The sequence below is a fragment of the Zea mays genome, chromosome 8 (assembly GCF_902167145.1).
Source record: "Zea mays cultivar B73 chromosome 8, Zm-B73-REFERENCE-NAM-5.0, whole genome shotgun sequence".
Lineage (NCBI taxonomy): Eukaryota > Viridiplantae > Streptophyta > Magnoliopsida > Poales > Poaceae > Zea > Zea mays.
In genome coordinates, this window is record NC_050103.1 from 13,843,037 (window position 1) to 13,915,125 (window position 72,089).

Here is a 72,089-nt window from a genome sequence, read left to right on the forward strand (position 1 = left end):
ATGGCAGACAATCCTGTTGAACACAGCCGCACAAAGCACATAGACATCCGACATCACTTTTTGAGAGACCACCAGCAAAAGGGAGATATCGAAGTGTTTTATGTTAGCACCGAGAACCAGCTAGCCGATATCTTTACCAAGCCTCTAGATGAGAAGACCTTTTGCAGGCTGCTTAGTGAGCTAAATGTCTTAGATTCGCGTAACTTGGATTGATATAGAGCATACATGTGTTTTATGCCTTTGATCATGTTCCATTATGCATTTTATTACTTACTTATGGGGCTCAAGTTGTGCAAGGGATCCCCGGACCTCACAAGTCCATGTGTGAATAATGCACATACTTAGGGGGAGAAATGCTACAACTTGACCCTTTGAGACTAACCGTGTGCTTGAGTGTTCTTAATTAGTCTCAAAGGAGGATTGAAAGGGAAAAGGTGAACTTGGACCATGAAGACTTCCACTACACTCCGATGAGAGGGTAATTTACTCCAAGTTCATCTCCGTGCTCTTATTGCCTTTTTACTCTTAATTGAAGATTTTGGTGAGGCAATGGGGCTTAAAGGGCCAAAAATGATCCCGTTTTGGTGCTTAATGCCAAAGGGGGAGTGAGAGCACCTAGAGGGGGGGGGGTGAATAGGTGATCCTGTTAAAGTTCAAAACTTAAGCCACAAAAACTTGTTAAGGGTTAGCACAAGTATGGCCAAGTGGCTAGAGAGAACTCAAAACACGATAACCACAAGAAAGCAATCACAGAGTTGACACGGTGGTTATCCCGTGGTTCGGCCAAGTACAAAACTTGCCTACTCCACGTTGTGGCGTCCCAACGGACGAGAGTTGCACTCAACTCCTCTCAAGTGATCCAATGATCAACTTGAATACCATGGTGCTTTTCTTTCCTTTGATCTTTTCCCGTTTGCGAGGAATCTCCACAACTTGGAGTCTCTCGCCCTTACAAATGAGTTCACAAAGAAATACGGAGTAAGGTGGGAATGAGCAACGCACACAAGACTCGAAAATCAGAGCAACAACACGCACACAAGTCGCAACAAGAGCTCGCAACGCAACACAAAGAGTTCACAACTCCACAAGAGCTCTATATGCTATAACAATGAAACGAATGCGTGAGATTGATGTCTTGGTGCTTAGAAGAGTTGTAGGAATGCTTGGTGTACTCCTCCATGCGCCTAGGGGTCCCTTTTATAGCCCCAAGGCAGCTAGGAGCCGTTGAGAGCACATCTGGAAGGCTATCCTTGCCTTCTGTCGTCGGGCGCACCGGACAGTCCGGTGCACACCAGACAATGTCCGGTGCCCGATTCCTTTCCTTAAATGGCGAAGCCGACCGTTGCCGACCGTTGCAGATCTGGCGCACCGGACAGTCCGGTGCACACCGGACAGTCCGGTGCTTCCTTCCGACCGTTGGCTCGGCCACGTGTCGCGCGCCGATCACGCGGTCGACCGTTGGCCCGGCCGACCGTTGGCTCACCGGACAGTCCGGTGCACACCGGACAGTCCGGTGAATTTTAGCCGAAGTCGCCGGAGAAAAACCCGAGAGCGGCCTCTTCGGCTGGAGCAGCCTGGCGCACCGGACACTGTCCGGTGCACCACCGGACACTGTCCGGTGCACCACCGGACAGTCCGGTGCCCCAGACCGAAACAGCCTCTTGGCTGTACACAGCCAAGTCTCCTCTTCTCTTCTTCTTTCTGTTTCTCACACTTAGACAAGAATATTAGTACACAAAACCAATGTACTAAGACTTAGAAACATACCTTTGTTGAAGATTTGCACTTTGTTCATCCATGGGCATTGATTTACATTTAAGCACTTGTGTTGACACTCAATCACCAAAATACTTAGAAATGGCCCAAAGGCTCATTTCCCTTTCAATCTCCCCCTTTTTGGTGATTTATGCCAACACAACATAAAGCAAGTGGAACAAGTGCAAAACTACTTCAAATAAAAACTAACTTTGAGTTTTATTCAATTTTGGCATATATGGATCATCCTTTGCCACCACTTGGTTTGTTTTTGCAAATCAAACTCAAATCTCTATCTCTAAGTCAAACACACATGTTGAAGCATAAAGAGAGTCATTCCAAAAAAGATTGATTCAAAGATTTCAAAAACTCCCCCTATTTCCCATAATCAATACTTCTCCCCACAAGAAGCCAACTTTTGACAAGAGAGACAATAAAAGAGTTTTAACAACACAAAAACTCTAGTCTACTATTTTTCAAAATCTCTCAAGTGGTAGCTGATCCATTTAATTGCTTTGGCCTTTATTTTCTCCCCCTTTGGCATCAAGCACCAAAACGGGATCAATCTTGGCCTTTTTAACCCCATTGCCTCACCAAAGTCTTCAATTAAGATCAAATGGCAATAAGATTTCATGAGATGAACTTGGAATTAGTTACCCTCTCATCGGAGTGCAGTGGAAGTCTTGCATGGTCCAAGTTCACCTTTCCCTTTCAATTTACCTTCGAGACTAAGTCAAGCAAACTCAAGCAAATGGTTAGTCTCAAAGGGTCAAGTTGTAACACATCTCCCCCTAAACATGTGCATCACTTTGCAACGGACTTGTGAGGTCCAGGGAGTGTTTGTACAACTTGAGCACCATAATAAGCAACAAAATGCAAAAAGGAACATGATCAAAAGCATAAGTACATGTATGCTATAATTCAATCCAGGTTCCGCGAATCTAAGACATTTAGCTCACTACGCAGCCTGCAAAAGGTCTTCTCATCTAGAGGCTTAGTGAAGATATCGGCTAGCTGGTTCTCGGTGCTAACATGAAACACTTCGATATCTCCCTTTTGCTGGTGGTCTCTCAAAAAGTGATGCCTGATGTCTATGTGCTTTGTGCGGCTGTGTTCAACAGGATTTTCCGCCATGCGGATAGCACTCTCATTATCACATAGGAGTGGGACTTTGCTCAGATTGTAGCCAAAGTCCCTGAGGGTTTGCCTCATCCAAAGTAGTTGCGCGCAACACTGTCCTGCGGCAACATACTCGGCCTCAGCGGTGGATAGGGCAACGGAGGTTTGTTTCTTAGAGTTCCATGACACCAGGGACCTTCCTAAGAATTGGCACGTCCCCGATGTACTCTTCCTATCGACCTTACATCCAGCATAGTCGGAGTCTGAGTATCCAACTAAGTCAAAGGTAGACCCCTTTGGATACCAGAGCCCGAAGCAAGGCGTAGCAACCAAATATCTAAGAATTCGCTTCACCGCCACTAAGTGACACTCCTTAAGATCGGATTGAAATCTAGCACACATGCATACGCTAAGCATAATATCCGGTCTACTAGCACATAAGTAAAGCAAGGAACCTATCATTGACCGGTATGCTTTTTGATCAACGGACTTACCTCCTTTGTTGAGGTCGGTGTGTCCGTCGGTCCCCATCGGAGTCTTTGCGGGCTTGGCGTCCTTCATCCCAAACCGCTTTAGCAGATCTTGCGTGTACTTCGTTTGGGAGATGAAGGTGCCGTCCTTGAGTTGCTTCACTTGGAACCCAAGGAAGTAGTTCAACTCGCCCATCATCGACATCTCGAATTTCTGCGTCATCACCCTGCTAAACTCTTCACAAGACTTTTGGTTAGTAGAACCAAATATTATGTCATCGACATAAATTTGGCACACAAACAAATCACCATCACATGTCTTTGTAAAAAGAGTTGGATCGGCTTTCCCAACCTTGAAAGCATTAGCAATTAAAAAGTCTCTAAGGCATTCATACCATGCTCTTGGGGCTTGCTTAAGTCCATAGAGCGCCTTAGAGAGCTTACACACATGGTCGGGGTACCGTTCATCCTCGAAGCCAGGGGGTTGCTCCACGTACACCTCCTCCTTGATTGGCCCGTTGAGGAAAGCGCTCTTCACATCCATTTGGTACAACCTGAAAGAATGGTGAGCGGCATATGCTAGCAAAATGCGAATGGACTCTAGCCTAGCCACAGGAGCAAAAGTCTCCTCAAAGTCCAAACCTGCGACTTGGGCATAACCTTTTGCCACAAGTCGAGCCTTGTTCCTCGTCACCACCCCGTGCTCGTCCTGTTTGTTGCGGAACACCCACTTGGTTCCCACAACATTTTGCTTCGGACGAGGCACCAGTGTCCAAACTTCATTGCGCTTGAAGTTGTTTAGCTCCTCTTGCATGGCCAACACCCAGTCCGGATCTAGCAAGGCCTCTTCTACCCTGAAAGGCTCAATAGAAGAGACAAAAGAGTAATGTTCACAAAAATTAACTAATCGAGACCGAGTAGTTACTCCCTTGCTAATGTCACCCAGAATTTGGTCGACGGGATGATCCCTTTGGATCGTCGCTCGAACTTGGGTTGGAGGTGCCGGTTGCGCTTCTTCCTCCATCACGTTATCATCTTGTGCTCCCCCTTGATCACACGCCTCCTTTTGATGAACCTGTTCATCGTCTTGAGTCGGGGGATGCACCATAATTGAGGAAGAAGGTTGATCTCGTTCATCTTGTTCCTGTGGCCGTACTTCTCCAATCGCCATGGTCCGTATAGCGGCCGTTGGAACATCTTCTTCATCTACATCATCACAATCAACCACTTGCTCTCTTGGAGAGCCATTAGTCTCATCAAATACAACGTCGGTAGAGACTTCAACCAAACCCGATGATTTGTTGAAGACTCTATACGCCTTTGTATTTGAGTCATAACCTAATAAAAACCCTTCTACAGCTTTGGGAGCAAACTTAGAATTTCTACCCTTCTTCACTAGAATGTAGCATTTACTCCCAAATACACGAAAGTACGATACATTGGGTTTGTTACCGGTTAGTAGCTCATACGACGTCTTCTTGAGGAGGCGATGAAGGTAGACCCTGTTGATGGCGTGGCAAGCAGTGTTAACAGCTTCCGTCCAAAAGCACTCGGGGGTCTTGAACTCTCCTAGCATCGTCCTCGCCATGTCGATGAGCGTCCTGTTCTTCCTCTCTACCACACCATTTTGCTGTGGTGTGTAGGGAGCGGAGAACTCGTGCTTGATCCCTTCCTCTTCAAGGAACTCCTCCACTTGAAGGTTCTTGAACTCGGATCCGTTGTCGCTCCTTATCTTCTTCACTTTGAGCTCAAACTCATTTTGAGCTCTCCTGAGGAAGCGTTTGAGAGTCCCTTGGGTTTCGGACTTTTCCTGCAAAAAGAACACCCAAGTGAAGCGGGAAAAGTCATCAACAATAACTAGACCATACTTACTCCCTCCTATGCTTAGATAGGCGACGGGTCCGAAGAGGTCCATATGCAGCAGCTCCAGAGGTCTTGAAGTGGTCATCACATTCTTGCTGTGATGTGCTCCTCCCACTTGTTTACCTGCTTGACAAGCTGCACAAGGTCTATCTTTTTCGAAATGCACGTTAGTCAAACCTATCACGTGTTCTCCCTTTAGAAGCTTGTGAAGGTTCTTCACCCCCACATGTGCTAAGCGGCGATGCCACAGCCAGCCCATGCTAGTCTTAGCTATTAAGCATGCATCTAGACCGGCCTCTTCTTTTGCAAAATCAACTAAATAAAGTTTGCCGTCTAATACACCCTTAAAGGCTAATGAACCATCGCTTCTTCTAAAGACAGACACATCTACATTTGTAAATAGACAGTTATACCCCATATGACATAATTGACTAACAGATAGCAGATTATATCCAAGACTCTCTACTAAAAATACATTAGAGATAGAATGCTCATTAGAAATTGCAATTTTACCTAAACCTTTTACCTTGCCTTGATTCCCATCACCGAATACAATTGAATCTTGGGAATCCTTATTTTTGACGTAGGAGGTGAACATCTTCTTCTCCCCCGTCATATGGTTTGTGCATCCGCTGTCGATAATCCAGCTTGAACCCCCGGATGCATAAACCTGCAAGGCAAATTTAGGCTTGGGACTTAGGTACCCAACTCTTGTTGGGTCCTACAAGGTTAGTCACAATTTCCTTAGGGACCCAAATGCAAGTTTTATCACCTTTGCATTTTGCCCCTAACTTCCTAGCAATTACTTTTCTATCCTTTCTACAAATTGCAAATGAAGTATTCAAAGCACAATAAATTGTAGAAGGTTCATTCACTACTTTCCTAGGAGCATGAATAACATTCTTTCTAGGCACATGATGGATAGCATTTCTCCTAGACATATTTCTACCATGCATAACATGAGAACTAGAAGCAGTCATGGCATAAGAGTCATAAGCATGTGAATCAAACACATCATGACCTCTAAAAGCATTTCTAGAATATCTCCTATCATAGTACATAAAAGCATGGTTCTTTTGCACATTACTAGCCATAGGGGCCTTCCCTTTCTCCTTGGCGGGAATGGGAGCCTTATGGCTTGTTAAGTTCTTAGCTTCTCTCTTGAAGCCAAGTCCATCCTTAATTGAGGGGTGTCTACCAATTGTGTAGGCATCCCTTGCAAATTTTAGCTTATCGAAATCATTCTTGCTAGTCTTAAGTTGAGCATTAAGACTAGCCAGTTCATCATTAAGCTTGGAAATTGAAACTAGGTGTTCACTACAAGCATCAACGTCAAAATCTTTGCACCTAGTACAAATTTCAACATGTTCTACACAAGAATTGGATTTATTTGCTACTTCTAATTTAGCATTTAAATCATTGTTGACACCTTTCAAAGTAGAAATGGTTTCATGACAAGTAGATAGTTCAAAAGAAAGCATTTCATTTCTTTTAACTTCTAAAGCATAGGATTTTTGTGCCTCAACAAATTTATCATGCTCTTCATACAACAAATCCTCTTGCTTTTCTAAAAGTATATTCTTTTCATTCAAGGCATCAATTAATTCATTAATTTTGTCTATCTTAGATCTATCTAAGCCCTTGAACAAACATGAATAATCTACTTCATCCTCATCACTAGATTCGTCCTCACTTGAAGAAGCATAGGTAGAGTTGCGAGTACATACCTTCTTCTCCCTTGCCATAAGGCATGTGTGACGCTCGTTGGGGAAGAGGGTTGATTTGTTGAAGGCGGTGGCGGCGAGTCCTTCATTGTCGGAGTCGGACGAGGAGCAATCCGAGTCCCACTCCTTGCCTAGATGCGCCTCACCCTTTGCCTTCTTATAATGCTTCTTCTTTTCCCTCTTGTTTCCCTTTTCCTGGTCACTTTCATTATCAGGACAGTTAGCAATAAAATGACCAAGCTTACCGCATTTGAAGCATGATCGCTTCCCCTTGGTCTTAGTCTTGCTCGGCTGTCCATTGCGACCTTTTAGCACCGTCTTGAAGCGCTTAATAATGAGAGCCATTTCTTCATCATTAAGCCCGACCGCCTCAATTTGCGCCACCTTGCTTGGTAGTGCCTCCTTGCTCCTCGATGCCTTGAGAGCAATGGGTTGAGGCTCGTGGATTGGACCGTTCAACGCGTCATCGACGTACCTTGCCTCCTTGATCATCATCCGCCCGCTTACAAATTTTCCAAGAATTTCTTCGGGCGACATTTTGGTGTACCTGGGATTCTCACGAATATTATTCACCAAATGAGGATCAAGAACAGTAAAGGACCTTAGCATTAGGCGGACGACGTCGTGGTCCGTCCATCGCGTGCTTCCATAGCTCCTTATTTTGTTGACAAGGGTCTTGAGCCGGTTGTATGTTTGAGTTGGCTCCTCGCCCCTTATCATCGCGAACCGTCCAAGCTCGCCCTCCACCAACTCCATTTTGGTGAGCAAGGTAGCGTCATTTCCCTCATGAGAGATCTTGAGGGTATCCCAGATTTGCTTGGCGTTATCCAAGCCACTCACTTTATTATATTCATCCCTGCACAATGAGGCTAGAAGAACAGTAGTAGCTTGTGCATTCTTATGGATTTGCTCATTAATGAATATAGGACTATCCGAACTATTAAAGTGCATTCCACTATCTACAATCTCCCATATGCTAGGATGGAGAGAGAATAGGTGACTACGCATTTTGTGGCTCCAAAATCCGTAGTCCTCCCCATCAAAGTGTGGGGGCTTGCCGAGTGGAATAGAAAGCAAATGTGAATTTGAACTTTGCGGAATACGAGAGTAGTCAAAAGAAAAGTTAGAATTAACCGGTTTCCTTTGTTTGTCGTGGTCGTCGTCCTTTTGGGAAGAAGAGGACTCATCGCTGTCGTAGTAGACGATCTCCTTGATGCGTCTTGTCTTCTTCTTCTTCCCATCTCTTCGCTTGTGGCCCGAGCCCGAGTCATTGGACTTGTCATCCCTTGGCTCGTTGACGAAGGACTCCTTCTCCTTGTCGTTGATCACAATTCCCTTCCCCTTAGGATCCATCTCTTCGGGCGGTTAGTCCCTTTCTTGAAGAGAACGGCTCTGATACCAATTGAGAGCACCTAGAGGGGGGGTGAATAGGTGATCCTGTTAAAGTTCAAAACTTAAGCCACAAAAACTTGTTAAGGGTTAGCACAAGTATGGCCAAGTGGCTAGAGAGAACTCAAAACACGATAACCACAAGAAAGCAATCACAGAGTTGACACGGTGGTTATCCCGTGGTTCGGCCAAGTACAAAACTTGCCTACTCCACGTTGTGGCGTCCCAACGGACGAGAGTTGCACTCAACTCCTCTCAAGTGATCCAATGATCAACTTGAATACCACGGTGCTTTTCTTTCCTTTGATCTTTTCCCGTTTGCGAGGAATCTCCACAACTTGGAGTCTCTCGCCCTTACAAATGAGTTCACAAAGAAATACGGAGTAAGGTGGGAATGAGCAACGCACACAAGACTCGAAAATCAGAGCAACAACACGCACACAAGTCGCAACAAGAGCTCGCAACGCAACACAAAGAGTTCACAACTCCACAAGAGCTCTATATGCTATAACAATGAAACGAATGCGTGAGATTGATGTCTTGGTGCTTAGAAGAGTTGTAGGAATGCTTGGTGTGCTCCTCCATGCGCCTAGGGGTCCCTTTTATAGCCCCAAGGCAGCTAGGAGCCGTTGAGAGCACATCTGGAAGGCTATCCTTGCCTTCTGTCGTCGGGCGCACCGGACAGTCCGGTGCACACCGGACAGTGTCCGGTGCCCGATTCCTTTCCTTAAATGGCGAAGCCGACCGTTGCCGACCGTTGCAGATCTGGCGCACCGGACAGTCCGGTGCACACCGGACAGTCCGGTGCTTCCTTCCGACCGTTGGCTCGGCCACGTGTCGCGCGCCGATCACGCGGTCGACCGTTGGCCCGGCCGACCGTTGGCTCACCGGACAGTCCGGTGCACACCGGACAGTCCGGTGAATTTTAGCCGAAGTCGCCGGAGAAAAACCCGAGAGCGGCCTCTTCGGCTGGAGCAGCCTGGCGCACCGGACACTGTCCGGTGCACCACCGGACACTGTCCGGTGCACCACCGGACAGTCCGGTGCCCCAGACCGAAACAGCCTCTTGGCTGTACACAGCCAAGTCTCCTCTTCTCTTCTTCTTTCTGTTTCTCACACTTAGACAAGAATATTAGTACACAAAACCAATGTACTAAGACTTAGAAACATACCTTTGTTGAAGATTTGCACTTTGTTCATCCATGGGCATTGATTTACATTTAAGCACTTGTGTTGACACTCAATCACCAAAATACTTAGAAATGGCCCAAAGGCTCATTTCCCTTTCAGGGAGAAATTAAGGCCAAATCAAGAAATGGATCAGCTACCACTTGAGAATTTTGAAAATAGTAGAGTTAGAGCTTTTGTTTTGTCAAAATACTCTTATACTCTTATTGTCTCTTATTGTCAAAAGTTGGTCTCTTGTGGGGAGAATGTTTGATTATGGGAAAAAGGGGGAGTTTTTGAATCTTTGATCAATTTCTCTTGGAATACCTCTCTCTATGCCTCAACAAGTGACTTTGACTTAGAGATAGGAAATTGAGTTTGATTTGCAAAAACAAACCAAGTGGTGGCAAAGAATGATCCATATATGCCAAATTTGAATCAAAAACATTTTTGTTCTCATTTGCATTGATGTTGCACTTCTTTAGTTGCTTTTTGTTGTGTTGGCATTAATCACCAAAAAGGGGGAGATTGAAAGGGAAATGTGCCCTTGGGCCATTTCTATAAGATTTTGGTGATTAAGTGCTAAACACAAATGCGTTGAGTAATATGTGTGCCAAAGACTCAAGAAGTGCAAATCAAGATTAAAGGTATGTTTCTAGACTTAGTACATTGTTTTGAAGACTAATGTATTGTGTCTAAGTGCTAGAAATAGGAGAAATCACTTTGGAGATTAGTTGGCTGTGTTCAGCCAAAGGCTGCTCGGTCTGGGTGCACCGGACTGTCCGGTGGTGCACCGGACAGTGTCCGGTGCGCCAGGACCAGTCCCGGTGAACTGCCTGCTCTCGGGTCTCGACGGCGGTGTACGGCTATAAATCATCGGACTGTCCGGTGCGGCACCGGACTGTCGGGTGAGTCGTCTGCGGCGAAGTCGCCACTCTCGGGAAGAAGTCAACAAGCGTACGACTAAAATTCACCGGATTGTCCGGTGAGCCAACGGTCGGGCGCGCCAACGGTCGGCCGCGCAATCCGCGCGTGACGCGTGGCCGAGCCAACGGTCGGATGGGGGCACCGGACTGTCCGGTGTGCACCGGACTATCCGGTGTGCACCGGACAGTGTCCGGTGCGCCAACGGCTCCAAATCTTCAACGGTCGGCTATGCCAAATTAGGAAAGCAATCTGCACCGGACTGTGAACAGGGGATGTCCGGTGGTGCAACGGACTGTCCGGTGCGCCACCCGACAGAAGGCAAGATTTGCCTTCCTGGATTGCTTCCAACGGCTCCTAGCTGCCTTGGGGCTATAAAATGGACCCCTAGGCACATGGAGGAGTACACCAAGCATTCTTTGATCAACTCTAAGCACCAAGACTCAAATTCCACGCATTTGATTCTTTGTGATAGCAACTAGAGCTCCATTTGAGTAGAGAACTCTTCGAGTTGTGTTGCGAGCTCAAGTTGTGACTAGTGTGCGTGTTTGTGCTCTGATTTTGTGTCTTGTGTGCGTTGCTTTTCCCACCCTTACTTCCGTGCTTCTTTGTGATAATCAAATTGCAAGGGCGAGAGGCTCCAAGTTGTGGAGATTCCTCGCAAATGGGATATAGTGAAAGGAAGAGAAACACCGTGGTATTCAAGTGGGTCTTTGGACCGCTTGAAAGGGGTTGAGTGCAACCCTCGTCCGTTGGGATGCCACAACGTGGAGTAGGCAAGTGTTGGACTTGGCCGAACCACGGGATAAACCACTGTGCCTCTCTATGTTGATTTATTTGTGGTTATCGTGTTTAGCAAGAACTCCTCTCTAGCCACTTGACTTTATTGCTCTAACACCTAATCAAGTTTGTGGCTTTAAGTTTCAAGTTTTTACAGGATCACCTATTCACCCCCCTCTAGGTGCTCTCAGGAAGGAAGAAAGCGATCCAAGCAACAAGAGCGCAAATGAACACGAACACAAACTCTCTCAAGTCACTAGGTGGTTGGAATGAATTCTAGACTTGGAGAGGATTTGATCTTTGGAAATGTGTCTTGGAGTGAATGCACTAGCTCTTGTATTGAATGAGAACTTCAGAAAACTTGGATGCTTGGAGTTGTGGTGGTTGGGGGGTATTTATAGCCCTTAACCACCAAAGAAGCCATTGGGGAGGTGAGAGCACCTAGAGGGGGTTGAATAGGTGATCCTACGAAATTTAACACTTAATAGCAAATACTTGGTTATGAAATGTTAGTGTGGATAAAACCAAGTTGCTAGAGTGTGAACTTCAGAAGAAAGCCAATCACAAAATAAGATGGACACAAGACACAGTGATTTATCCCGTGGTTCGACCAATGCCTACTTCCACGTTGTGGTGACCTCCTTCAGTCAAGGATTGCACTCAATCCCTCTCAAGCGATCTAATGATCGACTTTGAGTACCACAGCTATCTTCCTTATAGTCTTTCTCCCATTTGCGAGGAATCTCCACATATTGGAGCCTCTCGCCCTTACAAGTTTATCACAAGAGAAGCACAGTAGCAAGTGAGAGAGAGTAACACACGCAAGACTCAAATCCACAGCACACACACACAAGCCAAGATTTGACCTCGAAACACAGCACAGAGAGTTCACAACTCAAACGGAGCTCAAATCACTAACACAATCGATCAAATGCGTGGAGGCGGAGTCTAGAAGTCTTACGATGCTTAGTGAATGCTTGGTGTACTGCTCTATGCGCCTAGGGGTCCCTTTTATAGCCCCAAGGCAGCTAGGAGCTGTTGGAGATCAGCTTGGAAGGCAATTCCTGCCTTCTGTCGAGTGGCGCACCGGACATGTCCTGTTGCAGTCCGGTGCACGATCTCTTTCCTTATCTGGCAAAGCCGACCGTTGGATCTTCGGATCTGTTGGTGCACTGGACACTGTCTGATGTGACCATCCGAACGTTGGCTTTGCCACGTGTCGCTCGTTGATCATGCAGACGATCGTTGGCCGCGGCGGCTCTGACTCACCGTACAGTTCGGTGATTTTTAGCCGCGGTGCTTTCTGGTTTTCCCGAGAGCGACGAGTTTGTCGCCGATGCACTTGGCGCGCAGGTGCTGAGGACTCACTGGACAGTCCAGTGCACCACCGGACAGTCCGGTGATTTTTAGCCAAATCGCCTGCCAATTCCCGAGAGCAGCCAGTTCACGTCGGGCCAGGCTGGGGCACCAGACACTGTCCGGTGCACCACCAGACAGTCCAGTGTGCCAGACTGGTGCTGGTTTTGGCTGTACTTAGCCAACTCTTCTCTAATTCAAATCTTCTTTTCTTGGCACTGTTTCTAGCACTTAGATAAACATGTTAGTATTCAAAAACAATTTACTAAGTCTAGAAACATACCTTGTTCTTTGACTTGCACTTCTCACTTATTTAGCATATAAGAACTCTATCAATATGTGTTGGGCATCTAATCAACAAAACATTTATAGAAATGGCCCAGAGGCACATTTCCCTTTCAATCTCCCCCTTTTTGGTGATTTATGCCAACACATTTAAAAGCAACAAGAGAAGTACAACATCAATGCAAATTGAAGACCAAATTCTCTTTACTTAGTATTTGGCATATTTGGATCACTCTTTGCCACCACTTGGTTTGTTTTTTGCAAATCAAATTCTTTTTCCTATTTCTAAGCCAAACACACTTGTTTGGGGAAATAGAGAGATATTCCAAGAGTAAAATTTATCAAGTGCCAAAAACTCCCTCTTTTCCCATAATCAAAATTCTCCCCCATAAGAGACCAAATTTTGCAATAAGAGTATTTTGACAAAATACAAATTCTAACTCTTCTATTTTCAAAATTCACAAGTGGTTGGCTGATCCATTTGCTTTGACCTTAATTTCTCCCCCTTTGGCATTAAGCACCAAAATAGGATCATTTTTGGCCCTTTAACACCATTGCCTCAACAAAATGTCAAATAAGAGCAAAACGACAATGAAAGCATAAGTATGAACTTGGAATTAAATACACTAATATCGGAGTCTTTTCATCCCCTTTCAATGGTCCTTCAAGACTACTTCACGTGTACTCAACCAAACAAGTTAGTCTTAAAAAGGTCAAGTTGTAGTTCATCTCCCCCTAAACATGTGCATCATTTGCATATGGACATGTGAGGTCCGGGGATGACTTGTACAACTTGAGCACCACCAATAAATAATAAAGAATGTAAATGCTCAAAGTAACATGATAAAAGGCATAGACTACATGTATGCACTAGATCAATCCAAGTTACGTGAATCTAAGACATTTAGCGCACTACGCAACCTGCAAAACCTTTTCTCGTCTAAAGGCTTGGTGAAGATATCAGCTAGCTGATTCTCAATGCTAATGTGGTAAACATTGATATCTCCCTTTTGCTGGTGGTCTCTTAGGAAGTGATGCCGAATGTCTATGTGCTTAGTGTGGCTGTGTTCAACGGAATTATCCGCAAAGCGGATTGCACTCTCATTGTCACATAGGAGTGGGACTTTGCTCAGATTGTAGCCAAAGTCCCGGAGGGTTTGCCTCATCCAAAACAGTTGCGCGCAACACTGTCCTGTGGCAACGTACTCGGCTTGAGCGGTGGATAGGGCAACTGATGTTTGTTTCTTGGAACTCCAGGACACCAGGGACCTTCTTAGAAATTGACACGTCCCTGATGCCTCTTCCTATCAACCTTGCACCCGGCATAGTCGGAGTCTGAGTATCCAATTAAGTCAAAGGTAGACTGAAAGTCGCCTAGAGGGGGGTGAATAGGCGGAATCTGAAAATTATAAACTTAAGCACAACTACAAGCCGGGGTTAGCATTAGAAATATAAACGAGTCCGAAAGAGAGGGCGAAAAACAAATCACAAGCAAATGAAGCGTGAGACGTGGTGATTTGTTTTACCGAGGTTCGGTTCTTGCAAACCTACTCCCCGTTGAGGTGGTCACAAAGACCGGGTCTCTTTCAACCCTTTCCCTCTTTCAAACGGTCACTTAGACCGAGTGAGCTTCTCTTCTTAATCAAATGGGACACTAAGTCCACTACAAAGACCACCACACAATTGGTGTCTCTTGTTTTGATTACAAGTGTTATGGAAGCAAGAATGAGGAAGAAGAAAAGCAATCCAAGCGCAAGAGCTCGAAAGAACACAAAAGTCTCTCTCTCTCTAGTCACTAATTTGTTTGGAGTGATTCCAGACTTGGGAGAGGATTTGATCTCTTTGTTTGTGTCTTGTATTGAATGCTATAGCTCTTGTATGAGGTTTGAAGGCTGAAAACTTGGATGCTATGAATATGGGGTGGTTGGGGGTATTTATAGCCCCAACCACCAAAATGGCCGTTGGGGATGGCTTCTGTCGACGGGCGCATCGGACAGTCCGGTGTGCCACCGGACACTATTCGGTGTGCCAGCCATGTCACTCAACCGTTAGGGTTCGACCGTTGGAGCTCTGACTTGTGGGGCCACCGGACGGTCCAGTGGTGCACCGGACAGGTCCTATAGACTGTCCGGTGCGCCTTCTGGCGCCTGCTCTGACTTCTGCGCGCGCAGGCGCGCACTGTAGCACATTAAATGTCTTCTGCAGATGACCGTTGGTGCGAAGTAGCCGTTGCTCCGCTGGCACACCGGACAGTCTGGTGAATTATAGCGGAGCGGCCTCCTAAATTCCTGAAGCTAGCAAGTTCAGCATCGATTTCCCTGGTGCACCGGACACTGTCCGGTGGCACACCGGACAGTCCGGTGCGCCAGACCAGGGCTGCCTTCGGTATAATTTGCTCCTTAGTTTTGAACCCTTTCTTTTGACTTGTATTGGTTTGATGTGAACCTTTGGCACCTGTAGAACATATTTTCTAGAGCAAACTAGTTAGTCCAATCATTTGTGTTGGGCAATTCAACCACCAAAATTCATATTGGAAAAGGTTTGACCCTATTTCCCTTTCAATCTCCCCCTTTTTGGTGATTGATGCCAACACAAACCAAAGCAAATATTAAAGTGCTGAATTGAACTAGTTTGCATAATGTAAGTGCAAAGGTTGCTTGGAATTGAAACCAATATTATTATTTCAATAGATATGCATGGATGGTTTTTCTTCTTATTTAAAATTTTGGACCACATTTGCACCACTGGTTTTGTTTTGCAAATTCTTTGTAAAATTCTATTCAAAAAACCTTTTGCAAATAATCAAAGGTACATGAATAAGATTGAAAGAAGCATTTTCAAGATTTGAAATTTTCTCCCCCTGTTTCAAATGCATTTCCTTTGACTTAGACCAAAACTCTCCCTAAATAAAATTCTCCTCTTAGTGTTCAAGAGGGTTTTGCAAGTTTTGAAGATACTACTTTCTCCCCCTTTTGAACACAATAAGATATCAATTTGAAAAACTTCAATTTTAAAATTCGGTGGTGGTGCGGTCCTTTTGCTTTGGGCTCATACTTTCTCCCCCTTTGGCATGAATCGCCAAAAACGGATACTTGTGAGTGAAATATAAGCCCTTTTGTCAAACTTTCTCCCCCTTTGGCAAACACAAAAATATGAGTGAAGATTATACCAAGGTGGAGAACGATGTGGAGTACCGATAAATATAATTGGAGTTGAGTAGAAGCGCCTTCTTTGCCGAATACTCCATTTCCCTTTCAATATCTATGACTAAGCATAATATTACACTTGAAAACATATTAGTCATAGACATAAAAGAGATATGATCAAAGGTATATAAATGAGCTATGTGTGCAAGAATCAATCAAAATTCCTAGAATCAAGAATATTTAGCTCATTCCTAAGTTTGGTAAAGGATTGCTCATCTAAAGGCTTGGTAAAGATATCGACCAATTGATCTTTGGTGTTTATATAGGCTATCTCGATATCCCCCTTTTGTTGGTGATCTCTTAGAAAGTGATACCGAATGACTATGTGCTTAGTGCGGCTGTGTTCAACGGGATTATCCACCATGCGGATGGCACTCTCATTGTCACATAGGAGAGGGAATTTGCTAAACTTGTAGCCATAGTCCCTAAGGGTTTGCCTCATCCAAAGCAATTGCGCGCAACAATGGCCTGCGACAATGTACTCGGCTTCGGCGGTAGAAAGAGCTACTGAGTTTTGTTTCTTTGAAGCCCAAGACACCAGAGATCTCCCCAGAAACTGACAAGTCCTTGATGTGCTCTTTGAAAGGGAAATGTGCCCTTGGGCCATTTCTAAGTATTTTGGTGATTGAGTGCCAACACAAGTGCTTAAATGTGAATCTATACCCATGGATGGACAAAGTGCAAATCAAGAGTAAAGGTATGTTTCTAAGCCTTAGTACATTGTTTTGAAGACTAATGTATTGTGTCTAAGTGCTTGAAACAGGAGAAATCGAGTCAGAGAAAAGTTGGCTGTGTACAGCCAAAAGGCTGTTCGGTCTGGAGCACCGGACTGTCCGGTGGTGCACCGGACAGTGTCCGGTGCGCCAGACTGACTCGGGCGAACTGGCCGCTCTCGAGAATTTACCGGCGACGTACGGCTATAATTCACCGGACTGTCCGGTGTGCACCGGACTGTCCGGTGAGCCAACGGTCGGCCGGGCCAACGGTCGGCCGCGCGATCTGCGCGGGACACGTGGCCGAGCCAACGGCTAGAAGGGGGCACCGGACTGTCCGGTGTGCACCGGACATGTCCGGTGCGCCAACGGCTCTCTGGTGGCCAACGGTCGGCTGTGCCGTTTAAGGAAAGAAATCGGGCACCGGACAGTGTCCGGTGTGCACCGGACTGTCCGGTGCACCAGTCGACAGAAGGCAAGATCAGCCTTCCAAATTTGCTCTCAACGGCTCCTAGCTGCCTTGGGGCTATAAAAGGGACCCCTAGGCGCATGGAGGAGTATATCAAGCATTCTTACAACATTCCTAAGCACCAAGACATCGATTCCGCGCATTTGGTTCATTGTGATAGCATCTAGAGCTCTTGTTGAGTTGTGAACTCATTGAGTTGTGTTGCGAGCTCTTGTTGCGACTTGTGTGCGTGGTGTTGCTCTGATTTTGAGTCTTGTGTGCGTTGCTAGTTCCCCCCTTACTCCGTATTTCTTTGTGAATCTCAAGTGTAAGGGCGAGAGGCTCCAAGTTGTGGAGATTCCTCGCAAACAGGATATTGAAAGGCAAAGCAAAACACTGTGGTATTCAAGTTGGTCTTTGGACCGCTTGAGAGAGGTTGATTGCAACCCTCGTCCGTTGGGACGCCACAACGTGGAGTAGGCAAGCGTTGGTCTTGGCCGAACCACGGGATAAACCACTATGTCATCTCTGTGTTTTGTTGAGACTCCTCTCTAGCCACTTGGCGATTATTGTGCTAACACTTAACAAGTTTTTGTGGCTATAAGTTTAAGTTTCCCAGGATCACCTATTCACCCCCCCTCTAGGTGCTCTCAATTGGTATCAGAGCCGTTCTCTTCACAAAGGGACTAACCGCCCGAAGAGATGGATCCTAAAGGGAAGGGAATCGTGATCAACGACAAGGAGAAGGAGTCCTTCGTCAACGAGCCAAGGGATGACAAGTCCAATGACTCGGGCTCGGGCCACAGACGCAAAGATGGGAAGAAGAAGAAGACAAGACGCATCAAGGAGATCGTCTACTACGACAGCGATGAATCTACTTCCTCCCAAAAGGACGACGACCACAACGAATACGAGAGAAAGAAACCGGTCAATTCGAACTTTTCTTTTGATTACTCTCGTATTCCTCAAAGTACTAATGCTCATTTGTTATCTATTCCACTTGGTAAACCTCCTCATTTTGATGGAGAGGACTACGGATTTTGGAGTCACAAAATGCGTAGTCACTTGTTCTCTCTCCATCCTAGCATATGGGAGATTGTAGAAAGTGGAATGCACTTTGATAGTACGGATAGTCCCATGTTTATTAATGAACAGATTCATAAAAATGCACAAGCTACTACTGTGTTGCTAGCCTCTTTGTGCAGGGACGAGTACCATAAGGTGAGCGGCTTGGACAATGCCAAGCAGATCTGGGACACCCTCAAGATCTCTCATGAGGGGAATGATGTCACCTTGCTCACCAAGATGGAGTTGGTGGAGGGCGAGCTTGGACGGTTCGCAATGATAAGGGGCGAGGAGCCAACTCAAACATACAACCGGCTCAAGACCCTTATCAACAAAATAAGGAGCTACGGAAGCACGTGATGGACGGATCACGACGTCGTCCGCCTAATGCTAAGGTCCTTTACCGTTCTTGATCCTCATTTGGTGAACAATATTCGTGAAAATCCTAGGTACACCAAGATGTCGCCCGAAGAAGTTCTGGGGAAGTTCGTAAGCGGGCGAATGATGATCAAGGAGGCAAGATATGTGGACGACGCGTTGAACGGTCCTATTCATGAATCTCAACCCAGTGCTCTCAAGGCTACGAGGAGCAAGGAGGCGCTACCGAGCAAGGTGGCGCAAGTTGAGGCGACCGGGCTAAATAATGAGGAGATGGCCCTCATCATTAAGCGCTTCAAGACGACACTTAAAGGTCGCAAGGGACAGCCAAGCAAGACCAAGACAAAGGAGAAGCGCTCGTGCTTCAAATGTGGTAAGATTGGTCATTTCATTGCTAACTGTCCCGATAATGAAAGTGACCAGGAAAAGGGGAACAAAAGGGAGAAGAAGAAGCATTACAAGAAGGCCAAGGGCGAGGCACATATCGGAAAGGAGTGGGATTCGGATTGCTCCTCCTCCGACTCCGACAATGAAGGACTCGCCGCCACCGTCTTCAACAAATCATCCCTCTTCCCCAACGAGCGTCACACTTGCCTCATGGCAAGGGAGAAGAAAGTAAGCACTCATGATACTAGTACTTATGCTTCTTCAAGTGAGGATGAGTCTAGTGATGATGATGAGATAGATTACTCATGCTTATTCAAGGGATTAGATAGATCTAAAATTAATAAGATTAATGAGTTGATTGATGCTTTGAATGACAAGAATAGATTACTAGAAAAACAAGAGGATCTTTTATATGAGGAGCATGATAAATTTGTTAGTGCACAAAATTCTCTTGCTCTAGAAATTAAAAGGAATGAAATGCTCTCTAGTGAATTATCTACTTGTCATGAATCCATCTCTAAATTAAAAAGTGTTAATGATGATTTGAATGCTAAGTTAGAAATAGCTAGTAAATCAACATCTTGTGTAGAAATTGTTGAAACTTGCAATAGGTGTAAAGATTTTGACATTGATGCTTGTAGTGAACACCTAGTTTCAATTTCCAAACTTAATGATGAATTGGCTAGTCTTAATGCCCAACTTAAGACTAGCAAGAGTAATTTTGATAAGCTAAAATTTGCAAGGGATGCCTACACAATTGGTAGACACCCCTCAATTAAGGATGGACTTGGCTACAAGAAGGAAGCCAAGAACTTGACAAGCCACAAGGCTCCCATCTCCGCCAAGGAGAAAGGGAAGGCCCCTATGGCTAGTAGTGTGCAAAAGAACCATGCCTTCATGTATCATGATAGGAGACAATCTAGAAATGCTTATAGGAGATGTAACACATATGATGCTTTTAATTCTCATGACATGTTTGCTTCTAGTTCTTCTTATGTGCATGATAGAAATGTTGGTAGGAGAAATGTTGTTCATAATATGCCTAGGAGAAATGTTGTTAATGTTCCTAGGAAAGTAATGAATGAACCCTCTACAATTTATCATGTTTTAAATGCTTCCTTTGCTATTTGTAGAAAGGATAGGAAAATAGTTGCTAGGAAGTTAGGGGCAAAATGCAAGGAAGACAAAACTTGCATTTGGGTCCCTAAGGATATTTGCACTAACCTTGTAGGACCCAACATGAGTTGGGTACCTAAGACCCAAGCCTAAATTTGCCTTGCAGGTTTATGCATCCGGGGGTTCAAGCTGGATTATTGACAGCGGATGCACAAACCATATGACGGGGGACAAGATGTTCACCTCCTACGTCAAGAATAAGGATTCCCAAGATTCAATTATATTCGGTGATGGGAATCAAGGCAAGGTAAAAGGGTTAGGTAAAATTGCAATTTCTAATGAGCACTCTATCTCCAATGTGTTTTTAGTTGAGTCTCTTGGTTACAATTTGCTATCTGTTAGTCAATTGTGCAATATGGGATATAACTGTTTATTCACAAACATAGATGTGTCTATCTTTAGAAGATGTGATGGTTCACTAGCTTTTAAGGGTGTACTAGACGGCAAACTTTACTTAGTTGATTTTGCAAAAGAAGAGGCTGGTCTAGATGCATGCTTAATCGCTAAGACTAGCATGGGCTGGCTGTGGCATCGCCGCTTAGCACATGTGGGGATGAAGAACCTTCACAAGCTTCTAAAGGGAGAACACGTGATAGGTTTGACTAACGTGCAATTCGAAAAAGATAGACCTTGTGCAGCTTGTCAAGCAGGGAAACAGGTGGGAGGCTCTCATCACACCAAAAATGTGATGACAACATCAAGACCCCTGGAGCTGCTACATATGGACCTCTTTGGACCCGTCGCCTATCTGAGCATAGGAGGAAGTAAGTATGGTCTAGTTATTGTTGATGACTTTTCCCGCTTCACGTGGGTGTTCTTTTTGCAGGATAAGTCTGAAACCCAAGGGACCCTCAAGCGCTTCCTAAGGAGAGCTCAAAATGAGTTTGAGCTCAAGGTGAAGAAGATAAGGAGCGATAATGGGTCCGAATTCAAAAACCTTCAAGTGGAGGAGTTCCTTGAGGAGGAGGTGATCAAGCACGAGTTCTCCGCTCCCTACACACCTCAGCAAAATGGTGTGGTAGAGAGGAAGAACAGGACGCTCATAGATATGGCGAGGACTATGCTTGGAGAGTTCAAGACCCCCGAGTGCTTTTGGTCGGAAGCCGTGAACACGGCTTGCCACGCCATCAACAGGGTCTACCTTCATCGCCTCCTCAAGAAGACGTCGTATGAGCTACTAACCGGTAACAAACCCAATGTATCTTACTTTCGTGTATTTGGGAGCAGGTGCTACATTCTAGTGAAGAAGGGTAGAAATTCTAAATTTGCTCCCAAAGCTGTAGAAGGGTTTTTGTTAGGTTATGACTCAAATACAAAGGCGTATAGAGTCTTCAACAAATCATCGGGTTTGGTTGAAGTCTCTAGCGACGTTGTATTTGATGAGACTAATGGCTCTCCAAGAGAGCAAGTTGTTGATTATGATGATGTAGATGAAGAAGATGTTCCGACGGCCGCTATACGAACCATGGCGATTGGAGAAGTGCGGCCACAGGAACAAGATGAACGAGATCAACCTTCTTCCTCAACAACGGTGCATCCCCCAACTCAAGACGATGAACAGGTTCATCAAAAGGAGGCGTGTGATCAAGGGGAGCACAAGATGATCACGTGATGGAGGAAGAAGCGCAACCGGCACCTCCAACCCAAGTTCGAGCGGTGATTCAAAGGGATCATCCCGTCGACCAAATTTTGGGTGACATTAGCAAGGGAGTAACTACTCGATCTCGATTAGTTAATTTTTGTGAGCATTACTCTTTTGTCTCTTCTATTGAGCCTTTCAGGGTAGAGGAGGCCTTGCTAGATCCGGACTGGGTGTTGGCCATGCAGGAGGAACTAAACAACTTCAAGCGCAATGAAGTTTGGACACTGGTGCCTCGTCCCAAGCAAAATGTTGTGGGAACCAAGTGGGTGTTCCGCAACAAACAGGACGAGCACGGGGTGGTGACGAGGAACAAGGCTCGACTTGTGGCAAAAGGTTATGCCCAAGTCGCAGGTTTGGACTTTGAGGAGACTTTTGCTCCTGTGGCTAGGCTAGAGTCAATTCGCATCTTGCTAGCATATGCCGCTCACCATTCCTTCAGGTTGTACCAAATGGATGTGAAGAGCGCTTTCCTCAACGGGCCGATCAAGGAGGAGGTGTACGTGGAGCAACCCCCTGGCTTCGAGGATGAACGGTACCCCGACCACGTGTGTAAGCTCTCTAAGGCGCTCTATGGACTTAAGCAAGCCCCAAGAGCATGGTATAAATGCCTTAGAGACTTTTTAATTACTAATGCTTTCAAGGTTGGGAAAGCCGATCCAACTCTTTTTACCAAGACTTGCGATGGTGATCTTTTTGTGTGCCAAATTTATGTCGACGACATAATATTTGGTTCTACTAACCAAAAGTCTTGTGAAGAGTTTAGCAGGGTGATGACGCAGAAATTCGAGATGTCGATGATGGGCGAGTTGAACTACTTCCTTGGGTTCCAAGTGAAGCAACTCAAAGACGGCACCTTCATCTCCCAAACGAAGTACACACAAGATTTGCTAAAGAGGTTTGGGATGAAGGACGCCAAGCCCGCAAAGACGCCGATGGGAACCGACGGACACACCGACCTCAACAAAGGAGGTAAGTCCGTTGATCAAAAAGCATACCGGTCCATGATAGGTTCTTTGCTTTATTTATGTGCTAGTAGACCGGATATTATGCTTAGCGTATGCATGTGTGCTAGATTTCAATCCGATCCTAAGGAGTGTCACTTAGTGGCTGTGAAGCGAATTCTTCGATATTTAGTCGCTACGCCTTGCTTCAGGATCTGGTATCCAAAGGGGTCTAACTTTGACTTGATTGGGTACTCAGATTCCGACTATGCTGGATGTAAGGTCGATAGAAAGAGTACATCGGGGACGTGCCAATTCTTAGGAAGGTCCCTGGTGTCATGGAACTCTAAGAAACAAACCTCCGTTGCCCTATCCACAGCTGAGGCCGAGTACGTTGCCGCAGGACAGTGTTGCGCGCAACTACTTTGGATGAGGCAAACCCTCAGGGACTTTGGCTACATTCTGAGCAAAGTCCCACTCCTATGTGATAATGAGAGTGCTATCCGAATAGCGGAAAATCCTGTTGAGCACAGCCGCACAAAGCACATTGACATCCGGCATCACTTTTTGAGAGACCACCAGCAAAAGGGGGATATCGAAGTGTTTCATGTTAGCACCGAGAACCAGCTAGCCGATATCTTTACCAAGCCTCTAGATGAGAAGACCTTTTGCAGGCTGCGTAGTGAGCTAAATATCTTAGATTCGCGGAACTTGGATTGAAATGAAGCATACATGTGTTTATGCCTTTGATCATGTTCATTCTGCATTTTGTTGCTTATTGTGGTGCTCAAGTTGTACAAACACTCCCTGGACCACACAAGTCCTTTTTGCAAGTGATGGACATATTTAGGGGGAGCTGTGTTACAACTTGACCCCTTGAGACTAACCATGTACTTGAGTTGAGTTGTTTTAGTCTCCAAGGAGAATTGAAAGGGAAAAGGTGGACTTGGACCATGCAAGACTTCCACTGCACTCCGATGATAAGAGTAACTTTTCCAAGTTCATCTTTATACTCTTATTGCCTTTGTGTTCTTATTTGAAGATTTTGGTGAGGCAATGGGGTTAAAGGGCCAAGATTGATCCCGTTTTGGTGCTTGATGCCAAAGGGGGAGAAAATAAAGGCCAAAGCGATAAATGGATCAGCTACCACTTGAGAGATTTTGAAAACAGTAGAATAGAGCTTTTGGTTTGTCAAAAACTCCCCCTTTTTGTCTCTCTTGTCAAAAGTTGGCTTCTTGTGGGGAGAAATGTTGATTATGGGAAAAAGGGGGAGTTTTTGGAATCCTAAATCAAATACTCCTGAAATGACTCTCTTTATGACTTAACATGTGTGTTTGACTTAGAGATAGAAATTGGAGTTTTGATTTGCAAAAAAACAAACCAAGTGGTGGCAAAGGATGATCCATATATGCCAAAATTGAATCAAAATAAATTTGAGTTTTATTTGAAGTGATATTGCACTTGTTCTAGTTGCTTTATGTTGTGTTGGCATAAATCACCAAAAAGGGGGAGATTGAAAGGGAAATGTGCCCTTGGGCCATTTCTAAGTATTTTGGTGATTGAGTGCCAACACAAGTGCTTAAATGTGAATCTATACCCATGGATGGACAAAGTGCAAATCAAGAGTAAAGGTATGTTTCTAAGCCTTAGTACATTGTTTTGAAGACTAATGTATTGTGTCTAAGTGCTTGAAACAGGAGAAATCGAGTCAGAGAAAAGTTGGCTGTGTACAGCCAAAAGGCTGTTCGGTCTGGAGCACCGGACTGTCCGGTGGTGCACCGGACAGTGTCCGGTGCGCCAGACTGACTCGGGCGAACTGGCCGCTCTCGGGAATTTACCGGCGACGTACGGCTATAATTCACCGGACTGTCCGGTGTGCACCGGACTGTCCGGTGAGCCAACGGTCGGCCGGGCCAACGGTCGGCCGCGCGATCTGCGCGGGACACGTGGCCGAGCCAACGGCTAGAAGGGGGCACCGGACTGTCCGGTGTGCACCGGACATGTCCGGTGCGCCAACGGCTCTCTGGTGGCCAACGGTCGGCTGCGCCGTTTAAGGAAAGAAATCGGGCACCGGACAGTGTCCGGTGTGCACCGGACTGTCCGTTGCACCAGTCGACAGAAGGCAAGATCAGCCTTCCAAATTTGCTCTCAACGGCTCCTAGCTGCCTTGGGGCTATAAAAGGGACCCCTAGGCGCATGGAGGAGTATATCAAGCATTCTTACAACATTCCTAAGCACCAAGACATCGATTCCGCGCATTTGGTTCATTGTGATAGCATCTAGAGCTCTTGTTGAGTTGTGAACTCATTGAGTTGTGTTGCGAGCTCTTGTTGCGACTTGTGTGCGTGGTGTTGCTCTGATTTTGAGTCTTGTGTGCGTTGCTAGTTCCCCCCTTACTCCGTATTTCTTTGTGAATCTCAAGTGTAAGGGCGAGAGGCTCCAAGTTGTGGAGATTCCTCGCAAACGGGATATTGAAAGGCAAAGCAAAACACTGTGGTATTCAAGTTGGTCTTTGGACCGCTTGAGAGGGGTTGATTGCAACCCTCGTCCGTTGGGACGCCACAACGTGGAGTAGGCAAGCGTTGGTCTTGGCCGAACCACGGGATAAACCACTGTGTCATCTCTGTGTTTTGTTGAGACTCCTCTCTAGCCACTTGGCGATTATTGTGCTAACACTTAACAAGTTTTTGTGGCTATAAGTTTAAGTTTCCCAGGATCACCTATTCACCCCCCCTCTAGGTGCTCTCACTCTTTCTATCAATCGGCATCGGAATATCCTAGTAAATCAAATGAGGATCCCTTGGGGTACCAAAGACCAAACTTAGGTGTTTGAACTAAATATCTCAAGATTCTCTTCACGGCCCTAAGGTGAACTTCCTTAGGGTCGGCTTGGAACCTTGCACACATGCATACAGAAAGCATAATGTCCGGTCGAGATACACAAAAATAGAGTAGAGATCCTATCATCGACCGGTATACCTTTTGATCTACGGATTTACCTCCCGTGTCGAGGTTGAGATGCCCATTGGTTCCCATAGGTGTCTTGATGGGTTTGGCATCCTTCATTCCAAACTTGGTGAGAATATCTTGAATATACTTCGTTTGGCTGATGAAGGTGCCTTCTTGGAGTTGCTTCACTTGAAAGCCTAGAAAATACTTCAACTCCCCCATCATAGACATCTCGAATTTTTGAATCATGATCCTATTAAACTCTTCACAAATAGATTTGTTAGTAGATCCAAATATGATATCATCAACATAAATTTGGCATATAAACAAATCATTTTTAATGGTTTTAGTGAATAAAGTAGGATCAGCCTGTAAAAAGAACACCCAAGTGAAGCGAGAATAATCATCCACAATAACTAGACAGTACTTACTCCCGCCGATGCTTATGTAAGCTATCGAGACGAATAAGTCCATGTGGAGGAGCTCGAGAGGCCTGTCAGTTGTCATGATGTTCTTGTGTGGATGATGAACACCAACTTGCTTCCCTGCTTGGCATGCGCTACAAATCCTGTCTTTCTCAAAATGCACATTTGTTAGTCCCAAAATGTGCTCTCCCTTTAGAAGCTTGTGAAGATTCTTTATCCCAACATGGGCTAGTCGGCGATGCCAGAGCCAACCCATGTTAGTCTTAGCAATTAAGCAAGTGTCGAGTTCAGCTCTATCGAAATCAACCAAGTATAGCTGACCCTCTAACACTCCCTTAAAAACTACTGAATCATCACTTCTTCTAAAGACAGTAATAGATGTATCGGTAAAAAGACAGTTGTAACCCATTTTGCATAATTGAGAAATAGAAAGCAAGTTGTAATTTAAGGAATCTACAAGAAAAACATTAGAAATGGAATGGTCAGGTGATATAGCAATTTTACCCAATCTTTTGACCAAACCTTGATTTCCATCCCCGAATGTGATAGCTCGTTGGGGATCTTGGTTTTTCTCGTAGGAGGAGAACATCTTTTTCTCCCCAGTCATATGGTTTGTGCACCCGCTATCAATGATCCAACTTGAGCCCCCGGATGCATAAACCTACAAAACAAATATAGTTCTTGATTTTAGGTACCCAAACAGTTTTGGGTCCTTTGATATTAGATACAAGAACTTTGGGTACGCAAACACAAGTTTTTGATCCCTTGTGTTTGCCCCCAACATACTTGGCAACTACCTTGCCTAATTTGTTAGTTAGCACATAAGAAGCATCAAAAGTTTTGAATGAAACATTATGATCATTTGAAGCTTTAGGAGTTTTCTTCTTAGGCAATTTAGCATGGGTTGATTGCCTAGAACTAGATGCCTCACTCTTATACATAAAATTATGATTAGGGCCAGAGTGAGACTTCCTAGAGTGAATTCTCCTAATTTTGTGTTCGGGATAATCGGCAGGGTATAAAATGTAACCCTCGTTATCCTGAACCATAGGAGCCTTGCCCTTAACAAAATTAGACAATCTTTTAGGTGGGGCATTAAGCTAGACATTGTCTCCCTGTTGGAAGCCAATGCCATCCTTAATACCAGGGCGTCTACCACTATAGAGCATGCTTCTAGCAAATTTAAATTTCTCATTTTCTAAGTCATGCTCATTAATTTTGGCACTAAGTTAAGCTATGTGATCATTTTTTTTGTTTAATTAAAGCTAGGTGATCATGAATAGCATCAACATTAATATCTCTACATCTAGTGCAAATAGTAACATGCTCAACGGAAGATGTAGAGGGTTTGCAAGTATTTAGTTCAACAATCTTAGCATGCAAAATGTCATTCTCATCTCTAAGATTGGAAATAGAAGCATTGCAAACATCTAAATCCTTAGCCTTAGCAATTAATTTTTCATTTTCAATTTTAAGGCTAGAAAGAGAAGCATTCAATTTGTCAATCTTAGCAATTAAATTGGCATTATCATTTCTAAGACTAACAATTGAACCATCACAAACATCAACCTTTTCATCCTTAGCAATTAATTTTGCATTTTCATTTCTAAGGTTGGAAACAATGTCATGGCAAGTGCTTAGCTCACTAGTTAATTTTTTATTTTTCTCCACCTCCTGAGCATAAACATTTTTAACTTTAACATGCTTTTTGTTTTCTTTAATTAAGAAATCCTCTTGGCTATCCAAGAGCTCATCCTTCTCATGAATAGCGCTAATCAATTCATTTAATTTTTCCTTTTGTTGCATGTTTAAGTTGGCAAAGAGAGTAAACAAATCATCCTCATCATCACTAGAATTAGCCTCATCACTAGATGTTGCATACTTAGTGGAGGATTTGGATTTTACCTTCTTCTTCTTGTTGTCCTTTGCCATGAGGCATTTGTGGCCGACGTTGGGGAAGAGGAGCCCTTTGTTGACGGCGATGCTGGCGGCGTCCTTGTCGGAGGAGGAGTCGGTGGAGCTCTCGTCGGAGTCCCACTCCCGGTAAACATGGGCATCGCCGCCCTTCTTCTTGTAGTACCTCTTCTTTTCTCTCCTCTTTCCCTTCTTGTCATCGCCCCTGTCACTATCACTAGATAATGGACATTTAGCAATGAAATGACTGGGCTTATCACACTTGTAGCAAACCTTCTTGGAACGGGGCTTGTAATCTTTCCCCTTCCTTTGCTTGAGGATTTGGCGAAAGCTCTTGATGATGAGCGCCATCTCCTCATTGTCGAGCTTGGAGGCATCAATGGGGATTCTACTTGGAGTAGAATCTTCTTTCTTCTCCTCCGTTGCTTTGAATGCAACGGGTTGTGCTTTGGGTACGGAGGAGGAGGCGCCTTGCTCGATGATCTTCTTGGAGCCTTTGATCATCAATTCAAAGCTCACAAATTTACCTATCACTTCCTCGGGAGACATTAGTTTATATTTTGGATCACCACGAATCAATTGAACTTGAGTAGGGTTAAGAAATACGAGTGATCTAAGAATAACCTAGACCATCTCATGGCCATCCCATTTGGTGCTCCCGAGGTTGCGCACTCGATTTACCAAAGTTTTTAGCCAGTTGTACATGGCTTGGGGGTCTTCTCCTTGGTCGAGCATGAAGTGACCGAGCTCCCCCTCGATCGTTTCCCTCTTGGCGATCTTTGTTACCTCGTCTCCTTCGTGCGCCGTTTTGAGTACGTCCCAAATCTCCTTGGTGCTCTTCAATCCTTGCACCTTGTTATACTCCTCTCGACTTAGAGAGGCGAGGAGTATTGTGGTGGCTTGTGAGTTGAAGTGCCGGATTTGGGCAACTTCGTCCGAATCATAGTCCTCATCCCCTATGGATGGTACCTGTACACCAAACTCAACAACGTTCCAAATACTAGTGTGGAGTGAGGTTAGGTGATGTCTCATTTTATCACTCCACATGTTATAATCTTCACTATCAAAAACCGGTGGTTTGCCTAATGTAAAGGAAAGTAATGGAGTACATTTAGAAATACGAGGGTAGTGTAGGGGAATCTTACTAAACTTCTTGCGCTCATGGCGCTTAGAAGTTACGGACGGCGCGTCGGAGCCGGAGGTGGATGGCGACGAAGAGTCAGTCTCGTAGTAGACCACCTTCCTCATCTTCTTTTTCTTTTCGCCACTCCGATGCGACTTGTGTGAAGGGGATTCCTTCCCCTTGTTGCGAGACTCTCCTGATGGATCCTTCCCGTGGCTTGTAACGGGCTTCTCGCCGGTCACCATCTCCTTCTTGGCGTGATCTCCCAACATCACTTCGAGCGGTTAGGCTCTAATGAAGCACCGGGCTCTGATACCAATTGAAAGTCGCCTAGAGGGGGGTGAATAGGCGAAATCTGAAAATTATAAACTTAAGCACAACTACAAGCCGGGGTTAGCGTTAGAAATATAAATGAGTCCGAAAGAGAGGGCAAAAAACAAATCACAAGCAAATGAAGCATGAGACGTGGTGATTTGTTTTACCGAGGTTCGGTTCTTGCAAACCTACTCCCCGTTGAGGTGGTCACAAAGACCGGGTCTCTTTCAACCCTTTCCCTCTCTCAAACGGTCACTTAGACCGAGTGAGCTTCTCTTCTTAATCAAATGGGACACTAAGTCCACTACAAGGACCACCACACAATTGGTGTCTCTTGTTTTGATTACAAGTGTTATGGAAGCAAGAATGAGGAAGAAGAAAAGCAATCCAAGCTCAAGAGCTCAAAAGAACACAAAAGTCTCTCTCTCTCTAGTCACTAATTTTTTTGGAGTGATTCCGGACTTGGGAGAGGATTTGATCTCTTTGTTTGTGTCTTGTATTGAATGCTATAACTCTTGTATGAGGTTGAAGGCTGAAAACTTGGATGCTATGAATGTGGGGTGGTTGGGGGTATTTATAGCCCCAACCACCAAAATGGCCGTTGGGGATGGCTTCTGTCGACGGGTGCACCGGACAGTCCGGTGCGCCAGCTACGTCACCCAACCGTTAGGGTTCGACCGTTGGAGCTCTAACTTGTGGGGCCACCGGACAGTCCGGTGGTGCACCGGACAGGTCCTATAGTCTGTCCGGTGCGCCTTCTGGCGCCTACTCTGACTACTGTAGCGCATTAAATGTCTTCTACAGACGACCGTTGGCGCGAAGTAGCCATTACTCCGCTGGCACACCGGACAGTCCGGTGTTACACCGGACAGTCCGATGAATTATAGCGGAGCGGCCTCCCAAATTCCCGAAGCTGGCAAGTTCAGCATCGATTTCCCTGGTGCACCGGACGCTGTCCGGTGGCACACCGGACAGTCCGGTGCGCCAGACCAGGGCTGCCTTCGGTATAATTTGCTCCTTAGTTTTGAACCCTTTCTTTTGACTTGTATTGGTTTGATGTGAACCTTTGGCACCTGTAGAACATATTTTCTAGAGCAAACTAGTTAGTCCAATCATTTGTGTTGGGCAATTCAACCACCAAAATTCATATTGGAAAAGGTTTGACCCTATTTCCCTTTCATAGACCCCTTTGGATACCAGATCCCGAAGCAAGGCGTAGAAACTAAATACCTCAAAATTTGCTTAACGGCCACAAGGTGACATTCCTTGGGGTAGGATTGAAATCTACCACACATGCATACACTAAGCATAATGTCCGGTCTACTAGCACAAAGATAAAGTAATGAACTTATCATTGACCGGTATGCCTTTTGATCAATGGACTTACCTCCTTTGTTGAGGTCGAGATGTTCGTTAGTTCCCATCGGTGTCTTCGCGGGCTTAGCGTCCTTCATCCCGAACCTCTTGAGAAGATCTTGAGTGTACTTTGTTTGGGAGATGAAGGTGTCATCCTTGAGTTGCTTCACTTGGAATCCAAGGAAGTAGGTCAACTCGCCCATCATTGACATCTCAAACTTTTGCATCATTACTCTGCTAAACTCCTCACAATACTTTTGATTAGTAGAACCAAATATTATGTCATCAACATAAATTTGGCAAACAAAAAGATCACCATTGCAAGTCTTTGTGAAAAGAGTGGGATCGGCTTTCCCAACCTTGAAAGCATTAGAAATAAGAAAATCTCTAAGGTATCCATACCATGCTCTTAGGGCTTGCTTAAGTCCATAGAGTGCCTTAGAGAGCTTATATACATGGTTGGGATACCTGTCATCCTCAAAGCTAGGGGGTTGTTCCACGTATACCTCCTCCTTAATTGGCCCATTGAGGAAAGCACTCTTCACGTCCATTTGGAACAACCTAAAAGAATGGTGAGCGGCATAGGCTAATAATATCCAAATTGACTCTAGCCTAGCAACAGGAGCAAAAGTCTCCTCAAAATCCAAACCTGCGACTTGGGCATAACCTTTTGCCACAAGTCGAGCCTTGTTTCTTGTCACCACTCCGTGCTCGTCTTGTTTGTTGTGGAACACCCACTTGGTTCCCACAACGTTTTGCTTTAGACGAGGCACCAGGCTCCAGACTTCATTCCGTTTGAAGTTGTTAAGCTCTTCCTGCTTGGCCAACACCTAGTCTGGATCCTGCAAGGCCTCTTCTACCCTGAAAGGCTTAATAGAAGAGACAAACGACAAATGCTCACAAAAATTAACTAATCATGAGCGAGTAGTTACTCCCTTGCTGATGTCACCAAGAATCTGATCGACGGGGTGATGTCTTTGGATCGTCGCTCGGACTTGGGTTGGAGGGGCCCATGGTGCTTCTTCCTCCATAACCTGTTCTTCCTATGCTCCCCCTTGATCCTGCCCCTCTTCTTGAGTTACCTGTACATCGTCTTGAGTTGGGGGATGCACCATTGTTGAGGAAGATGGCTGATCTTGTTCCTACAGTTCTTGTGGTCGCACATCACCTATCGCCATCGTGCGCATTGCGGTCGTCGGAACTTCATCTTCATCTATATCATCAAGATTAACTTGCTCTCTTGGAGAGCCATTAATCTCATCAAATACAACGTCGCTAAAGACTTCAACTAATCCTGATGATTTGTTGAAGACCCTATACGCCTTTGTATTTGAGTCATATCCTAGTAAAAACCCTTCTAATGCTTTGGGAGCAAATTTTGAATGTCTACCTTTCTTCACCAGAATGTAGCATTTGCTCCCAAATACATGGAAATAAGAAACATTGGGTTTGTTACCAGTAAGGAGTTCGTAGGAAGTCTTCTTGAGGAGGCGGTGCAGATAGAGCCGGTTTATGGCGTGGCAGGCTGTGTTCACAGCTTCCGACCAAAACCGCTCAGGCGTCTTGTACTCTCCAAGCATCGTTCTCGCCATGTCGATTAGCGTCCTGTTCTTCCTCTCTACCACACCATTTTGCTGTGGTGTGTAGGGAGCGGAGAACTCGTGCTTGATGCCTTCCTCCTCAAGATACTCTTCAACTTGTAGATTCTTGAACTCGGACCCATTGTCACTTCTTATCTTCTTCACCTTAAGCTCAAACTCATTTTGAGCTCTCCTTAGGAAGCGCTTTAGGGTCCCTTGGGTTTCGGATTTGTCCTGCAAAAAGAAAACCCAAGTGAAGCAGGAAAAATCATCAACTATTACAAGACCATACTTACTTCCCTCGATGCTGAGGTAGGCAACGGGTCCGAAGAGATCCATGTGAAGAAGCTCCAGTGGTCTTGATGTTGTCATCACATTCTTGCTGTGATGAGTGCTTCCCACCTGTTTCCCTACCTGATATGCTGCACAAGGTCTGTCTTTCTCAAAACAGACATCGGTTAGTCCTAACACATGATCTCCCTTTAGAAGCTTATGAAGGTTCTTCATCCCAACATGTGCTAGACGGCAATACCAAAGCCAACCCATATTAGTCTTAGCTATTAAGCATGCATCTAGATCGTCATTCTCTTTCGAAAAATCAACTAAGTAGAGTTTGCCATTATACACCCTTAAAAGCTAATAAACCATCACTCCTTCTAAAGACAGATACATCAATATTCGTGAATAAACAATTGTAGCCCATGTGACACAATTGACTTACAGACATAAGATTGTACCTGAGCGACTCTACTAAAAATACACTTGATATTGAGTGCTCCTTAGTGATAGCTATCTTGCCCAAGCCTTTGATCTTGCCTTGGTTCCCATCTCCATGATGATCATATCCTGGGAATCCTTGTTCTTAACGTAGGAGGTGAACATCTTCTTCTCCCCCATCATGTGGTTGGTGCGTCCGCTGTCGATAATCTAGCTTGAGCCCCCGGATGGATAAACCTGCAAGGAATTTAAGCTTGGGTTTTAGGTACCCAACTCTTGTTGGGTCCTGCAAGGTTAGTCACAACAGTTTTTGGAACCCATATGCAAGTTTTGTCTCCCTTGAATTTGGATCCCAACTTCCTAGCAACCACTTTTGCATTCTTACATAAAAGTACAAAGGAAGCATTGTCGGCATGATAAACAGTAGTAGGTCCATTGTAAACTTTCCTAGGAGCATGAAAAGTAGCATAATTTCTCCTAGGTTTACTTCTACCAAGAACAAAAGCGGAACTAGATGCAAACATAGCATGATAATTAAATGGAGCATCATGAGAACCAATACGATCATAGCATCTATCATTATAAGCATGACTAGTGAATTTCCTATCATAAATATAGGCATGGTTCTCCTTGTTGAGAACGGGAGTCCTTTGGCTTGTTAAGTTCTTGGTTTCCTTTCGAAAACCAAGTCCATCCTTAATTGAGGGGTGTCTACCAACAGTGTAGGCATCCCTAGCAAATTTTAATTTATCATAATCATCTTTGCAAGTCTTAAGTTGATCATTAAGACTTGTAACCTCATTGTTTAATTTATCAGTAGAAGTAATATGTTCATCACATGCATCAATATCAAAGTCTTTACATCTATTGCAAATAATGACGTGCTCTACACATGAACTAGTTTCATTAACTTTTTCTAGCTTAGCATTTAATTCTACATTTAAATTCTTTAGGCTAGAAATGGATTCATGACAGGAAGACAGCTCAGATGACAGTATTTCATTTTTCTTTATTTCTAAAGCAAGAGATTTTTGAACGCTAACAAACTTGTCATGTTCCTCATAAAATATCCTCTTGCTTTTCTAGCAGTCTATCCTTTTCATTAAGAGCATCGATTAATTCATTAATTTTCTCTACTTTAGTTCTATCTAGTCCTTTAAACAAATCAGTGTAATCTACTTCATCATCGAAAGATTCCTCAACGCTAGAAGAAGAGTACTTGGGGGTATCTCGAATACGTATCTTCTTCTCCTTAGCCATGAGGCATGTATGGCGTTCGTTGGGGAAGAGCGAAGATTTGTCGAAGGCTGAGGCAGCTAGTCCTTCATTCTCAGAGTCGGAGGAGGAGCAGTCGGAGTCCCATTCCTTCCTGATGTGCGCCTCGCCCTTGGCCTTCTTGTAGTTCTTCTTCTTCTCCCTCTTCCCGTGTTTTTCTTGTCTCTGGTCATTATCATTATCGGGGCATTGAGCTATGAAATGACTGGTCTTACCGCATTTCAAGCAGGAGCGTTTTCCCCTTGACTTATTTTTGTTGGGGTGCTCCTTGCGTCCTTTTAGCGTGGTCTTGAAGCACTTGATGATGAGTGTCATCTCATCTTCATTGAGCCCGGCCGCCTCCACTTGTGCCACCTTGCTTGGTAGCGCCTCTCTGCTGCTAGTTGCTTTGAGAGCAACGGGCTACGGCTTGTAGATGGCCAGTGGACCGTTCAAGGCATCGTCCACGTATCGAGCTTCTTTCACCATCATATGCCCACTCACGAATTTTCTGAGTATCTCCTCGGGCGTCATCTTGGTGTACTTGGGGTTTTCACGAATAAGATTCACAAGATGAGAGTTAATTACTGTAAATGACCTGAGCATGAGTCGGATGACGTCATGATCCATCCATCTTGTGCTTTCATAGCTTCGGATTTTGTTGACCAAGGTTTTGAGCCTGTTGTAGGTCTGTGTTGGCTCCTCTCCCCTGATCATCGTGAACGTCCCCAGCTCGCCTTCCACCAGTTCCATCTTGGTGATCATAGTGGTGTCGTTACCCTGATGTGATATCTTGAGACTATCCCAGATTTGCTTAGCGTTGTCCAAGCCACTCACTTTATTGTACTCATCCCTGCAAAGAGATGCTAGCAAAACATTAGTAGCTTGGGCATTTTTATGAATTTGTTCATTTATAAACACAGGATTATCCGTACTATCAAAATGAATCTCATTTTCCACAATTTCACAAATGCTAGGATGAAGAGAAAATAGGTGACTATGCATTTTATGACTCCAAAATGGGTAATCCTCTCCATCAAAGTGTGGGGGTTTTTCCAAGAGGAATAGAAAGTAAATGGGCATTTGAATTATACGGAATATGAGAATAATCAAAGGAGTAGTTTTGATTAATCGTCTTTTTCTTGGACGAGGAGTCGTCATCGTCGTCATCCCTTGGTGAAGAAGAGGAGGTGTCGCTGTCGTAGTAAATGATCTTCTTGATGCACCTCTTCTTCTTCTTCCCATCCCTCTTCTTGTGACTCAGCCTGAGTCAGTGGGCTTGTCGTCTCTTGACTCGTTGAAGAGGGACTCCTTCTCCTTGTCATTGACCACCATCCCCTTACCCTTAGGATCCATCTCTTCAGGCGGTTAGACCTTTAAATGAAGAGTACGGCTCTGATACCAATTAAGAGCACCTAGAGGGGGGTGAATAGGTGATCCTGCGAAATTTAACACTTAATAGCAAATACTTGGTTATGAAATGTTAGTGTGGATAAAACCAAGTTGCTAGAGTGTGAACTTCAAAAGAAAGCCAATCACAAAATAAGATGGACACAAGACACAATGATTTATCCCGTGGTTCGGCCAATGCCTACTTCCACGTTGTGGTGACCTCCTTCAGTCAAGGATTGCACTCAATCCCTCTCAAGCTATCCAATGATCGACTTTGAGTACCACGACTATCTTCCTTATAGTCTTTCTCCCGTTTGCGAGGAATCTCTATAGATTGGAGCCTCTCACCCGTACAAGTTTATCCCAAGAGAAGCACAATAGTAAGTGAGAGAGAGTAACACATGCAAGACTCAAATCCACAGCACACACACGCACACAAGCCAAGATTTGAGCTCGAAACACAGCACAGAGAGTTCACAACTCAAATGGAGCTCAAATCACTAATGCAATCTATCAAATGCGTGGAGGCAGAGTCTGGGATTCTTAGGATGCTTAGTGAATGCTTGGTGTACTGCTCCATGCGCCTAGGGGTCCCTTTTATAGCCGCAAGGCAGCTAGGAGCTGTTGGAGATCAACTTGGAAGGCAATTCCTGCCTTCTGTCGAGTGGCGCACCGGACAGTCCGATGCACCACCGGACAGGTCCTGTAGCAGCCTGGTGTGTGATCTCTTTCCTTATTTGGCGAAGCCGACCGTTGGATCTTCGGATCTGTTGGCGCACCGGACACTGTCCGGTGCACACCGGATAGTCTGGTGCGACCATCCGACCATTGGCTTCGCCACGTGTCACCCGTTGATCACGTAGGCAACCATTGGCCGCGGGCGGCTCTGACTCACCGGAAAGTCTGGTGCACCACCGGACAGTCCGATGATTTTTAGCCGTGGCGCTTTCTGGTTTTCCCGAGAGCGACGAGTTCGTCGCCGGTGTACTTGGGGCAGGTGCTGAGGACTCACCGGACAGTCCGGTGCACCACCGGACAGTCTGGTGATTTTTAGCCAAATCGTCGGCCGATTCCTGAGAGCAGCCAGTTCACGTCGGGCCAGTCAGGGGCACCGGACACTGTCCGGTGCACCACCGAACAGTCTGGTGTCCCAGGCTGGTGCTGGTTTTGGCTGTACTTAGCCAACTCTTCTCTAATTCAAATCTTCTTTTATTGGCACTGTTTCTAGCACTTAGATAAACATGTTAATAATTAAAAATAATTTACTAAGTCTAGAAACATACCTTGTTCTTTGATTTGCACTTCTCACTCATTTAGCACATAAGAACTCCATCAATATGTGTTGGGCATCTAATCACCAAAACATTTATAGAAATGGCCCATAGGCACATTTCCCTTTCAGGAGGCTGCTGTTGATGGGCGCACCGGACAGTCTGGTGCACTGCCACGTCACCCAACCGTTAGGGTTCGGAGCGAAGTCGACCGTTGGAGCTTTGTCGTCTTGCGACACCGGACCACACCGGACAGTCCAGTGCCCCTCTGACTTTCTGCTCTGACTTCTACCATGCACTGTTCACGCACTGTAGCACTTTGCAGAGTCGACCGTTGCGCGAGTTAGCCATTGCTCCGCTGGCACACTGGACAGTCCGGTGGCACACCGGATAGTCCGGTGAATTATAGCGGAGTGCGCCTTTGATTTCCCGAGAGTGGTTGGTCTAAGTTGTACGGTCCTGGTGCATCGGACACTGTCCGGTGGCACACCGGATAGTCCGGTGCGCCAGTCCATAGCACACTCAAGTTCTTTTTGCTCCTTTTGAATTGGGTCCCTAACTTGAATATTTATTGGTTTGTGTTGAACCTTATGCACCTGTAATAAATGAATTTTAGGGCAAACTAGTTAGTCCATATGTTTGTGTTGGACATTCAACCACCAAAATTAATTGTAGGAAAAGGTTAACCCTATTTCCCTTTCAATCTCCCCATTTTTGGTGATTGATGCCAACACAAACCAAAGCGAATATATAAACCATAGAAATGAACTAGTTTGAATATGGTAAGTGCACATGTTACTTGGAATTAAACTAATTGATAATTTTACTAGATATGAATGGATTGCTTTCTTTTATTTGACATTTTGGACCACTTTTGCACCACATGTTTTTGTTTTTGCAAATCTTTTCAAAGTCTTTTCAAAATTCTTTTGCAAATAGTCAAAGGTATATGAATAGGATTGTAAGAAGCATTTTTTAAGATTTTGAAATTTCTCCCCCAGTTTCAAATGCTTTTCCTTTGACTAAACAAAAGCTCCCCCTGAATGAAATTCTCCCCTTAGCTTTCAAGAGAGTTTTGAAAATGGATACTAATTTGAAATTGCCTTGAATATCAAATGAAAAACAAACATTTGTGAAAATCAATTAAATCTTCATTTCGAAAATTTTAGAAACGGTGGTGGTGCGGTCCTTTTGCTTTGGGCTTAATATTTTCTCCCCCTTTAGCATGAATCGCCAAAAACGGAGAACTTTAGTGCCCTATTTCATTTTCTCCCCCTTTGGGGCCTAACATTACCTCCCAAATGGTAAAATAAATATGAGTGAAAGGTCATACCATTGAGAGTTTGCGGAATACCGGCAAAGGGTAGATAACTAATACCGTTAGAGTTGAGTGGAAGCGTTGTCTTCGCCGAATACTCCATTTCCTTTTCAATCTACGACTTATTATAAAAATACACTTGAAAACACATTAGTCGTAGTTTTGGCACTAGAAGAATAAGAAATATGCAATCATACCAAAAGAAAGAGATATGATCAAAGGTATATAAATGAGCTATGTGTGCAATGTTTCAATCAAAATTATGAGAATCAAGAATATTTAGCTCATTCCTAAGTTTGCTAAAGGTTTTCTCATCTAGTGGCTTGGTAAATATATTGGCTAATTGATTTTGGGTATTAGCATAAGCAATTTTGATATCTCTCTTTTGCTGGTGATCCCTCAGAAAGTGATACCGAATGTCTATGTGCTTAGTGCGGCTGTGTTCAACGGGATTATCCGCCGTGCGAATTGCACTCTCATTATCAGATAGGAGAGGGATTTTGCTCAATTTGTAGCCATAGTCCCTGAGGGTTTGCCTCATCTAAAGTAATTACGCACAACAATGACCTGCAGCAATGTACTCAGCTTCGGCGGTGGAAAGAGCTACGGAGTTTTGTTTCTTTGACGCCCAAGACACTAGGGATCTACCCAGAAACTGACAAGTCCCTAATGTGCTCTTCCTATCAATTTTACACCTTGCCCAATCGGCATCAGAATATCCTATTGAATCAAAAGTGGATCCCCTAGGATACCAAAGCCCAAACTTAGGAGTGTAGACTAAATATCTCATGATTCTCTTTACAACCCTAAGGTGAACTTCCTTAGGATCAGCCTGAAATCTTGCGCACATGCATACTGAAAGCATAATATCCGGTCGAGATGTACGTAAATAGAATAAAGATCCTATCATCGACCGGTATACCTTTTGATCTACGGATTAACCTCTCGTGTCGAGGTCGAGATGCCCATTTGTTCCCATGGGTGTCTTGATGGGTTTGCCATCCTTCATTCCAAACTTCTTAAGAATGTCTTGAATGTACTTTGTTTGGCTAATGAAGGTGCCTTCTTGGAGTTGCTTGATTTGAAATCCTAGGAAATATCTCAACTCCCCCATCATAGACATCTCGAATTTCGGTACCATGATCCTACTAAACTCTTCACAGGTAGACTTGTTAGTAGACCCAAATATGATATCATCAACATAAATTTAGCATATAAACAAGTCTTTTTCAACAGTTTTAGTGAAGAGGGTAGGATCGGCCTTTCCGACTTTGAAGCCATTAGTGATAAGAAAATCCCGCAGGCATTCATACCATGCTCTTGGGGCTTGCTTGAGCCCATAAAGCGCCTTTAAGAGTTTATAAATATGGTTAGGGTACTCACTATCTTCAAAGCCGGGAGGTTGCTCAACATAGACCTCTTCTTTGATGGGTCCACTGAGGAAGGCACTTTTCACGTCCATTTGATAAAGCTTAAAGCCATGGTAAGTAGCATAGGCCAGTAATATACGAATTGACTCGAGCCTAGCTATGGGTGCATAAGTTTCACCGAAATCCAAACCTTCGACTTGTGAATAACCTTTGGTCACAAGTCGGGCTTTGTTCCTTATCACCACACCATGCTCATCTTGCTTGTTGCGGAATACCCATTTGGTACCTACAACATTTTGATTAGGACATGGAACCAAATGCCATACCTCATTCCTCGTGAAGTTGTTGAGCTCCTCTTGCATTGCCACCACCCAATCCGAATCTCTTAATGCATCCTCTACCCTGTATGGCTCAATAGAGGAAACAAAAGAGTAATATTCACATAAATGAGCAACACGAGATCTAGTGGTTACCCCCTTATGAATATGTCACACCCGGTTTTAGAAGGTAAACCGAATGCGAACCATGTATGTGCCAGGATCAGAAATTCACGTACACATTGATTACATAAATGACTCATCATAGCACAATGCTTCGAATTACAATAAAGAGTAAGTAATAATATTACAAACTAGAGCCATTTACATAATATAAATCAAAGTACATAGAATCGAAACGTAGCCAACGTAACAACCCACCACAGGCAGCTGACTTGGGGCGGTCGCTAGCCTAATCATCGAACTCGTCAAAGTCCTGGAACTCCTAGAGATCCGCCTCGACACCTTCTTCTTTACCTGAGCATAGATTGCACCAAAGGCAACCTGGTGTTTTGTGAAAGCAAGGGTGAGTACACATCAACGTACTCAGTAAATGTCCCATTTGGCTGAAGTGGACTAGCTTTATGTGGGGTTAGGGTCAAGCAGTTGCTTTTAGTTGATCAGGTAATTATTACTAGTAGAGAGTCGGGTTTTAGCATCAACCCAAGTTGTTAACCCAAAAGTACCCTTTCCAAACGGAAAGAATACCAGAAACCATAACCATAATCATAATAGAAACCAACATTATCCTCATCATCATATGTAAACAAATCATCTCTGATCAATGTGTCTAATCAATGGAGCTCCCTTGGCCGCTCATAACCGCGAGCACGACTGATATATCAGTTTCATAACACTCTGTAGAGGTTGCACACTTTACCCACAAGTCGTGATTCCCTCTCTAGCCCGGGCTTGCAAGACCCTTATTCACTCTCGAGGTGAATGGCTAGGGATTCACTACGAAGCCTTTACAAAGATTCCCTGAGGCTGTAGCCGCCCATTAGGTTTCCCAAATGTACCACACTCCTCCCCAAGGAGTAATCCACCCTCGGCAGAGCGAGCCGCATGCACCGAGCCCCATTGACGGCACGACGGCGAAGCGAACTACACCTCAGTTCCTCTAATTAATTAGCTAAGGGCGTCCCATACCACCCTCATGGTTGCACTGTTTTCCCGGGTGGTCATCCAACGAACAGGGCCTTACAGAGAGGCACTTACAGAGAGGCACTCGAGAAACCGCTCGAGCCCCCTAAAGTATCACCAGTCCAACATCATAATCATAATGACAACATCGTATCATAAGTATTCACATCATGTTCATTAATTAAAGTAAAGCAATAGCATGAATCTAACCATAGTAACCCAAAAGGTAATCAAGGACAAGGTAAATAGAAAGCTAGTCAATCCTTAGGTTGTTCATAGTATGCGGGACATTGAATTATAAAGTAAATGAAACATAATGGGTCAGAGGACACTTGCCTTCACCAAACAGATGCTCAGGGTCATTATTCTCGTAGAACTCGAAGAATCAGATCACTTGGTCGCCAACGCTTGATCGTCGATTCCTCGAAGCTCGAAAACGAATCGCAATCTAATCGCAACGCGAAGCGAAGACGAACAGGCACAAGCAAACAAACATTTACTTGCATAAGAACATTACACCATACAAGATAAAATATTATAAAAACGAGCAATATAAAGTAGAGAGCGCTTCTACGGTTACGCGAGAATATGAAACACGTCGGTCAGAGCTACGGTCGATAAGTTATCGCGTTTATGCTAAACGAATATGAACTAGGACATTTAATTCGGCATTATCAAATATAAATTATAACTACTATTTAATTAAAACGAGATTCTAAGCGAGACAAATTTACGACGAGCGAAATAACACGACAGCGTGCGACTGACACGCGGACACACGACACATATCACGCTGACGACACACAAAATAGTGCGTGCGACCAGCGCGAATCAGCACGCGACCATGAGAACATCACGCACGAACAACGCGTAGACAGTGCGACGACGTGATAATCGCTAACAAATAACGCAATTACACTAAACAGTATTAATTAGAATATTAGTTCGGCATAATTATAATTACATGAATTGATATTATCATATAAAATATCAAATATAAATTAAAATTACTACTTAGCTTTGACTATCTTACTATTTAATAGTGGATGATGAAACAAATAGTTAATTAATTGATATGAGTGATTATAATCGAATGGTTAAATATCGCGCGCGGACAGCGCGCGACACGTGAAACAGCACGTTGACGCGCAAACGATGTCGCACGCGAACAACAAATAAATAATTAATAAAAAAGTATTTCAGTTGGTATTAATCATGTTAATTAACATTTATATTTATAAAAGTACGAGTTAAAACTATAAACTCGTTCTAATTAAATTGTTATTTTATTAACCCTTGAACAACCCAATAATTAATTTATTCAACTAAAACATGCGACACGACGACGAGCGTCACACGTGGGAACAGCGTGCGCGTCACGTGCGAAAGGGCACACGAGAAGCGCGGACGACCACATGTGACCATGAGCAAATGACGCGAGACGATGCGTGCGAACAACACGCGACAACGCGTGTGCCAGACGCGTGGCGCGAACGAACCATGGCGACGCGCAAACAGCGCGCGACCCGCGAAAACGGCGCGACATGCGAAAACTACTAAACTACGTTGTTTTTCTTATATTACCCAAGTGTTAAATATAACCTTCAAGTCAGCATCAACACGTTACCATCTATCTACAAATGCATAATTAAAATTATAAACTAGATTCGATTGAACTGTTGTTTTAATAACTGATAACTAAACAATTAATCAAGTGATTAACATGAACGATATGACGAAGTGATGTTATTAAAGCGCGCAAATAACGTTTTACCGAGCGACGACGAAGCGGGCGAGCAGCATGCGCTACATGCATGAACGACTCGCGCGAAACATGATAAAAACTAAATAGTTGTCGCATTTATATTAAACAAATATTATAGCAAAACATTTGAGTTACTATTAATTACGTTAACCGATATTTATAAAAGCGCAAATTTAAAATATACATTAATTTTAATTAGAATGCTATTTTAATAAACATCAGATCCGTGATTAACTAAATAATTAACAAAAACATGAGTTGCGACAAAATAATGTTTATAACATGTAGACCATATTATTACAAAATTAACGCAATTTGAACGGCATAAAACACAAAAGATATGGAGTAAATAATTTTCTGCCGAAGAAAATTAGCAGTGAATGACCTATAGTCAAATGCCACGTGGCCACGGAAGATCGCCGCGGGTGATATGAGGACAAACGTGTTGCATTTGCTTATAGAACTGCAAATCATGTGCATGGGAGGTATGTAGGTGGGGTCAATGGAAGTTTTCCTGGCTTTAAGCTTTTAACTGCATGCAGATCACGTGAGAACATGCAATGGGGCCCACTGCCATTTTCCTCTTCTCCTCTACTCGTCCATGACGGCACGACCACGATGCGCACGTCTGTTTCTTTCTCTACGGATGGTAACTGCAGGAGCGAGGATGATGCCAGCTAGCTAGGCGGGCCGAGCACAGCCACAGCAGCTCGCCGGTGATGCGTGATGGTGAGGCAGGCGCGGCGCAGCAGGGCGCATGGGGTAGGCGGCGCTGCAGCAGCCAGCAGGAAAGTGCCGGTGGCACAAAGGGGAGGAGCTGCAGCACCATGCAATAGAGAATAGAGAGATGCACCTTACCTTGGCAGCACGATGGCAGACAGCGGCGCGCTCCCACTCGCAGGTACGACGACGAGTCAGGCGAGCACACGTCGTATCTGCCTCAGCGCTCCTCCATGGTACGAAGCGCGACTGCTGGGATGTGGCACGCCGGACGACAGCGAATGCAGGCGAGGCGACGGCTGTGAGCGACGGACGAGGCACTGCGTAGGCACACATGACGAGCGTCTGCCGGCAGGTGACGACGCGCTCGAGCGCGCGTGCGCGTGGCGGTTGCGCGAGGGCGAGGCCGCGATGGGAGGGTAGGGCTAGGTGAGGGGCTAGATGATTTTGACGAGGGAGAGGCGTTGTGGGCGCGTGAGTCGTGGGGGTAGTTAAGGAAGATGAACATAGAGAGGAAAACAGTGTCTGTTTCTGCGAACAGAGAGCGGACGAGAGAAATGCCATGGAAAGGGAAATAGCTGTCAGTGGGGGCCCACCTGTAAGACATTGTGAGGGAGAGAGCTGGGAAGTGTGAACGTGTACTGGCGGATCTGGGTGCTGGGTGGCCTGCCTGCCTGGGTCGTTCGGCCAATGGCCACGGTCACCGCTAGTTTTTTTTCTCTTTTTTATTGTTTTCTATATTTAATATACATATATAAATATATATATTAAAATATTCCAAAAATTGGAACAAATCATAAATACTAGAATATCCAAATTTAAAAGGATAATTAGGGTAAATCCTATTTATTTAAATAAACTGGATTTCTCAAAAATAGATCGAATACAAACAAATCTTTACAATCAATTAACAATCAAAAGTCATGCTTCCAAAATGAATGTATCAAACACTAATTAAATCTTTACATTACTCAAGGGTTAATTATATTTCACAACATTATTTTCTTTAAAAAAACTCTCCTCTCTAATGGATTTAATAACCAAAATTGAATTACTTTTAGCTGGTGGAAAAAGATAAAAGAGTTTAACACCTGAATTTTGAGAGTATAGAAAAGAAAATTTTTATACCCCAAAATTTAGGGTGTTACAGAATATCACCAAGGATGGAGTTGACGGGGTGATCTCGTTGAATTGCTTGGTGGACTCTTGGGTGTGGCGGTCTTTGACCCTAAATTTCTTGTTTATCTTCCTTGTCTTGATTATCTTCATCTCACCCTTGATCATTGACCTCTTCTTGAGGTGGCTCGTCCTCTTGATCCTCATCTTCATTATCTTGAGCCTAATCCTTATCTTGGGTTGGTGGAGATGTTTGGTTGGAAGATGATGGTTGATCTTGTGCGTGTGGAGGCTCTTCGGATTCCTTAGGACACACATCCCCTATGAACATGTTCCTTAGCGCGACGCATGGAGCCTCTTCATCATCTAGCTCATCAAGATCAACTTGCTCCACTTGGGAGCCATTAGTCTCATCAAACACAATGTCACAAGAAACTTCAACTAGTCCAGTGGACTTGTTAAAGGCTCTATATGCCCTTGTGTTTGAGTCATAACCAAGTAAAAAGCCTTCTACAACCTTAGGAGTAAATTTAGATTTTCTATCTTTTCTAATAAGAATAAAGCATTTGCTCCCAAAGACTCTAAAATATGAAACATTGGGCTTTTTACCGGTGAGGAGTTCATAAGATGTCTTCTTGAGGATTCGGTGAAGATATAACCGGTTGATAGAGTAGCAGGCGGTGTTAATCGCCTCGGCCCAAAACCGGTCTGGTGTCTTGTACACATCAAGCATGGTCCTTGCCATGTCCAGTAGAGTTCTATTCTTCCTCTCCACTACACCATTTTGTTGAGGTGTGTAGGGAGAAGAGAACTCATGCTTGATGTCACACCCGGATTTAAGGGACAAATCCGGATGCATCTCATATGTGCGCCAAGGAAGAACAACACACATAATAACAGAGTGCATAGAGATAAATGTCATAAATATCATAAATGTACTTATTACATAGCGGAAGTCTTACAAAAATAAATGATAAAATATAACGAACTAAATAATAATCCCTGGCGCCACAAAGCTGACTGGGAGACGCCACCTAGATCAAGTCAAATGCCTTGGTGTTAGGCGGCTCCTCTTCGACCACCTGTTCTTCTCCTGTGGGGGGGTGTGAGACAGCAAGAGTGAGCTTACATACGTTCATAGCTCAACAAGTCGTGGGGAATAATGTGACATGAACTCACCAAAGGTGGGAGTTCATGAAGTGTAAGGCTGATCAATGAAATAGAGGCTAAAGCTGAGCATTGCTTTTATAAGTTGGTCAAAATTTTATTAGCAATTACTAAGTGTAAGTAAATACCAAACCTTAATAATAATAAAGAAAAGTAATAATAAAATTAATCCCAAATGCGGTGCAAATGTCAAATTAAATTTAAGTTCCATAAATTAATCATGTGAGGGTCCGAGCCGCTCATGACTGTGAGCATGGCTAGTATACCAGTTTTACACTCTACAGAGGTTGCGCATCTTTACCCACAAGTCATGTTACCCATCTACCAAGAGACGGCCAATCCCATACACCTCTACCGAGGAGGCGAGGCAGGGTAACACTACGAGGCCTTTACAAAGTTCCACTAGCTTCAGAAATCCCGCTACAGTTTATAGGAAGCTCCAGTGCAGGAATCCCTCGCCTGACCGCCATCGCAGCAAAATCAACCCAAGGACCTCCCTACACTGACCACTCCCCTACTGCCCTTGCCCCTTTCGGGTAAGGAAGACCTCCACTAGCTTTCCTAGTTAATCAGCCAAGGGCGTCCCATTAAACCCTTGTGGTAGCACTGTTTTCCCGGGTGGTCGCTCCATGTTCCCATTAACTTAATGATCTTAACATGAACAGTAATAATAAAAAGATAATAAAAGAATAATCATAAATAGTGTATCTCCATACCCAAATCCACATAAAGCAGTAGCAGGTACTACCCAAAAATATTTCAGTGGTGAACAAGGTATAAAGTTAACCAAAACTAGGGTAACCTAAAGGATCCCATCAAAATTAACCTATGCAGATCATTATAATTAATAAAAATATGGCTGGGAAAAAGTAAGTGATCAAGGGCACAACTTGCCTTCAATGAGCTCCTGCTCAGCTACTTCTACTTGTTGAACCTCAGAATCCACAGTGGCTTGCTCGACTACTCGTGTCGGCGTTTCGAGACCGGGGGGTCCCTCAGGCCGACGAGTGAGTGCCGCGTGCCCCAGCCCAGATGGGTCGAGCGCGTGGGCGAGCGCGAAGGGGGGAAAGGAGCGAGGCGGCCCGAGACCGGCGCGAGAGAGGTGGGAATCCCGCGGCCTTCGTGTTCGTCCCGCGCCCAGGTCGGGTGCGCTTGCAGTAGGGGGTTACAAGCGTCCACGCGGGTGAGGGAAGCGAGCGGCCCCAAGAGAGCGCCTGTCCTGTCCTCGTCCCGCGCGGCCAACCCTCCCTAAGAGGGCCCTGGTCCTTCCTTTTATAGACGCAAGGAGAGGATCCAGGTGTACAATGGGGGTGTAGCAGAGTGCTACGTGTCTAGCGAGGGAGAGCTAGTGCCCTGAGTACATGCCAATGTGGCAGCCGGAGAGATCTTGGAACCCAACTAGTGTGACGTCGTGGCCGTCGGAGGAGCGGCGGAGCCTGGTGGAGGGACAGCTGTCGGAGCGGTTGTGTCCTTGCTAACGTCCTCCTGCTTCCGTAAGAGAGCTGAGAGCCGCCGTCGTCACAGGGCATGCGGGGCGCCATCATTGCCTATCTGGTGGAGACAGCCAGATGGGACACCGGTCTTGTTCTCTGCGGCCCGAGTCAGCTCGGGGTAGGGTGATGATGGCGCTTCCTGTTGACGTGGCTGGCCTGTGTCCTAGGTTGGGCGACGTGGAGGCTCCCCCGAAGCCGAGGTCGAGTCTATCTTCCATGGCCGAGGCCGAGGCCGAGCCCCTGGGTCGGGCGAGGCGGAGGTCGTCGGCAGAGGCCAGGGCGGTGTCCGAGCCCTGGGGTCGGGCGAAGCGGAGTTCGTCGTCTTCCGGGTCTTAGCCCGAGTCCGAGCCCTGGGTCGGGCGGAGCGGAGTTCGCCATCTTCCGGGCCTTAGCCCGAGTCCGAGCCCTGGGTCGGGCGGAGCGGAGTTCGCCGTCTTCCGGGCCTTAGCCCGAGTCCGAGCCCTGGGTCGGGCGGAGCGGAGTTCGCCGTCTTCCGGGTCTTAGCCCGAGTCCGAGCCCTGGGGTCGGGCGAAATGGAGTTCGTCGTCTTCCGGGTCTTAGCCCGAGTCCGAGCCCTAGGTCGGGCGGAGCGGAGTTCGCCGTCTTCTGGGGCTGAGCCCGAGTCCGAGCCCTAGGTCGGGCGGAGCAGAGTTCGCCGTCTTCCGGGGCTGAGCCCGAGTCCGAGCCCTGGGTCGGGCGGAGCGGAGTTCGCCGTCTTCCGGGGCTGAGCCCGAGTCCGAGCCCTGGGTCGGGTGGAGCTTCCTATGGTGCCTTTGGCAGGGCCTGGCTTCCTGTCAGCATCACTCTGTCAAGCGGCGCTGCAGTCGGAGTGGCGCAGGCGGCGCTGTCCTTCTGTCAGACCAGTCAGTGGAGCGGCGAAGTGACGGCGGTCACTTCGGCTCTGCCGGAGGGCGCGTGTCAGGATAAAGGTGTCAGGCCACCTTTGCGTTAAATGCTCCTGCGATTTGGTCGGTCGGTGCGGCGATTTAGTCAGGGTTGCTTCTTAGCGAAGGCAGGGCCTCGGGCGAGCCGAAGATGTGTCTGCCGTTGGAGGGGGGCCTCGGGCGAGACGGAAATCCTCCGGGGTCGGCTGCCCTTGTCCGAGGCTAGGCTCGGGCGAGGCATGATCGAGTCGCTCGAATGGACTGATCCCTGACTTAATCGCACCCATCAGGCCTTTGCAACTTTATGCTGATGGGGGTTACCAGCTGAGAATTAGGAGTCTTGAGGGTACCCCTAATTATGGTCCCCGACAGTAGCCCCCGAGCCTCGAAGGGAGTGTTAGCACTCGCTTGGAGGCTTTCGTCGCACTTTTTTGCAAGGGGACCAGCCTTTCTCGGTTGCATTTTGTTCCGGTGGGTGCGCGCGAGCGCACCCGCCGGGTGTAGCCCCCGAGGCCTCGGAGGAGTGGTTTCACTCCTTCGAGGTCTTAATGCCTTGCGTAATGCTTCGGCTGGTCTGGTTGTTCCCTCATGCGAGCTGGCCGTAGCCCGGGTGTACGGTCGGGGCCCAAGTTCTCGGGCTGGTATGTTGACGCTGTCAACGGTTTGGCCGGATCCGGGTTTGCGAGAGCAGCCCCCGAGCCTCTGCATAGGGCGAGAGGGCGATCAGGGACAGACTCGGCTTTTTTACATACGCCCCTGCGTCGCCTTTCCGCAAGGAGGAGGGGGGGGGAGAGCGCCATGTTACCCTCGATGGGCGCCGAACATGGTGTCTCCGATGAGCTGCAAGCGGGTAATCCGAGTGGACGTCCGTGCCCCGTTCGTTAGGGGTCGGCTAGGGGCCCAGAGGCACGCCCAAAAGTACCTGCGGGTGATCTGCCGGACCCGGTCCCCTGGCGACGGGGTCCGAGGGCTCGATGCCTCCCTCCGATGGGATTCCGTTGCAAGATCGCTCCCGCTGGTCTCGGAAATGTCCTAGGGTACCTCGGGAGCGCAACCCGAGCCTTGGTTATGTATCGAACGTACCCCTGGTCATCCCTCGCTCGGCGTCTGAGGCGGCTGTGAACCCTTCGGGGGCCAGCCTTCGAACCCCTGATCAGTAATGGGCACGGAGCCCGAGTAGCCTGAGGCGGCCGTGGAACCCTTCGGGGGGCCGGTCTTCGAACCTCTGACCAGTAGTGGGTGTAGGGCCCACGCGATCTGAGGCGGCTGTTGAACCCTTCGGGGGGCCAGCCTTCGAACCTCTGATCAGTAAGGAGGCTCGGAGCCTGGTTCCTTCACGGGGAAGGATCCCTTTCGGAGTATCCCCCTTTCCCGGTCCCTGTCGCAAGAGATAGAGAAAGAGGAAAAAGGGAAAAGGATACGAAACCGAACGACGCGACGTACCTTTTTTGGCGCGGTTGTTTCGGCGAAGGCGAAGCGTCGCCCGCTGCTCCTGCCAGAAGCGCCGCCTGTCCAGCCACGGAGTTAATGCGACGGGGCGAGTAGTTGGCGGGGCGACCGTTGCGCGTGCGCGAGCCGTTCGAGGAACGGATCACGGGCGCGTTGTCTTCACGCCGTGAGAGGGGGTTCTCTTGCTGCCCCCGGATGGGACGTGAGCTTGGCTGACGACGTGACCGCTGCTCCCGCGCGCCTGCCCCCGTCATTACTGCCGGCCTACTTTTGGCCGCGTTGGCCGCCGCGTCAGGCTGGCGCTGCTGGGTCGCGCGCTGGGTCGCCTCGAGTCGCGGTATTGGTTCCGCAATCGAGGAGGCGCGGTGGTGGCGCAAGTGGCGGTGCAGTTGCTTGCATGCAGCATCCGGCGCGCCAGTTGCGCGACGCGTGGGCCTGGGCCTCCATGCTGGCGTGTCGGGAGTCGGAGAAGCGCGTCCACTTAGCGCGGTTGCATGCCGCCTGCATGGCTGCTCGCCTCTTTCGCCCGTTGATCTGGGCAAAAAGGGAGGGTCACTTGTAACCGCTGGGCGGTTGCGTGCACCACGCGCGGCGGTTTGGCTTCTTCTGCTCGGAGCCGGTCTGCATGACATGCGGGACCCAGCCCCCGCGCCGCAGGGGAGGGCTTTGGAGCGTGTTGGAGAAGACTCAGCCCGTGACGGTTGGGGGCGCAAGCAGGGAGAGTTGCCTTTAAAAGGAGGGTGACCCCTTTCGAAAGGCGACAGTGTCTTCTCGCTCCCTTATGCACCGCGTCTTTCCACCTTCCAAGCCCCCGGATGGGGGATACCCGCCGTCTTTTTGCCTCGTCGTTGGAGGGACGCAACTCCGTGGGAGTTGGTACCTTTCACCCATCGTTCGGCTTCAAGGATTTTCATCACTCAGCCCGGTTGCTCCTCTCCGCTGGTGGTCACCCAAGACGGTGACCTCCAGCCCCTGGATGGGAAGAGGCAAACCGGGCTGTGATCCCGATCCCGCCCTCAGTGTTGAGGGTGTTCGTCATCCTCGCTGGGGCGGGGAGCGAGGCGAGCCGGGGCTCCACCTCCTGCGCGGGTCGGCGGACCACCTCTTCTTCCAGCTTCTGGTGGTGGCAATCGCCCTCTAGCCCTACGGCGGAGACGTCCTCCAGCCATGCCGGGGAAGGCGAACTGTTGCCGCCCAGCTAGGATGCAACATTCCGCCCTCTTCCTCGCATTCGCGGCGAGGACGGCAGCGAGGATCTGCCGGTATGCTTGGGGGCGACCCGCGTTTTGCTGGTGATTCGCCTAGAGCTTGTCGCTCCACGGGCTTCCCCGGCGTGGAGGTTGTCCATACCCGCGGAGACGGAACCGGAGTTCTGTTTGTGACGGCACTTCGAATGCCGGTGTTTTTTGTTCATTTCGGCTTTCGGGGCCTGAACATGTATGTAATTACGGCACGGAGCCGTGTTTTTTCCTCATTTTTGAGCGCTAAGACTCGTCTGTTGATTATCTGAACCGCTTCACCAAGCATGAGTCGCCCCGTGTCAAGGTGACGAGTGAGGTATCCGTATCCCGGAGGCGTAGGAGTCCCTTGGCTCGGTCGGCCTTGCTGTCCGAGGCTCCTCTAGCTTAGTTAAGGGGACCCCTCGGCCGCTCTTCGATGAGCCGAGGCCAGGGGTAGCGATATCAGTATGAACAGAGGCGGAGTCGGCTCGAGAATGAAACCTGGTTGGCCGGAGCCTAGCCGGGTTGTCCGTTGGCGGGACCGACGTCGGAGTTGATCAGCCGAGGCCTCAGGTCGGGCTAGCGCCCTTGGGAGATGGTCGGCCGAGGCCCCAGGGGTGACCGGCTGAGCCGCCTGCTCGGGCCGGATTCCCGGAGAAGTCCCTGGCAGCGATTGCCCGGGCGTGGTGACGACGTCGTCCTTCGGAGCGGAGATCCTCGGGCCGCGTCGCCGTCCGAGGCTAGGTCGGGCCTTGCCGAAGGTGTCGTCGATGCCGAGGGTGTTGCTGCCCCCTTCCAGCGTCAAGACTCGAGCCTGCAGGGTCAGAGTGTCTTGTAGCGTGTGCCTTCTGCAGCCGCCGAGGCCAGAATACACGCCCTCGCTGTGTTGTAAAGCTGCGTCTCCTTTCCTCTTGCTTCGAGTATCTGGACTTTTTTGTCGGTAACAGGGATGTTTGTGTGAGTGGGAGTTGCTTCTCGCGGAAGGTGATGAGTGAGGTATCCGTATCCCGGAGGCGTGGGAGTCCCTCGGCTCGGTCGGCCTTGCCGCTTACGCGTACTTTCACCCGTCCATGAGGCCCTGCCACCGACTCAGTCGAGAAGGCTCGAAGGATTGCTTCGGCAGAAGAACTTCCGAACATGAAGGCTTGTTCGGTCCGCGGAATCACTTTATCCGAACGCGAGTTACTTATCGCAGAAGGTGATGAGTGAGGTATCCGTATCCCGGAGGCGTAGGAGTCCCTCGGCTCGGTCAGCCTTGGCTGCTTACGTGTACTCCGTCGTTTTCAGGATCCACTTTTCGAAGTAGTCAAAAAGCACGAAAGATATTCTGGCAGAAGAGACCTTTTTTCGAGGAAAAAGCACGTGAGAGGGGGTTCTCTTGCTGCCCCCGGATGGGACGTGAGCTTGGCTGACGACGTGACCGCTGCTCCCGCGCGCCTGCCCCCGTCATTACTGCCGGCCTACTTTTGGCTGCGTTGGCCGCCGCGTCAGGCTGGCGCTGCTGGGTCGCGCGCTGGGTCGCCTCGAGTCGCGGTATTGGTTCCGCAATCGAGGAGGCGCGGTGGTGGCGCAAGTGGCGGTGCAGTTGCTTGCATGCAGCATCCGGCGCGCCGGTTGCGCGACGCGTGGGCCTGGGCCTCCATGCTGGCGTGTCGGGAGTCGGAGAAGTGTGTCCACTTGGCGCGGTTGCATGCCGCCTGCATGGCTGCCCGCCTCTTTCGCCCGTTGGTCTGGGCAAAAGTGGAGTGTCACTTGTAACCGCTGGGCGGTTGCGTGCACCACGCGCGGCGGTTTGGCTTCTTCTGCTCGGAGCCGGTCTGCATGACATGTGGGACCCAGCCCCCGCGCCGTAGGGGAGGGCTTTGGAGCATGTTGGAGAAGACTCAGCCCATGACGGTTGGGGGCGCAAGCAGGGAGAGTTGCCTTTAAAAGGAGGGTGACCCCTTTCGAAAGGCGACCGTGTCTTCTCGCTCCCTTATGCACCGCGTCTTTCCACCTTCCAAGCCCCGGATGGGGGATACCCGCCGTCTTTTTGCCTCGTCGTTGGAGGGACGCAACTCCGTGGGAGTTGGTACCTTTCAGCCATCGTTCGGCTTCAAGGATTTTCATCACTCAGCCCGGTTGCTCCTCTCCGCTGGTGGTCACCCAAGACGGTGACCTCCAGCCCCTGGATGGGAAGAGGCAAACCGGGCTGTGATCCCGATCCCGCCCTCAGTGTTGAGGGTGTTCGTCATCCTCGCTGGGGCGGGGAGCGAGGCGAGCCGGGGCTCCACCTCCTGCGCGGGTCGGCGGACCACCTCTTCTTCCAGCTTCTGGTGGTGGCAATCGCCCTCTAGCCCTACGGCGGAGACGTCCTCCAGCCATGCCGGGGAAGGCGAACTGTTGCCGCCCAGCTAGGATGCAACATTCCGCCCTCTTCCTCGCATTCGCGGCGAGGATGGCAGCGAGGATCTGCCGGTATGCTTGGGGGCGACCCGCGTTTTGCTGGTGATTCGCCTAGAGCTTGTCGCTCCACGGGCTTCCCCGGCGTGGAGGTTGTCCATACCTGCGGAGACAGAACCAGAGTTCCGTTTGTGACGGCACTTCGAATGCCGGTGTTTTTTGTTCATTTCGGCTTTCGGGGCCTGAACATGTATGTAATTACGGCACGGAGCCGTGTTTTTTCCTCATTTTTGAGCGCTAAGACTCATCTGTTGATTATCTGAACCGCTTCACCAAGCATGAGTCGCCCCGTGTCAAGGTGACGAGTGAGGTATCCGTATCCCGGAGGCGTAGGAGTCCCTCGGCTCGGTCGGCCTTGCTGTCCGAGGCTCCTCTAGCTTAGTTAAGGGGACCCCTCGGCCGCTCTTCGATGAGCCGAGGCCAGGGTTAGCGATATCAGTATGAACAGAGGCGGAGTCGGCTCGAGAATGAAACCTGGTTGGCCGGAGCCTAGCCGGGTTGTCCGTTGGCAGGACCAACGTCGGAGTTGATCAGCCGAGGCCTCAGGTCGGGCTGGCGCCCTTGGGAGATGGTCGACCGAGGCCCCAGGGGTGACCGGCTGAGCCGCCTGCTCGGGCCGGATTCCCGGAGAAGTCCCTGGCAGCGATTGCCCGGGCGTGGTGACGACGTCGTCCTTCGGAGCGGAGATCCTCGGGCCGCGTCGCCGTCCGAGGCTAGGTCGGGCCTCGCCGAAGGTGTCGTCGATGCCGAGGGTGTTGCTGCCCCCTTCCAGCGTCAAGACCCGAGCCTGCAGGGTCAGAGTGTCTTGTAGCGTGTGCCTTCTGCAGCCGCCGAGGCCAGAATACACGCCCTCGCTGTGTTGTAAAGCTGCGTCTCCTTTCCTCTTGCTTCGAGTATCTGGACTTTTTTGTCGGTAACAGGGATGTTTGTGTGAGTGGGAGTTGCTTCTCACGGAAGGTGATGAGTGAGGTATCCGTATCCCGGAGGCGTGGGAGTCCCTCGGCTCGGTAGGCCTTGCCGCTTACGCGTACTTTCACCCGTCCATGAGGCCCTGCCACCGACTCAGTCGAGAAGGCTCGAAGGATTGCTTCGGCAGAAGAACTTCCGAACATGAAGACTTGTTCGGTCCGCGGAATCACTTTATCCGAACGCGAGTTACTTTTCGCAGAAGGTGATGAGTGAGGTATCCGTATCCCGGAGGCGTAGGAGTCCCTCGGCTCGGTCAGCCTTGGCTGCTTACGTGTACTCCGTCGTTTTCAGGATCCACTTTTCGAAGTAGTCAAAAAGCACGAAAGATATTCTGGCAGAAGAGACCTTTTTTCGAGGAAAATTTCGACGCAGAGGGGGTTCCCCCCCTTTTAGCCCCCGAGGGAGGGTCGGGCTTTGCCGAGGCGAGGCCGACCCTTCCTTGATGACTAAACTTTGCGTGGGTGCGAGGTATATGAACGACTTGAAAACATCTTAAGGGTAAAAGCAACGTAGCTGTTGGATGTTCCAAGCGTTGCCATAGACCTCGCCTTGACTGTTGGCCAGCTTGTACGTTCCGGGCTTCAGAACTTTGGCGATGACGAATGGCCCCTCCCAAGGGGGCGTGAGCTTGTGCCTCCCTCGGGCGTCTTGCCGCAGCCGAAGCACTAGGTCGCCCACCTGGAGGTCTCGGGGTCGGACCCCTCGGGCGTGGTAGCGCCGCAGGGACTGCTGATACCGCGCCGAGTGTAGTAAGGCCTTGTCCCGAGCCTCTTCCAGCTGGTCCAGCGAGTCTTCTCGGCTGGTTTGGTTGCTTTGATCGTCGTAGGCCCTCGTCCTCGGGGAGCCGTATTCCAGGTCAGTGGGCAAGACGGCCTCGGCCCCGTAGACCTGGAAGAACGGCGTGAAACCCGTGGCCCGGCTTGGCGTCGTCCTCAGGCTCCAGACCACCGAGGGGAGTTCCTTCATCCATCGCTTGCCGAACTTGTTGAGGTCGTTGTAAATCCGAGGCTTGAGCCCTTGTAGAATCATGTCGTTGGCACACTCTACTTGCCCATTTGACATGGGATGAGCTACGGCGGCCCAGTCCACCCGGATGTGGTGATCCTCGCAGAAGTCCAAGAATTTTCTGCCGGTGAACTGGGTGCCATTGTCGGTGATGATGGAGTTCGGGACCCCGAAGCGATGGATGATGTTGGTGAAGAACGTCACCGCATGCTCGGACCTGATGCTGTTCAGAGGTCGGACCTCGACCCACTTGGAGAATTTGTCGATGGCGACCAGCAGGTGCGTGTAGCCCCCGGGCGCCTTCTGCAAAGGGCCGACGAGGTCCAGACCCCACACAGCGAAGGGCCAGGTGATGGGTATCGTCTGCAGAGCCTGAGCGGGCAGGTGGGTCTGCTTCGCATAGAATTGACACCCTTCGCAGGTGCGGACAATTCTAGTGGCGTCAGCCACCGCCGTTGGCCAGTAGAAGCCTTGCCGGAAAGCATTCCCGACGAGGGCTCGGGGCGCTGCGTGATGGCCGCAAGCCCCGAGTGTATCTCTTGCAGGAGTTCCTGACCTTCGGCGATGGAGATGCATCGCTGGAGGATGCCCGAGGGATTGCGGTGGTAGAGCTCCTTCTCATCGCCTAGCAGGACGAACGACTTGGCGCGTCGCGCTATCCGCCGAGCCTCGGCTCGGTCGAGGGCAGCTCTCCTTGGCGGAGATATTGCAGGTACGGGGTCTGCCAATTTCGATCAGGCGTGGCCCCGCTTCGCTCCTCCTCGATGCGCAATGCCTCGCCCTCGGAGACCGAGGGTACCTCGGGTTGAGCTGAGGGTGCCTCGGGCCGTGCCGAGGGTACCTCGGGCTCGGGAGGGTCGTCGATCTTGACGGAGGGCTGATGCAGATCCCGGGAGAAGACGTCCGGGGGAACCGTTGTTCGCCCCGAGGCTATTTTTGCTAGCTCGTCTGCAGTCTCGTTGTAGCGCCGAGCGATGTGGTTAAACTCGAGCCCGTAGAACTTGTCTTCCAGGCGCCAAACCTCATCGCAGTAGGCCTCCATCTTCGAGTCGCGGCAGTGGGAGTTCTTCACGACTTGGTCGATGACGAGCTGCGAGTCGCCGCGAGCGTCGAGGCGTCGGACCCCTAGCTCGATGGCGATTCGCAATCCGTTGATCAGAGCTTCGTACTCAGCCACATTGTTGGACGCCGGGAAATGGAGGCGTAAAACATAGCGTAGGTGTTTTCCGAGGGGTGAGACGAAGAGTAGGCCCGCGCTGGCTCCCGTCTTCATCAACGACCCGTCGAAAAACATGGTCCAGAGCTCCGGTTGGATCGGAGCCGTCGGCAGCTGGGTGTCGACCCATTCGGCTACGAAGTCCGCCAAGACCTGGGACTTGATGGCCTTCCGAGGCGCGAACGAGATGGTCTCGCCCATGATTTCCACCGCCCACTTTGCAATCCTGCCCGAGGCCTCTCGGCACTGGATGATCTCCCCCAGGGGGAAGGATGACACCACAGCTACCGGGTGAGACTCGAAGTAGTGTCGCAACTTCCGCCTCATCAGGATCACTGCATACAGCAGCTTCTGAACTTGTGGGTAGCGGATCTTGGTTTCGGACAGTACCTCGCTGACGAAGTAAACCGGCCTCTGAACGGGCAATGCATGCCCCTCTTCTTGCCTCTCGACCACAATCGCGGCGCTAACCACCTGAGTGGTCGCGGCGACATAGACCAAGAGGGCTTCTCCATCGGCTGGGGGCACCAAGATAGGCGCCTTGGTGAGGAGCGCCTTCAGGTCCCCGAGAGCTTCCTCGGCCTCAGGGGTCCAAGTGAAGCACTCGGCCTTCCTTAAGAGGCGGTATAGAGGCAGGCCTCTTTCGCCGAGGCGTGAGATGAAACGGCTCAGGGCCGCGAGACATCCCATGACCCTCTGTACACCTTTTAAGTCCTTGATGGGCCCCATGCTGGTGATGGCTGCGATCTTCTCTGGGTTGGCTTCGATGCCCCGCTCGGAGACGATGAACCCCAAGAGCATGCCTCGGGGCACCCCAAAGACACACTTCTCGGGATTGAGCTTGACGCCTTTTGCCTTGAGACACCGGAATGTCACTTCAAGGTCGGAGATGAGGTCGGAAGCTTTCCTTGTCTTGACCACGATGTCATCGACGTAGGCCTCGACCGTGCGACCGATGTGTTCGCCGAACACATGGTTCATGCACCGCTGGTACGTCGCACCCGCGTTCCTCAAACCGAACGACATGGTGACATAACAGTACATGCCGAAGGGCGTGATGAAAGAAGTCGCGAGCTGGTCGGACTCTTTCATCCTGATTTGATGATACCCTGAGTAGGCATCGAGGAAAGACAGGGTTTCGCACCCAGCAGTGGAATCCACGATTTGATCGATGCGAGGCAAAGGGTAGGGAACCTTCGGACATGCTTTGTTGAGACCAGTGTAGTCTACACACATCCGCCATTTCCCCCCTTTCTTTCTCACAAGCACCGGGTTGGCGAGCCATTCGGGATGGAATACCTCTTTGATGAACCCGGCTGCCATTAGCTTGTGGATCTCCTCGCCTATCGCTCTGCGCTTCTCCTCGTCGAATCGGCGCAGAGGCTGCTTGACCGGTCAGGCTCCGGCCCGAATATCCAGCGAGTGCTCGGCGACATCTCTCGGTATGCTAGGCATGTCCGAGGGACTCCACGCGAAGACGTCGGCGTTCGCGCGGAGAAAGTCGACGAGCACTGCTTCCTATTTGGGCTCGAGCCCGGAACCGATCCGGATCTGCTTGGAGGCGTCGCCACTGGGGTCGAGGGGGACGGTCTTAGCCGTCTCCACTGGCTCGAAGTTGCCGGCATGGCGCTTCACGTCTGGCACCTCTTTGGAGAGGCTCTCCAGGTCGGCGATGAGGGCCTCGGACTCGGCGAGGGCCTCGGCGTACTCCACGCACTCCACGTCGCATTCGAACGCGTGTTTGTACGTGGGGCCGACGGTGATGACCCCGTTGGGGCCCGGCATCTTGAGCTTCAGGTAGGTGTAGTTGGGGATGGCCATGAACTTCGCGTAGCATGGCCTCCCCAGCACCGCGTGGTAGGTTCCTCGGAACCCGACCACCTCGAACGTCAGAGTCTCCCTTCGGAAGTTGGAGGGTGTTCCAAAACAGACAGGGAGGTCGAGTTGTCCGAGGGGCTGGACGCGCTTCCCGGGAATGATCCTGTGGAAGGGTGCAGCGCCTGCTCGGACGGAGGACAGATCGACGCGCAGGAGCCCGAGGGTCTCGGCGTAGATGATGTTGAGGCTGCTGCCCCCGTCCATAAGGACCTTGGTGAGCCTGACGTCACCGATGACAGGGTCGACGACGAGCGGGTATTTCTCCGGGCTCGGCACGTGGTCGGGGTGATCAGCTTGGTCGAAGGTGATGGGCTTGTCGGACCAGTCTAGGTAGGATGGCGCCGCCACCTTCACCGAGCAGACCTCCCGGCGCTCTTGCTTGCGATGCCGAGCCGAGGCATTCGCCGCGTGCCTGCCGTAGATCATGAAGCAGTCACGGACCTCGGGGAACTCTCCTGCTTGGTGATCTTCCTTCTTGTCGTCATCGCGGGCCCTGCCACCCTCCGCGGGTGGCCCGGCCCTGTGGAAGTGGCGCCGAAGCATGACGCACTCCTCAAGGGTGTGCTTGACGGGCCCCTGATGATAGGGGCACGGCTCCTTGAGCATCTTGTCAAAGAGGTTGGCACCTCCGGGGGGCTTCCGAGGGTTCTTGTACTCGGCGGCGGCGACAAGGTCCGCGTCGGCGGCGTCGCGTTTCGCTTGCGACTTCTTCTTGCCTTTCTTCTTGGCGCCGCACGGAGTAGACGCCTCGGGAGCATCTTCCGACGGGCGGCCCTGGGGCTGCTTGTCCTTTCGGAAGATAGCCTCGACCGCCTCCTGGCCAGAGGCGAACTTGGTGGCGATGTCCATTAGCTCGCTCGCCCTGGTGGGGACTTGCGACCCAACTTGCTCACCAGGTCGCGGCAGGTGGTGCCGGCAAGGAACGCGCCGATGACATCTGAGTCGGTGATGTTGGGCAGCTCGGTGCGCTGCTTCGAGAATCGCCGGATGTAGTCCCGAAGAGACTCTCCCGGCTGCTGTCGGCAGCTTCGGAGGTCCCAGGAATTCCCAGGGCGCACATACGTGCCCTGGAAATTTCCGGCGAAGGCTTGGACCAGGTCATCCCAGTTGGAGATCTGCCCCGGAGGCAGGTGCTCCATCCAGGCGCGAGCGGTGTCGGAGAGGAACAGGGGGAGGTTGCGGATGATGAGGTTGTCATCGTCTGTTCCACCCAGTTGGCAGGCCAGGCGGTAGTCCGCGAGCCACAATTCCGGCCTCGTTTCCCCCGAGTACTTTGTGATAGTAGTCGGGGGTCGGAAACGGGTCGGGAACGGTGCCCGCCGGATGGCCGGGCTGAAGGCCTACGGACCGGGTGGTTCGGGCGAGGGACTCCGATCCTCCCCGCTGTCGTAGCGTCCCCCATGCCTGGGGTGATAGCCTCGGTGCACCCTCTCGTCGAGGCGGGCTCGACGGTCGCGGTGATGGCGCTCGTTGCCGAGGTGGCCCGGGGCCGCATGCGCGGTGTTGCGCGTGCGCCCGATGTAGACCGAGGCTTCCCGCGTGAATCGGGAGGTCGCGGCATGAGGTTCCGAGGGGTATCCTTGCCTTCGGGAGGCAGTGCTCTCGGCCCGTCGGACCGCGGCGCCTTCTAGGAGATTTTTGAGTTCTCCCTGGATTCGCCGACCCTCGGTGGTGGATGGCTCCGGCATCGCGCGGAGGAGCATCGCTGCTGTGGCCAGGTTCTGACCGACCCCACTGGATGTAGGTGGTGGCCTGACCCTGACGACATCGGCGACACGGTACTGGAGACCCTGGGGCAGGTGACGTATTTCTCCGGCCGGGGGTTGGCCCGCCCATGCCTGCCCGACGTCCCGGCGGATCGGCTCAAGCGCTCCTGCTCCCTCGTCGATCCTGGCCTGCGCCCCGCGGACTTGCTCGAGCTGTGGGTCGTAACCCCCCGTCGGAACGGGGACCACAGCTATCTCCCGCGGGATGTCAGCGCGAGGCACCGGCCCAGGGGGAGCACCGTCCTCCGGCATGCCGAGATGGTTGCCTCCGGAGGGACCCCCTAGATCGACGTGGAAACATTCGCGGCTTGGGCCGCAGTCCTCGTCGTCGCGGCTGCGGCTACCGTCGGAACAGTCGGAGAGGCAGTAGTCACATGCGGTCATGAAGTTCCGCATGGCACTGGGGTTGCCAAATCCGGAGAAATCCCAACAGATGTTGGGGTCGTCATCTTCCTCAGACCCAGAAGGCCCGTAGGTCGAGACGTCCGTCAGCCGGTCCCAAGGCGACCGCAAGCGAAACCCCAGAGGGTTTGTACTCGCCTCTACAAGGGCGCCCGCCAAAGCGAGATTGCTAGGCGGGTTGAGGCTCAGTATAAATGACGTAGGATGGGAATCGGTTGGTACCTTTTGGTCGTCGAGCGGCGATGAAGTCACGTCGAGGACTGACTGCATCGTTGCCTCCGGTACGAGGGCGACGTCCTATAAGCTTTTCGCAAGCGCGCTGGCGTCGTCCACTTGCTCGGGATTGGCGTGTCGCGGGGAGACGGCGCTCGCCTCCGTCTCAAACGCGAGGTTGACGCCCAACGCGCGCCCCATTGGGGTGCTAGGGACATCGACTCGCTCGACAGCCGACGAGGCGCGGCCTCCTGCTTGGCCTTGGTTGCCCCGCCTCCTCCTCCGTTGGCGGGGGAGAGGACGGGGCGAGCCCGAATGTTGTTCTTCCGCCACGCGGGGAAGACATCGTCGATTCTGCCGCCGGCGGGCGGGCTGTCGGCCGCCATTGTCGTTGTCGCGCGGCGGTGGAAGGAGTATCATGTCGTAGCTGCCGTCGAGGGACATGAACTCAAGACTCCCGAAACGGAGCACCGTCCCGGGTTGGAGAGGTCGTTGGAGACTGCCCATCTGGAGCTTGACGGGAAGCTTTTCGTCAACACGCAGCAGGCCCCTACCTGGCGCGCCAACTGTCGGTGTTTCGAGACCGGGGGGTCCCTCAGGCCGACGAGTGAGTGCCACGTGCCCCAGCCCAGATGGGTCGAGCGCGTGGGCGAGCGCGAAGGGGGGAAAGGAGCGAGGCGGCCGGAGACCGGCGCGAGAGAGGTGGGAATCCCGCGGCCTTCGTGTTCGTCCTGCGCCCAGGTCGGGTGCGCTTGCAGTAGGGGGTTACAAGCGTCCACGCGGGTGAGGGAAGAGAGCGGCCCCAAGAGAGCGCCTGTCCCGTCCTCGTCCCGCGCGGCCAACCCTCCCTAAGAGGGCCCTGGTCCTTCCTTTTATAGACGCAAGGAGAGGATCCAGGTGTACAATGGGGGTGTAGCAGAGTGCTACGTGTCTAGCGAGGGAGAGCTAGTGCCCTGAGTACATGCCAATGTGGCAGCCGGAGAGATCTTGGAACCCAACTAGTGTGACGTCGTGGCCGTCGGAGGAGCGGCGGAGCCTGGCGGAGGGACAGCTGTAGGAGCGGTTGTGTCCTTGCTGACGTCCTCCTGCTTCCGTAAGAGAGCTGAGAGCCGCCGTCGTCATAGGGCATGCGGGGCGCCATCATTGCCTATCTGGTGGAGACAGCCAGATGGGACACCAGTCTTGTTCTCTGCGGCCCGAGTCAGCTCGGGGTAGGGTGATGATGGCGCTTCCTGTTGACGTGGCTGGCCTGTGTCCTAGGTTGGGCGACGTGGAGGCTCCCCCGAAGCCGAGGTCGAGTCTGTCTTCCATGGCCGAGGCCGAGTCCGAGCCCCTGGGTCGGGCGAGGCGGAGGTCGTCGGCAGAGGCCAGGGTGGTGTCCGAGCCCTGGGGTCGGGCGAAGCGGAGTTCGTCGTCTTCCGGGTCTTAACCCGAGTCCGAGCCCTGGGTCGGGCGGAGCGGAGTTCGCCGTCTTCTGGGCCTTAGCCCGAGTCCGAGCCCTGGGTCGGGCGGAGCGGAGTTTGCCGTCTTCCGGGCCTTAGACCGAGTCCGAGCCCTGGGTCGGGCGGAGCGGAGTTCGCCGTCTTCCGGGTCTTAGCCCGAGTCTGAGCCCTGGGTTCGGGCGAAGCGGAGTTCGTCGTCTTCCGGGTCTTAGCCCGAGTCCGAGCCCTGGGTCGGGCGGAGCGGAGTTCGCCGTCTTCCGGGGCTGAGCCCGAGTCCGAGCCCTAGGTCGGGCGGAGCGGAGTTCGCCGTCTTCCGGGGCTGAGCCCGAGTCCGAGCCCTGGGTCGGGCGGAGCGGAGTTCGCCGTCTTCCGGGGCTGAGCCCGAGTCCGAGCCCTGGGTCGGGCGGAGCTTCCTATGGTGCCTTTGGCAGGGCCTGGCTTCCTGTCAGCGTCACTCTGTCAAGCGGCGCTGCAGTCGGAGTGGCGCAGGCGGCGCTGTCCTTCTGTCAGACCAGTCAGTGGAGCGGCGAAGTGACGGCGGTCACTTCGGCTCTGCCGGAGGGCGCGTGTCAGGATAAAGGTGTCAGGCCACCTTTGCGCTAAATGCTCCTGCGATTTGGTCGGTCGGTGCGGCGATTTAGTCAGGGTTGCTTCTTAGCGAAGGCAGGGCCTCGGGCGAGCCGAAGATGTGTCCGCCGTTGGAGGGGGGCCTCGGGCGAGACGGAAATCCTCCGGGGTCGGCTGCCCTTGTCCGAGGCTAGGCTCGGGCGAGGCATGATCGAGTCGCTCGAATGGACTGATCCCTGACTTAATCGCACCCATCAGGCCTTTGCAGCTTTATGCTGATGGGGGTTACCAGCTGAGAATTAGGAGTCTTGAGGGTACCCCTAATTATGGTCCCCGACAACTCGCATCAACACAATACATACATAGTATAGAAAAAATTAACATTGCACAAAACATGTGAATGAAATACACAATAAAAATCTACACATTAAAATAAGAACCTAGGAACAGGAATCATTAATTTTGGAGTTATAGATTTTGAATTATGAATTTCCAAAGGTTTAATGTGCTTGAAATGGAATTGCATGAGAAATAAATTTTCTTTATGTTTTCATGCCAAAACAGATACTCTAAGTGATAGAGAATAAAATTATAGAATTTTAGAAACTGGAATGAAGTAATTTGGAGTTCATATGAATTTTCTATGATTTATTAAAGTTCTAGTAATTATTTTCATATTAAAAATCCATTTATAATTTATTTTCTCTGATTTAATACCATTTTAGAGTGGGCATCAAATTCATAAAAGTCCAGGGGCCTAAACCGAAGTTTTCTAAGACTCAGGCAACCGTTGTCGAGGATGGCGGGTTGTTTTTAAATAAACAGAGGGACTCTTTAGTGTAATTGCCGTCGCGAAGGGTTATCGTCTAACCCCGGCCATCAGATCCAAAACTGATGGAGGGATCAGACCGAGCGCACTAATGAACCGGTACGTGATATCAAGCGCTGGATTAGGTATCAACGGCACGGATTCAAATAGATACGATCTAACCTGGGCCTTACGATCTCAATCCTACGGTCCAGATCTGACCGCGAGAAAAGGTACGCACAATCCAATCGGACCCGTCCGTGAGCAGATCGACGGTAACCGTTTCGTCGCGCGGGATCTAATCCTGGCCGATCGTCAGGGAATGAACGGCCAGATGCCCTTCCCTCACCCAGAACCAAACCGCGGCGGCGCAAGCACGAGGGTTCGGCGGCGCCATCACCGGCGACCAATCCCCGAGCGATTTGGGCGCTAAAACTTCTATCCAAAGCTGAATACGAATAGCCAGAACGATAGGATATGCGTGGGAGGGGTGCTCACCAGTGATTATGGATCGTGCAGGCGTGTCAACGATGCGCGGTGGATCCGTGGCGGTGGTGAAGCAACGGCGAGGAATTCGCCCGATTCCGATGCCCCGCAACCCCCGCCAAGGCCACTAACACGATCCTAGGGCCCCGTGCAGCACCCCAGTCGTGCACCGAAGGCCCAACCACGACGCTAAGAGGTCTGCGACGGCGGCGCCCTTCTTTCCTCCGTTGTACGCGCAAAATCTCTCACCGCAAGGCGCTGACGGCTCAAGTTCAGGTGATGGCACGCGGGCGCAGTGTGCCTTTATCCCCCCCGAATCGGTGGAGTCGGAGTCGTGGCTTGGCAGCTCCGGGAGAAGGGGAAGGAGTTCCGCGCGCTGCGCTCGGGCAGTTTAGCTCCGTCCACGGCGCGAAGTTTGCGCGAGGGAGACGACCCGGTGAAGAAGGGCCCATGGAGAAGTGTCAGCGAGCGTGAAAGAGCCACTTGCTAGTGGGGCCCTTGTGTCGACGCAGCCACACAGTGTAGGCGCGCACGGAGGAAAGCTGGGCCGCGCGCGCGATGGCGAAATAGCGAGATGGGCCGAAATCCCAGCTACTGGCCCACTAGCGACCCCCTCACTTTTCCTTTTCTTTTTCTGATTTCCTTTCTCTCTTCTCTATTTTCAAATTTAAATTTTGAATTCAAACTTAAATTCAAGCTTGTGCTACATTAATCCCCATTACTTTTGTGAAGTTAAAAATACCAGTTTTAGAAATATAATTATATTATTTATATTTTTATATCCTTTCTCTTCTTCTCATTTCAAAACCCTAATTTTAATTTAGGGTTTAATCCCACCTTTAGAATTATTACCTCATTGTTATTATCCTTATTATTTTATTTAATGCACAAACATATAAACTCCAACATGATGCATATTTTTTTATCATTTGTTTTAATTCATCTCTAACTTTATGTATGCTCTTTTTATGATGCAATTAGGGCACATAAAATAAGAAGACCTCTCTATTTTCTTGTACATAATTTTGAGTATTACAAATCCTACCCCCCTTAAAAATAATCTCGTCCTCGAGATTTAGGAAGATCTAGGGAAAAGGTGGGGAAAATCTATACGAAGCTCTCCTTCTCTTTCCCAAGTTGCTTCATCTTCGCCATGGTGACTCCATTGCACTTTGCACATCTTTATCACCTTATTTCTCGTAACTCGAGTCGAAGTGTCCATAATTTTGATGGGGTACTCAGCATAAGTTAGATCCTCTTGAACACTAAGGTCCTCCATTTGTAACTGCTCTTCAGGTACCCTGAGACATTTCTTCAGCTGAGATACATGAAAGACATCATGAACATCCGCGAGATGATCTGGTAACTCCAATTAATATGCCACCTCTCCCACTCGCTTTAAGATTAAGAAGGGTCCAATAAAGCGAGGGACAACTTTCCTTTGACTTTAAAATCTTCTCATACCCCTGAGTGGTGACACTTTCAAATAGACATAATCACCCTCCTTAAACTCTAGCAGTCTTCTCCGGGTATCAGCATAGCTTTTCTGCCTTGACTGCAGTTCTCAAATTCTAATTTATTTGCTGGACTTGTTCTTCAGCCTCTTGTATAATCTCAGGCCCAAACAACTGCCTTTCACCAGTTTGATCCCAATACAGTGGAGTCCTGCACTTTCTGCCATACAAAGCCTCAAACGGTGACATCTTCAGACTGGTCTGGTAGCTATTATTATAAGAGAACTCCGCATAAGGCAAACTCTTATCCCAACTTCCACCATGTTTAAGAGCACAAGCTCTTAACATATCTTCCAGCACTTGGTTAGTCCTCTCAGTCTGCCCATCAGTCTGTGGATGGTAAGCCGAACTAAAATTCAATCTGGTGTCCAAGGACTCGTGCAACTTCTTCCAATACCGAGAGGTAAACTGTGATCCCCGGTCCGACACAATCTTCTTTGGCACACCATGTAAACAGACAATCTGTGCCATGTACAACTCTGCCAACTTGGCTCCTGAATATGTGGTCTTCACTAGAATAAAGTGGGCTACTTTAGTTAGCTTGTCCACAATCACCCATATAGAATCATACCCAGCAGAGGTGCGGGGTAACCCAACAATGAAGTCCATGCCAATCTCTTCCCATTTCCACTCAGGTATCTTCAGTGGATGCAGTAGTCTGGCTGGCCTCTGGTGTTCAGCCTTAACTCTTTGACACACATCGCACATAGCCACATGTGCAGCCACGTCTCTCTTCAATCCATACCACCAATATTTTTGCTTCAAATCCTGATACATCTTAGTACTCCCAGGGTGAATAGAATAAACTGAGTCATGTGCCTCCTTCAATATGGTTTCCCGAAGACTATCAATATCTGGAACATAGATCCGATTCTTGAACCATATCGTGCCTTGCTCATCCTCTGTGAACTCTGGGCCTCTACCCTCTGTTATTAGATCCTTGATCTCCTGGATTTTAGCATCACCAACCTGACCTTTACGAATTTCTTGCTCCAAGGTAGGTTCTAATTCAATAGTAACTCCTTCCGTATGTGTAACAATCCCCAGGTTGAGCCTCTCAAAATCTTTTGCTAATTCATCGGGTAGCTGGACAACAATAGCGGAATGAACGTGCTCCTTCTGACTCAAGGCATCTGCAACCAAATTTGCCTTGCCTGGGTGGTAATGAATCTCCAAATCATAATCCTTAATAAGCTCCAACCAACGGTGTTGCCTAAGGTTGAGATCTTTCTGAGTGAATATGTACTTCAAACTCTTATGGTCTGTGTATACTTGGCACTTAGTTCCCATGATGTAGTGTCTCCAAATCTTAAGTGCATGCACAACGGCAGCCAGCTCTAAGTCATGAGTGGGGTAGTTCAATTCATGTTTCCTCAACTGCCGAGACGCATAGGCGATCACATGTCCTTCTTGCATGAGCACACATCCCAATCCTTGGCCACATGCATCACAATAAATGTCAAATCCCTTCTGTAGATCTGGCATAACCAACACTGGTGGTGACACAAATCTCTTCTTCAATTGATCAAAGATGTCTTGGCATTTCTCATCCCACTTAAATTCTCTTCCTTTCTCCAGCAGCGAGGTCATAGGCTTAGCAATCTTAGAAAATCCTTCAATAAATCTCCGATAATAACCAGCAAGCCCCAAGAAACTCCGAATCTCAGTTACTGTAGTGGGCACTCTCCACTCCATTATCTCCTTCACTTTAGCAGGATCCACTGCTATTCCTCCATTAGAAATAATATGACCAAGGAATGTCACCTTGTCAATCCAAAACTCGCACTTGCTAAACTTGGCATAGAATTGATTATCTCGTAGCTTCTGTAGCACCAACCTTAGATGTTGTTCATGATCACTTTCACTCTTAGAATAGATAAGAATATCGTCGATGAACACCACGACGAATCTGTCCAAATACTCCATAAACACCTTATTCATCAAATTCATAAAATAAGCTGGTGCATTGGTTAATCCAAAAGACATAACAGTGAACTCATATAATCCATATCGGGTTGAGAAAGCCGTCTTAGGAATATCTGATGGTGTAATCTTCATTTGATGGTATCCCGATCGGAGATCAATCTTCGAGAATACCCTGGCTCCTCTCATCTGATCAAACAAATCCTCAATACGGGGTAATGGATACTTGTTCTTCACAGTAACATCATTAAGTGATCTATAGTCCACACACATCTGTTGCGATCCATCCTTCTTCTGTACAAATAGTACCGGTGCTCCCCAAGGTGAGGAACTCGAACGAATGTACCCAGCCTCCTGTAACTCAGTTAACTGCTTCTTAAGCTCCTTTAGTTCTTCTACAGCCATCCTGTATGGTCGTTTAGCAATAGGGGCAGTTCCAGGTAAAAGATCAATGACAAACTCAACTTCCCTATCTGGTGGCATCCCCAGTAACTCCTCTGGAAAGACATCCGGAAAATCTCTAACCACCCAGATGTTGTCACCAACAAACTCCTCCGCTATAAAGTATATCGGCCGTTTGGAAGCGGTGGTTATTGCAATTTGAACTTGAAATGTTTCTCCTTTAGGACTAGTGAGCTCTATAGTACCTCTACCACATGCTATAATGGCCTTTGCCTTCCTTAACCATGACATACCAAGGATCAGATCTATACTGCTGGCCTCTAATATTATAGCGGTAGCTCCAAATTCTCTTTCCATTATTGATAATGTCAATCTACGTGTCATTTGATTTGCCTCAATAGGCCCTTTAGGTGTGATTAATATCATTAGTTTTCTCATATTTAGCAGGGGTATCTCACTAGTGTTGGCATATCGAGCAGACATGAATGAATGTGTAGCACCAGAATCAAATAGTATTGTTGCAGGAATGGCATTAATGTAAAACATACCGAGTACGATGTCAGCACCATCAGGAGTATCATCGATGCTGACTTGATTAACCCTAGCTATAGAATATCCCTTGCCAGGAGTCTGTTGCTTGTTCTTAGCTGGTGTACTAGAATTTACCATTGGACAAGCATTAGCATAGTGCCCGATCTGATTGCACTTGAAGCATGTAGGGCCGGTCTTCTGTCCTGCAGACCTCGTCGGGGTGCCAGTGGGAGTAGCCTGATGAGTAGGAGGTGTCCGTGGAGACCCCTGTGGAGCATACTGAACTGGGTGTGGTCCTCCTGGTCGGGTCGGTGTACCCTGTGGCGATACGTAGCGAGGACGAACACTGCTGCTACCCTGTCCCTGTGAGATAGCCTTCCTCTTCAAATCACCCAGTTGAACACGCTTGTGTTCAATAGCAAGAGCCTTATCCAGTAGCCTCTGAAATGATGGAAATGTGTGTGCAACCAGTGCATACTGTAGGGGTCCATTAAGTCCTTCAATAAAATGCTCCTACTTTCTCTCATCCTCAGCAACCTCATCCGGAGCATATCTTGACAGCTGAATGAATTTATCTCTGTACTCGCTGACAGACATGTTGCCTTGCTTCATTGACAGAAACTCCTTCTTCTTGATCTTCATCAAACCAGCTGGAATATGGTAGTTCCTGAACTGTGCACTGAACTCTGCCCAAGTAATAGTATCAGCAGCATCATGGGCAGCAGTATAAGAATCCCACCAGTCAGCAGCAGGACCTGTCAAACGACCTGAGGCGTAAAGAACTTTCTCCCGGTCTGAGCATTGTGCGATGTTGAGCATCTTCTCAATTGACTTCAACCAATCATCTGCATCAAGTGGATTTGGCGAACTGGCGAAGGTCGGTGGCTTATGACTCATAAACTCCCGGTGCTTATCACGAGGTGGAACTGGTGGTGGAGGCAATGGTACTTGTTGCTGTTGCTGCTGTTGCTGTTGTTGTTGAAATTGCTGCTGCAGCTGCTGTTGCGCCCTTCTCTCCTGACGTATCTCCTCTCGCTCCTGGCGCAATTCCTGGCGTATCTCTTCTCTTTCCTAACACATCTCCTGGCGTTCCTGCTGCATTTGAGCCCGCATATCCACCATAGTGTCCGCCATTTGCTGCATCATCCTCATCCGAGCTGCAATCAGTGGGTCAACTCCGCTTGGTGGAGGATTAGGAGGATTCATCTTTGCTGGCTGTGGCCGAGGTTGTCTATATATCCACCGAGTGTGTCGATTAGGAGGCAAATCAATTCCACCACCCCTCCTGGTATTGACCATCTGAGTTAGATACATATGGTAAGAGAGAGCAGTAGACAAGGCAGTAGTTACGAATCATGTTACTTTAGGGGATTTATTAGCTAAGCAGATTAATGTTTTACCTACCATAGCTAATTCATTACTTTATGGTGGCACATGCTAAGATGTCCATATATAATACTTCAATCAATCAAAGAAGCAAATCAGACATTTATCATCAGAACAATCAAACAACATTTTAAATATAGAAAATAGTTTTGATTTTGTCTTAGGTTCCCTAACTCTTAAAAATGTCATAGGGGTAGGGATTCCAAGGTGTGAAATCCATCTTGTCTCAGAGTAGAAAAGGTAAGAATGATCAGAGTAGAACAGTAGAAGGTGAGACAGGATCAAGATAAGTGTAGAATGAATCAGAGTAAGATAAGTATAGAATGAATCAGAATAAGATAAGTAGGTAAGGGTTTTGTCCATTTCTATCTAGGTTTCGTCCTACAGTCAACATTTCCTCTGATACCACTTCTGTCACACCCGGATTTAAGGGACAAATCCGGGTGCATCTCATATGTGCGCCAAGGAAGAACAACACACATAATAACAGAGTGCATAGAGATAAATGTCATAAATATCATAAATGTACTTATTACATAGCGGAAGTCTTACAAAAACAAATGATAAAATATAACGAACTAAATAATAATCCCTGGCGCCACAAAGCTGACTGGGAGACGCCACCTAGATCAAGTCGAATGCCTCGGTGTTAGGCGGCTCCTGTTCGACCACCTGTTCTTCTCCTGTGGGGGGTGTGAGACAGCAAGAGTGAGCTCACATATGTTCATAGCTCAACAAGTCATGAGGAATAATATGGCATGAACTCACCAAAGGTGGGAGTTCATGAAGTGTAAGGCTGATCAATGAAATAGAGGCTGAAGCTGAGCATTGCTTTTATAAGTTGGCAAAATTTTATTAGCAATTACTAAGTGTAAGTAAGTACCAAACCTTAATAATAATAAAGAAAAGTAATAATAAAATTAATCCCAAATGCGGTGCAAATGTCAAATTAAATTTAAGTTCCATAAATTAATCATGTGAGGGTCCGAGCCGCTCATGACCGTGAGCATGGCTAGTATACCAGTTTTACACTCTACAGAGGTTGCACATCTTTACCCACAAGTCATGTTACCCATCTGCCAAGAGACGACCAATCCCATACACCTCTACCGAGGAGGCGAGGCAGGGTAACACTACGAGGCCTTTACAAAGTTCCACTAGCTCCAGAAATCCCGCTACAGTTTATAGGAAGCTTCAGTGCAGGAATCCCTTGCCTGACCGCCATCGCAGCAAAATCAACCCAAGGACCTCCCTACACTGACCACTCCCCTACTGCCCTTGCCCCTTACGGGTAAGGAAGACCTCCACTAGCTTTCCTAGTTAATCAGCCAAGGGCGTCCCATTAAACCCTTGTGGTAGCACTGTTTTCCCGGGTGGTCGCTCCATGTTCCCATTAACTTAATAATCTTAACATGAACAATAATAATAAAATGATAATACAAGAATAATCATAAATAGTGTATCTCCATACCCAAATCCACATAAAGCAATAGCAGGTATTACCCAAAAATATTTTAGTGGTGAACAAGGTATAAAGATAACCAAAACTAGGGTAACCTAAAGGATCCCATCAAAATTAACCTATACAGATCATTATAATTAATAAGAACATAGCTAGGAAAAAGTAAGTGATCAAGGGCACAACTTGCCTTCAATGAGCTCCTGCTCAGCTACTTCTACTTGTTGAACCTCAGAATCCATAGTGGCTTGCTCGACTACTCGCATCAACACAATACATACATAGTATAGTAAAAAGTAACATTGGACCAAACATGTGAATGAAATACACAATAAAAATCTACACATTAAAATAAGAACCTAGGAACATGAATCATTAATTTTGGAGTTATAGATTTTGAATTATGAATTTCCAAAGGTTTAATGTGCTTGAAATGGAATTGCATGAGAAATAAATTTTCTTTCTGTTTTCATGCCAAAACAGATACTCTAAGTGATAGAGAATAAAATTATAAAATTTTAGAAACTGGAATGAAGTAATTTGGAGTTCATATGAATTTTCTATGATTTATTAAAGTTCTAGTAATTATTTTCATATTAAAAATCCATTTATAATTTATTTTCGCTGATTTAAT